Genomic DNA, 72,089 nt, shown 5'->3' with positions numbered 1-72,089 from the left:
AAGCTTTGTGTATTTATACGGCTGAAGAATTATTAACTAATGATTGTAGACAGTTGATAAGTAATGGTAGAAGGGTTGATTATGATTTTGATAAGAATGAGTTGTGGAGTATAATGACTAGCCATAATCATTTTTGTGGAGGTCATTATTCTTATACTGATATACATAGAGCTGAGCTTAGGGTAATCCATAGATTCATTTCCGACTCTATTACACACAGGGGTAGAAATAAAGATAAAGTGACTGAAGATGATTTATTTTATCTGATGTGTATTAGAGACCCACAGAGCTTTGTAAATATTCCTTATTGTGTGGGCTATTATTTGTCGAATATGATAAAGGGAATGCGAAACAATAGTATTATAGGAGGTGGTATTTTTGTGACTTCAATTGTCGAGTACCTCGGTGTGGATATTACTCGGGGAAGGGAGTTAGTACAAGTATCCATTCCTCATGATCGGATTGATATGCGGGTATATGCTGGTGCAAAGGTTTTGTTGAAAAGAAATAATGTTGCACTTCCATATCAAGGGAATCATCCACAGGTAGAAAGAGGTCAACAACAAGGTAATGTGGGAGGAGGAAACCAAATGACCGATATACAAAGAATAATGTCCCAAACTGAATACCAACGGGCTATGCAATAAGAGTATTAGGCTTGGCAATACCATCAAGAATATATCAAAGCCTATTTAGCCTCCTAAGGTAGGACTTACATTCCTACTGAGCCAGTCCATTTTCCTCCGTGGACCGAGAACACGAGACCACCTTTTCCTACCTATGACCCATTTCAAGCATATCAAGATAGATACAATGAACCATGGAACCCCTTCTGGTTTCAGAATCAACCCTAGTTTACTTAGTCTTATTTATCTTATTTATTTGTAATGTTGCTATATTTAATACTTATGTTGGTATTGTATTAGTTTTTATAATTTTCTAACTTTTATTATTATATTTTAATAATTTTTGAATGTGGGGTAATATACCAAACTTCAAAAATATGTATATATGTTTGCAGTTTATCTTATGTACACAACAGGGTAAAACAATGCATTTTGAAAGACTGGCATTAAGTTCAGTAAAAGCTACTAATTTTGACGACAAGATGCAAAATAAATGTGATGAAACAACAAACGGAATGAACAAATGATGTGCACCATTTATCATTCAGCAAACAAACGCCAATATGTTTGGAAACCTTGGTAAAATTTAATCATTTTTCTACGCTAATCACTCTCAATAATTTAAATTGTTACTGATTTCTTGCAAATGAGGGCATTGCAAGATCTTAAGTGTGGGAAGGGGTTAAATTCTTTCGGATTTTTAAAATTTTAAACTTATACACTTGGTTACCATTAAAAATACTAGTAAAGCAGTAGTTGTATTAGAATCTAGTGCTCTCTGATAATAAAGAACAGCCATAGTCTTATATACTGACTACCCAATTCTAGTAAAAATTTTCAAAATTTTTAATTAAATGAACTCAAAATAATGTTTATACATATTTATGAACGATAAAACTAGGTGTTAACACCGAAATTATTGTTACCTTGAAAAGGACATAAATTGAGAAACAAACTAAAATGTTAAGAATTCATTTAAAATGGAATCGAGGACAATAAAAAGGCAAATAAAAGAAAATAAAAGCCAAGTAGGGGAAAATTTACCAAGTTATTTAAAACATATATCACATATTTTTGTATAAATAACTGAAGATACTTTTGCTTTGGACTAATCTAAATAGTTTTACCCAATTTACTGTAATATATTTGAAAGAAAGATGGATCTACACGATGAATCAATTCTATCATTAAAAGGAAGTAAAGTCTTCCGAAAAAGACACGCGCTTCTTGATTTAGGTCATGAAGTTGTCATCCAGACCAGCTGTAGGTTGACGAAAAATCTAGAAAAGTCATCTCCAAAATCAGCAGGAAATCCACGGACCTCAGCATCAAACAGGGTCGCCAAGTGGTCATACTTATCCTAACCATGAGAGGATCTGTCTTGTAAAATGGGGAGGACGTCGTGCAAATTAGCTGGATAAGACTAATGAATCAGATCCCCAGAAAGGATAATCTCCTTAAAAGATCAAAAATCAGCTTTTAAGACTGATATTACTCAATCCTAGAGATTGACTTTTAAAGATTGAGAATTACAAATTCATGGAATTCGATGATATCTAAACTCGAGCTTGAACGAGAAAATATTTTGATCAAAATTACAAACCGATTTGTTTTCTGAAAACCCATTTTCAATGCGTTCATTACCATTGAACGTAAAATCCTAGGAATTCACCTAGAATTCATTAAGGTCACCTGAACCAAATCGGGTGTCAACCGTAAGAACGATGGTTGCATAGCATGGTCAAAGACAGGACCTTGTGCCAGACCGAAAAATTATAAGGGTGAGCTTTACTATTGCTCCTACAAAGGATAGTAATTGCATCCGACACGTTATAGACCATAATTAAAAGCACGTCAGGGGACATTGCCTTAACAGTTGCTTGTTCAACGCTTTCCTTTACAACCTGACGGTAGTTTACCGAAAGGTAATATACAGAGCAAGTATACTGGACGTGTTGCTTTCCCAATACAAGGTTAGCAAGTGGGTGACACAAAACCACAAGTTTTGAGCTAAAATTTTCAAATATGAAACCCACCAAACCCACAAAAATAATTTGCAAACACCGGTGAAGGGTTATTCCGGAAAACTTATCTAGGGTAAAAGCTAGATTTAATTTTCAAAAGATCAAATGTTTTCATAAAGATCCAATTTCCTTAATGGATCTAAATTTTTATAGTCATGTGGGACTGTAAACCACATCGTTACTACCATTGTCTATACCGCTGTATAGAAATCACTGATGTACAAAGTGTGAAGAATAAAGAAGTGATTCTAGTATTTTTATTTCAAGACTATATTGCTTGAGGACAAGCAACGCTCAAGTGTGGGAATATTTGATAATGCTAAAAACGAACACATAATTCATAGCATTATTCCTCAAGAAAGACAAGCTTTTAGTTGCAATTGTTCTATTTACAAGTGATATTCGTTTAAATATTAAAAGGTGAAGACAAAAGGCAGATTCGACGATTTAAAGACGCAAATGACCAAAAAGCTCAAAAGTACAAAGTACGATCCAAGAGGTTCAATTTATTGATGAGAAGCATCTAGAAATGACAAAAGTACAAGTTACAAAATGAAAAGTACAAGATATTAAATTGTACGCAAGAATGTTCGAAAATCCGGAACCGGGACCTAAGTCAACTTTCAATGCACGACGCAACGGAGCAAAAATTACAAGTCAACTATGCATATTAATATAATATAATATATAAATAATTCTTAAAATTATATATATATATTATATTTATTTATTAAAAAATCCGTCGGCAAGCTAGGAGCCAAACTTGGATGAGCTGTAATCCACTACTCTGCGATCGTGGAGATGTGAAGAAGAAACCCTTCGAGATCGCGGAGCACACCAAAACTGAAATGGGGCCTATAAAAGGCAACGCATTCGATCAATATTTTACACTTCTTTTTCTTTTCATCATACGTGTGTATATATATATATATATATATATATATATATATATATATATATATATATATATATATATATATATATTATAATTTTAATTTTAATTTTAATTTTAATTCTAATAATAAGGGTATGTTAGCGAATGTTGTAAGGGTGTAAGTCGAAATTCTGTCCGTGTAACACTACGCTATTAATAAATCACTGTAAGTTATGTTTAAATTATTTTCATTAATGTCTCATAGCTAAGTTATTATTATGCTTATTTAAGCCGAAGTAATCGTGATGTTAGACTAAATATTAAAATTGGGTAATTGGGCTTTGTACCATAATTGGGGTTTGGACAAAAGAACGACACTTGTGGAAATTATACTATGGGCTATTAATGGGCTTTATATTAACTAAATGATACCTCGTTAATTTAATATATAGACTTATAATTTGACGTATTTATATATAACCACATACGCTTGACTGGGCACAGTGGGCGGGATATCTATAAATACCAATAATTGTTCATTTTACCGGACCCGGAACTGGATTAATAGTTAGTAGACTTGTTGAAACAGGGGTGGATTACATTTAAGGGTAATTGGTGTAATTGTTAACAAAGTAGTAAAACCTTGGTTTACACGCAGTCGATAACCTGGTATATTCATTAAACAAAGTATTAAAACCTTGTTACAATTCGAATCCCCAATTAGTTAGAATATTTGACTTCGGGAATAAGAATAATTTGGCGAAGACTTCCGCATTTTATGATTATGACTGATGGACTATTATGGACAAATCCGTATGGACATATTGAATAATATAGGACAAAGAACAATTAACCCATGGGAATAAACTAAAAATCAACACGTCAAACATCATGATTATGGAAGTTTAAATAAGCATAATTCTTTTATTTCATATTTAATTGCACTTTTAATTATCGCACTTTTATTTATTGTCATTGTATTTAATTGCACTTTTAATTATCGTACTCTTTAATTATCGCAATTTTATTTTATCGCACTTTTATTTATCGCAATTTCATTATCGTTATTTACTTTACGCTTTAAATTAAGTTATATTTATTTTTAATATTTTACATTAGGTTTTAACTGCGACTAAAGTTTTAAAAATTGACAAACCGGTCATTAAACAGTAAAAACCCCCTTTTATAATAATAATATCACTTATATATATATATATATATATATATATATATATATATATATATATATATATATATATATATATATATATATATATATATATATATTTGTATTTTTATAATTTAAAACTAATATAGCGTTAAGCTTGTTTAAGAGATCCCTGTGGAACGAACCGGACTTACTAAAAACTACACTACTGTACGATTAGGTACACTGCCTATAAGTGTTGTAGCAAGGATTAAGTATATCCACTCTATAAATAAATAAATCACTTGTTTAAAATTGTATCGTATTTAATAGTATTTCCTAGTAAAAATAATACTATTTTATATACACCTCGCATAACATCAGCTACCATTACTTCGGATGAAATATATTTTCGAGAAACAGTGTATGTCCTAACACTATTGTGATGGGATTCTATGAAAGGAATGTTAAGCCTTGATAATTGGGTGCTCGTGATAACCATTTTTGGAATGGATAACTATTATTTCAATGATATAAATCTTGTGGTTCATTTGTACTTACTTACTTAAACCTATGATTTCACCAACGTTTTCGTTGACAGATTTCTATGTTTTTCTCAGGTCCTTGAACGTTTTGTGATACATGCTTCCGCTCATTACTTTTGATACTTTCTTGGATGTCGAGTATACATGCATACGTGGAGCGTCTTTTGATTTTATCTAAAATTGTGTCGCATGGGTTTCAGTTGTACTTATAACTTAGTAATGTAACTTTTGGTTGAACAATTCTTGTAAACATAGAAACACTCTTACTTTTGAAATGAATGCGACATATCTTTGGTCAAACGTTATTTTAAAGACTTATGACCACGTTACGGGACCTAAGTAGACGGCGCCGTCAATGACGATTTTGTCGGGTCGCTACAGATGGTATCAGAGCGTTGGTTGTAGGGATTTAGAGTTCATTGGTGTCAACCCCGAGTCATAGGGTACATTAGTGAGTCTAGACTACAACCGGCATATAGACTTGAAGTAGGAATTACTTGACTACTTGTGCATTTATACTCGAACGTTTCTACCCATATCTAACTCTTATTTTCATCTTAATCTCACGTTGTTTAATTTGATTGACACGCCACCTTGACTATATGAAATGATGTCGAATGCACATATGAATCAGGGTAATATAATTTCCGGGATTATATTACGGTGACTCATATGAACGTTCCGACATTATGACATAAAGAATTTAAGGCGAGTCAAGGAAAATTTTCTCTCTATCCTTATTCCATTTCATGATTAGTATTATTGAAAATACTAATCAACGGTATTCTTGTGTTTTGAAGGAACAATGCCTCCTCACCGTGTGCCATGCCATGAGACTCCCGAACAAGCCCTTCAACGGATGATAGCCACCGCCGTGGATGCGGCCATGGCCGGCCACTCTTCCAACAACAACAACAATAACAACAACCACAACAACAACAATGGAGCTGGTAATTCAAACGAGGGATGCTCCTATAAAGCTTTCATGGGATGCAAACCTCATACTTTTGATGAGACCGGGGGACCGGTTACTCTCACTCAATGGTTCGAACAAACGGATACCGTTTTTAGCATAAGCGGTTGTCGGGACCAAGATAAGGTCAAATACTCCACTCACACTTTCGCCGGTGTCGCCCTCACATGGTGGAACACCTATGTACAATCGGTGGGTACCGATGAAGCCCACGCCCTATCTTGGGCCGACTTATGGGAAAAGATGATCATCGAATATTTCCCTCGTGAAGAAACCCGAAGGCTCGAACAAGAGCTAAGAACTTTGAAAGCGGTCGGAAACGATCTCAAGGCCTATAATCAACGATTTTTCGAACTAGCATTGATGTGCCCAAACCTTGTGAACCCCGAATCTTTAAGGGTTGAACTTTACATGGATGGTCTTCCAAAGAGCATCAAACACGGAGTAATGTCATCCAAACCCACTAATCATCAAAAAGCTTTGAACATGGCCCGCAAATTGATAGAAACGGTGGACAAAATTGTAGTGCCGGTACCTAAAGCCGAGGATAATTTGGGTAACAACAAAAGAAAATGGGAAGCCCCCAATAAAGCAACAACAACTTTGCCAAGAAGCCTTTCACCTCCGACGGCAAGAAGGGTTATGCCAGAAACCTACCACTTTGCAACAAATGCAACAAGCATCACTTTGGTGAATGTGGCAAGCTAATTTGCCATCGGTGCCAAGGAGTTGGTCATAAGGCCAACGAATGTAAAAGTGTCACCCACATCGCTCGAAAGGGGCCCAATGCACCAAAGACGGTCACTTGTTACGAATGTGGCCAAACGGGCCATTATAGAAATGCATGCCCGAAGAAGAAAGATAACCCCAATACGCGCGGCCGAGCTTTCAACATTAACACCGAGGAAGCCCGAGATGACAATGAACTAGTCACGGGTACGTTTCTTCTCAACAATTCTTATGTATCTTGCTTATTCGATTCGGGTGCCGATAAGAGTTTTGTATCCAAGACTTTGACTCATTCTTTTAGCACTCCACCACTTCCACTAGATACCATTTATACCATTGAAGTGGCAACGAGAAATTATTGAGTGCCGACACATATTACCGGGGGTGTACGTTAAACATTTTGGGTAATGAGTTTGAAATTGACTTGATACCCATGGAACTAGGAAGCTTCGATGTAATAATCGATATGAATTGGTTAGTAAAAACGAAATCCCACATCCTTTGTGATCTTAACGCAATCCGAATTCCTATCGAGAATGGTGAACCCTTGATTGTTTATGGTGATAAGAGTTGCACCGGACTCAACCTCGTCTCGTGCCTTAAAGTTAGAAAACTACTCCATAAGGGTTGTTTTGCGATCCTTGCCCACGTTAAGAAAGTCGAGCCCGATGAGAAGCATATCGATGATGTGCCAATTGTTAGTGACTTTTCCGATGTGTTTCCTGATGAATTGCCGGGTCTTCCACCTCATCGACCGGTAGAATTCCAAATCGATCTTATTCCGGGATCCGCACCCGTAGTACGTGCACCGTATAGACTTGCTCCATCCAAAATGCAAGAATTGCAAAGTCAAATCCAAGAACTACTTGACCGTGGTTTTATCCAACCTAGTCATTCACCATGGGAAGCTCCGATTTTGTTCGTTAAGAAGAAAGAAGGATCCCTACGAATGTGCATTGATTATCGTGAACTAAATAAATTGACGGTTAAGAACCGATATCCTCTTCCTTGCATCGATGACCTCTTTGATCAACTACAAGGATCTCGTGTATATTCAAAAATCAATCTCCGTCGGGTTATCATCAATTAAGGGTTAAGGGGGAAGATGTCTTCAAAACCGCTTTTCGGACTCGTTATGGTAGTTATGAATTTCTTGTTATGCCATTTGGTCTCACTAACGCAACGGCGGTGTTCATGGACCTTATGAACCACGTGTGCAAACCGTATCTTGATAAATTCGTTATTGTGTTCATCAATGACATCTTGGTCAATTCTAAAAGCGAAGAAGAGCACGAACAACATCTCTGACTTGTGCTTGAACTCTTGAGACAAGAACGACTCTATGCCAAATTCTCCAAGTGTGAATTTTGGTTGAAGGAAGTTCAATTTCTTGGTCATGTTGTAAGTGATCAAGGTATTAAAGTCGATCCCACGAAAATCGAAGCCATTAGTGAATGGGAGACTCCTACTACTCCTACTCACATTCGTCAATTTTTGGGTCTCGCCGGGTACTATCGTAGATTCATCGAAAACTTCTCCTTGGTTGCTCGTCCTCTAACCGCGTTAACTCACAAGGGAAAGAAATTCATTTGGGCAACCGAACAAGAATCCGCATTTCAAATCTTGAAGACAAAGCTAACCACCGCTCCTATCTTGTCACTTCCCGAAGGCAATGATGATTTTGTTGTATATTACGATGCCTCAAAACATGGTTTTGGGTGTGTATTGATGCAACGAAAGAAAGTCATTGCTTATGCCTCTCGACAATTGAAAATTAATGAACGGAACTACACGACACATGACCTCGAACTCGGAGCCGTTGTCTTTGCACTTAAAATGTGGAGACACTATCTTTATGGAATCAAGAGTACTATCTTCACCGATCACAAAAGCCTTCAACACATCTTCGATCAAAAGCAACTAAATATGAGACAACGACGGTGGATTGAAACTTTGAACGATTACGATTGTGAGCTTCGTTACCATCCGGGAAAGGTAAATGTAGTAGCCGATGCCTTAAGTCGAAAAGAAAGGGCGGTGCCTCTTCGTGTCCGAGCTTTAAACATCACCATTCACACCAACCTCAATAGTCAAATTCGTGTAGCCCAAGACGAGGCTCTCAAGGATGAAAACATCTCTCTCGAACACTTGAACGTCCTCACCTCTCGATTCGAAGTTAAGGAGACCGGACTCTGATATTTCGCCGGAAGGATTTGGGTGCCTAGTTATGGGGATTTACGAAACCTCATTCTAGATGAAGCCCACAAGTCACGATACTCGATTTACCCCGGCGCCAATAAGATGTACCACGACCTCAAAGAACAATATTGGTGGCCGAACATTAAAAGGGACGTCGCTACTTATGTTGGAAAATGCCTAACTTGCTCCAAAGTCAAAGCCGAACATCAAAGACCGTCCGGACTACTTCAACAACCCGAAATCCCGCAATGGAAGTGGGAAAGGATAACGATGGATTTTATCACCAAACTACCAAAGACGGTGGGCGGTTATGATACTATTTGGGTTATTGTTGACCGCCTCACCAAATCCGCGCATTTCCTAGCCATGAAGTAAACCGACAGCATGGAGAAACTCGCACAACTTTACATTAAAAAAATAGTAGCCCGTCACGGTATACCCTTATCGATTATCTTCGACCGAGATGGCCATTTTGTTTCTAGATTTTGGCGTACTTTACTAGAAGCGTTGGGAACGCGTTTAGACATCAGCACCGCATATCATCCACAAACCGACGGACAAAGCGAACGTACAATTCAAACTTTGGAAGACATGCTACGAGCTTGTGTTATCGACTATGGTAAAGCTTGGGATAAAAACTTGCCTCTCGCCGAATTCTCCTACAACAATAGTTATCACGCGAGTATTAACGCCGCACCATTCGAAGCTTTAAATGGCCGAAAATGCCGTTCACTAATTTGTTGGGCCGAAGTAGGTGACACACAAATCACAGGACCCGAACTCATTCATGAAACAACCGAGAAGATCGTTCAAATCCGAGATAGGCTTAGGACGGCTCGTAGTCGTCAAAAGAGCTATACCGATAAACGACACAAAGACCTTGAATTTCAAGTCGGTGATCGCGTAATGTTAAAAGTCGCACCTTGGAAAGGTGTAATCCGTTTCGGGAAACGCGGAAAGCTAAATCCGCGGTATATTGGTCCTTTCGAAATCTTGGAGCGTGTTGGAACCGTTGCTTATCGTTTAGATCTTCCGCCTCAATTGAGCTCCGTTCATCCTACCTTCCATGTATCCAACTTGAAAAAGTGCATTGCCGAACCCGATATCGTCATCCCTCTCGAGGAGCTTACCATTGATGACAAACTTCATTTCGTGGAGGAACCGGTTGAAATTGTGGACACCTCCGTCAAAACGTTAAAACAAAGCCGAATTCCAATTGTCAAGGTCCGTTGGAACGCCAAAAGGGGACCCGAGTTTACTTGAGAAAGACAAGATCAAATGCAAAGGAAGTATCCTCATCTATTAGTGAATTCGGAAACGCAAGATCCCAAGGAAGAAACAACGACAACTACGCCTACTTAAATTTCGGGACGAAATTTCTTTAAAGGAGTAGGTAATGTAACATCCCGCCTTTTTCCGTTTACTTTTCGTTTATTCATTTTAAAGTCTGTTATATATTTATAACATCTCCCGTTGATACGCGTTTTAAAGTATCTCGTTTAAGTAATTCATGCACCCGAATGAAACTTGAGGTACTAGACTTGCCAAATGACCAAAGATGTTACTAGGTCAAAGTGGTCAACATTCACTCTCATCCATTCATCCATCTCTTTCTCTTTTACTACTTCAATATTTCTCTCTCAAACTCAAATCCAAAGAATCATCATCTAAATCCAATCTAGCAAGTGTTTTACAAAACAACTTACATATTTGGAATCCTTGCATCTTCCTCTTCGATTCCATACCAATTTTATTACATTTGGGTAACTTTCTAAAATCACTAGATTTTGTGTTTTTGATGTTTTTAACTTATAAAAGTGTTAATTAGTGTCTATGGCTCAAGTTTAACATGAATATGTGATTTGTATGCTCGATCTTGTTGTTTTGAAGTAACTAGCATGAACTTAAATTTTGGTGTATTGTGATGTCAAAGCGAGGGGTATATAAAATAGTTAATATTTTACTAGAAAAATACTATTAAATACGATACAATTTTACACAAGATATTTATTTATTTATAGAATGGATATACTTAAACCTTGCTACAACACTTATAGGCAGTGTACCTAATCGTACAGTAGTGTAGTTTTTAGTAAGTCCGGTTCGTTCCACAGGGAAATCTTTAAACAAAGCTCAACGCTATATTAGTTTACTTTTATAAAAATACAAACATATATATAAGTAATATTATTATTATAAAGGGGGGTTTTTACCGTTTAATGACCGGTTTGTCGATTTTAAGACTTTAGTCGCAGTTAAAACCTAATGTAAAATATAAAATAAATACAAGACTTAAATTAAAGCGTAAAGTAAATAACGATAATGAAATTGCGAATAATAAAAATGCGATATAATAAAATTTCGATAATTAAAAAGTACGATAATTAAAAGTGCGATTAAATAACAATAAATAAAAGTGCGATAATTAGAAGTGCAATTAAATATAAAATAAAAGAAATTAAATATGAAATAAAAGAATTATGCTTATTTAAACTTCCGTAATCATGATGTTTGACGTGTTGATTTTAGTTTTATGCCCATGGGTTAATTGTCCTTTGTCCTGGATTATTTAATATGTCCGTCTGGTTTTTGTCCATAACAGTCCATCAGTCATAAATATAAATTGCAAGTGTCCTTGTCAAATTATTATTATACCCGAAGTTAAATATTCCAACTAATTGGGGATTCGAATTGTAACAAGGTTTTAATACTTTGTTTAATGAATACACCAGGTTATCGACTGCGTGTAAACCAAGGTTTTACTACTTTGTTAACAATTACACCAATTACCCTTGAATGTAATTTCACCCCTGTTTTAATTATTCTAGTGGCTATTAATCCATTCCCGTGTCCGGTTAAATGAACGATTATTCGTACATATAAATACCCCGCCCATCGTGTCCGATCGAGTGTATATGGTAATTTATAGGGACGCCCAATTGTAAATCTTTATATTAACATTAACAAACTTTCATTTAGTTAAACAAATATAAAGCCCATTAATAGCCCATAGTCTAATTTCCACAAGTGTCGTTCTTTTGTCCAAACCCCAATTATGGTACAAAGCCCAACATCCCAATTTTAGTAATTAGCCCAACATCATGATTACTTCGTTTTAAATAAGCATAATAATAACTTAGCTACGAGACATTAATGTAAAAAGGTTGAACATAACTTACAATGATTAAAAATAGCGTAGCGTTACACGGACAGAATTTCGACTTACACCCTTACAACATTCGCTAACATACCCTTATTATTAGAATTAAAATTAAAATTAAAATTAAAATATAAATTATATATATATATTACTCGTATGAATGAGAAGAAAAAAGATGATGAAATTTGATCAGAATTCGGTTGGCTTTATAGCCAGAGTTGAAAATTGGGGCTCCGCGACTCGCGGCAAAATGCCCTTAAAACTCCGCGAGTCGCGGAGATGTATTTACAGCTCACACCCTTGGAGTTTCTTGCTGCCGACGGTTTTTAATATATATATATAATATATATATAATTAATATAATTAATTATATATTATATTATATTTATATACATAGTTAACTTGTAATTTTTAGTCCGTTGCGTCGAGCGTTAAGAGTTGACTCTAGTCCCGGTTCCGGATTTTCGAACGTCCTCGCGTACAATTTAATATCTTGTACTTTGCGTTTTGAATCTTGTACTTCTGTAATTTCGAGACGTTTCTTATCAATAATTGGAACCTTTTTGATTGTCTTTTGTTCTTTTGAGCTTTTTGGTCGTTTGCGTCTTCAATTCGTCGAATCTGTCTTTTGTCTTCACCTTTTATTATTTAAACGAATATCACTTGTAAATAGAACAATTGCAACTAAAAGCTTGTCTTTCTTGAGGAATAATGCTATGAAATATATGTTCGTTTTTAGCATTATCAAATATTCCCACACTTGAGCGTTGCTTGTCCTCAAGCAATATCGTCTTGAAATACTAGAATCACTTCTTTATTCTTCACACTTTGTACATCAGTGATTTCTATACGGCGGTATAAACAATGGTAGTAACGATATGGTTTACAGTCCCACATGACTATAAAAATTTAGATTCATTAAGGAAATTGGATCTTTATGAAAACATTTGATCTTTTGAAATCTAGTTTTTACCCTAGATAAGTTTTCCGGAATAACCCTTTACCGGTGTTTGCAAAATATTTTTGTGGGTTTGGTGGGTTTCAGAATTGAAAATTTTAGCTCAAAACTTGCGGTTTTGTGTCACCCACTTGCTAACCTTGTATTTGGAAAGCAACACGTCCAGTTTACTTGTTCCGTATATTACCTTTCGGCAAACTACCGTCCGGTTGTAAAGGAAAGCGTTGAACAAGCAACTGTTTAAGGCAATGTCCCGTGACATGCTTTTGATTATGGTCTATAACGTGTCGGACGCAATTACTATCCTTGGTAGGAGCAATAGTAAAGCTCACCCTTATAATTTTTCGGTCTGGCACAAGGTCCTGTCTTTGACCATGCTATGCAACCACCGTTCTTACGGTTGACACCCGATTTAGTTCAGGTGACCTAATGAATTCCAGGTGAATTCCTAGGATTTTACGTTCAATGGTAATGAACGCATTGAAAATGGGTTTTCAGAAAACAAATCGGTTTGTATTTTTGATCAAAATATTTTCTCGTTCAAGCTCGAGTTTAGATATCATTGAATTCCATGAGTTTGAATTCTCAATCTTTAAGGTCAATCTCAAGGATTGAGTAATATCAGGCTTAAAAGCTGATTTTTAATCTTTAAGGAGATTATCCTTTCTGGGGATCTGATTCATTAGTCTTATCCAGCTAATTTGCACGGTGCCCCCCCATTGTACGAGATAAATCCTTCTCATGGTTAGGATAAATCTGACCACTTGGCGACCCTGTTTAATGCTGAGGTCCGTGGATTTCCTGCTGATTTTAGTGATGACTTTTCTAGATTTTTCGTCAACCTACAGCTGGTCTGAACGACAACTTCATGACCTAAATCAAGAAGCGCGTTTCTTTTTCGGAAGACTTTACTTCCTTTTAATGATGGAATTGATTCATCGTGTAGATCCATCTCTTCTTTTCTTTCATCGGGTAAAACAGTTTAGTTTAGTCCAAAGCAAAAGTATTTTCAGTTATTTGTTACAGATATATGTGACATATGTTTAAGATAACTTGGTAAATTTTCCCACACTTGGCTTTTATTTTCCTTTTTATCGTCCTCTATTCCATTTTAAATGAATTTTAACATTTTAGTTTGTTTCTCAATTTATGTCCTTTCCGAGGTAACAATAATTCCGGTGTTAAAACCTAGTTTTATCGTTCATAAATATGTATAAACATGATTTGAATTCATTTAATTGAAAATTTTTACTAGAATTGGGTAGTCAGTATATAAGACTAGGGCTGTTCTTTTTTATCAGAGAGCACTAGATTCTAATACAACTACTGCTTTACTAGTGTTTTTAATGGTAACCAAATGTATAAAGTAAAAAAAAATTTAAAATCCGAAAGAATTTAACCCCTTCCCACACTTAAGATCTTGCAATGCCCTCATTTGCAAGAAATCAGTAACAATTTAAATTATTGAGGGTGATTTGTGTGAAAATGATTAAATTTTTACCAAAGTTTCCAAATATATTGGCGTTTGTTTGCTGAATGATAAATGGTGCACATCATTTGTTCATTCCGTCTTGTTGTTATTTCACATCTATTTTGCATCTTGTCGTCAAAATTAGTTGCTTTTGCTGAACTTAATGCCAGTCTTTGAAAATGCGTTGTTTTACCCTGTTGTGTACATAAGATAAACTGCAAACATATATACATATTTTTGAAGTTTGGTTTATTACCCCACATTCAAAAATTATTAAAATCTAAGAATAAAAGTTAGAAATTATAAAAATGATTACAATATTAACAAAAAATATTAAATGTATCAATAATTACAAATTACAAAATAAAAAAAAAAATAAGTAAACTAAGGATGATATTGGTACCAATAGGGGTTCCACGCATAACCATAAGTGCTATAGAATGCTTCGGCAGGGTCATACGTAGGATATGGTGGCTGCATCTCTATCGACCAAGGAGGGAAGACGGGTTTCGGTGTAGGAATATAGTTTCTACCTATATGTTGGCAATGCGCTATGATCTGGTTCTGATGAACTTGCCAATCTTCAAATGCTCTCTGTCTAGCATTTTCGTATTCCTGAGAAGCTATAAACCTATGCATTTCTTGCATCTCATTCCCCCCTCCTACATTACCTTGTTCCTGGTTTCTCTCCACCTGTGGATGTCTACAATGGTATCGTACTGCGGCGTTATTTTTCCGCTTCAAAACTTTCGCACCATGGTATACATTTAAACCTATAGTATCGCGGGGTTCCGGCTCTTCTAGTAATAATCCCCCCCGACTTATATCCACACCGAGATATTCACCAATCAAAGTAATAAAAATACCACCTCCTATTATGCTATGTGGACGCATCCCCCGAACCATAGCTGATAAATAATAACCCACACAATATGGTATACTTACAGCGCTCTGTGGGTCTCGAATACACATATGGTAAAACAAATCTTGTTCATTTACCTTTTCTTTGTTTTTACCCCTTTGTGTAATCGAATTAGCTAAAAACCTATGTATTACTCTTAATTCGGCTCTATCTATATCCAAATAAGAGTAGTTTCCCCCTTTGAAACGGTGATGGCTTGTCATTTGACTCCACACACCGTGTGTATCAAAATTCTCATCTATCTTTCTACCGTTTAGTATCAATCCTCTACAATCGGCAGACGCTAACTCCTCAGGCGTATATATACGTAAAGCCTGAGCCATGTCCAGTAAAGACATGTGGCGCATCGAACCGCCTAACAAAAATCTAATAAAAGAACGATCGGTTAAACTAGCTACCCGATCATTCAACTCTATACTACATAACAACTCTTCACACCATACTTTATATACAGGTCTGCGTATGGTAAATAAACATATCCAGTCATTAAAAGAAGAATTACCATACCTCTGTACAAGTAATTCCCTAATTGGCCCGGCCAATTCTACAGCTTCCAAGGGTCCCCATTCTATGACCCTTGGTACCTCAACAACCTTGGAATGAAGAGTATGCAAACCCCGTTGATATTTTGGATAATCTATCCAAAGTCTGTCAAATCTCAGGTTCGGGTGCAACTCTTCCAAATGCATATCGGAAAAGGTCATGACTGGATGAGGTACATCCTGCTTGTAGTAGTTATCTACCTCCTGTTGTTCCAAGTTCTCAGCAGGAGCATGGCGGGCTTGGGATGAAGATTCACCCCTTTCATTCTGCAAAACACATCAAACACAAATTTTGTGCATCCAAATATGCATTAGTGTCAGCAAAATCATCAATCAAAATAATTACAATGACATTATCAATTTATATCAAACTTAAGCTTATTTCCACATTTTTATCAAATCTACACTTTTTCAAATAAGCATATACGAAAATTTTCGCCAAGTTCATAAGCATTCAACTCAAATAACATGTCAAAATAATCATTACTAGCAAATAAACAAGTCTCAAATGGCATTATCTTTCAAAAATCAAGTTCATGAATTTTGGACTTGAAAAAGTCCACTTTAATTCTCAAAATCATGTTTAGGCTCAAAGTTTGGATCATTTAACTACCTAGACATGTTACACTACTCAATTTAGCAACAATTCATGACAAAAATCGGCCATAACCTGTTTATATCAAAAAGCCCCAAATTTGCTCAAGAACACAAACCCTAGATTATTCAAAATTTGAAGTTTAAGGCTTCTAATCATGTTAAACAGCATCAATCTAGGTTATACAAGCATAATACATAAACAATTTAAGTCTAATTACACTAAAAAGCATCAAAATCAAATTGGGGAAAAATAGCTCAAGAACACCTAATTTCGAATTAATGGTGTTTAGGTGTAGAAATTTACCGTTTTTCTTGAGAAATTCTTAGATAGCATCCTTCTCAACATGATTTTAGCAAAAAATTTGGTGATTAACGGTTAAAAATTGAGATTTTTGGGGGTGATTTTCGGGTTTTTTCGCAGTTATTTTCGAGCTGTATGATTCTGTTTTGTGTGTGGGGGAGTTACTGATCGTTTGCAGCTCTTATTTTTTTTTCTGTAATCCGGTATCTCCGCGAGTCGCGGAGGTTTGCACTTCAAACTCCGCGAGTCGCGGAGTTTGCTTTTTTTTTTTTTTTTTTTTTTTATAATCATTAACTTATTAAAACAATTAAGTAATTAATTTTAAAATTTTGTTTCCCTTGTTATTTAGGACGAGGTCGTTTCGGATCGATGTCCTAGTCCGTCCTTCGACAAAATTTTAAAATTTGTCTTTTTGTAGCGATTGTTTTAAAAGCTAAGATTTTTGGGTTTTTTCAATGTTTTTGGCATACTTTAATTCAATAAGATTAAAAATAATGATAATAAAAGTTCTCGTCCCTCCCTCGGGTAAAGCAATTTCGGTTCAAAGACCTAGTCTTCAACTTACGACGAATTTTAAAAATCATATTCTTAACTTAATGAGATAAAGTAAATTTTTGTTTTTAAATTCACACAACTTAAATATAAAATTCAAAATTATTATTAAAAATTCACACCAAACTTAAAATTTGAAATGCATAAAATTAAAAATTCATATTTTAAAAATTAAAAATTCACACTAAACTTAATTTAAAAATTTATAAATTCATATCAAACTTATATTAATTTTTCAAATATTTTAAATATATTGTTTTTACAAAGTTTACAATATTAATTTAAGATTTAAATATTAAGATTAAAAACATGGTAAAAAAAATAAATTAAAAATCTTTTTGTCTTTTTATCCCACTTTAATCAATCAAATATTATCAAAAATATGCGCCCCTCTTTTCGGTAAAGTAATTTCGGTTCAAAGACCTAATTTAACTCATGACGAATTTTTGAAATATTTTGGGTTGATTGATTAAAGATATTTATACCTTAAGAATAAACGTTAAATTTCGCAGTGATGTAATAAATTTTTTAAATGCTATCAATAATTTCGGTCGCCAAACCTAATTTTATTCAATACCAATTTAATACTTTTTAGCGAACAAATTTGCGTTTATTATCAAAAGGTTAAAAATAAATATAAATAAAAACTGTACAGACATACCTGTGAAATAGATTTCTTAGTTATATGATCTATTATATTCATAAGATAGTCGGTTTAATTGGTTTTCCATGGCTGCATAGGCGTAACCTCGAGCATTCATTGTCTTTTCTTCTAAACATATGAACGGTCCGTCTCTGCATAAAGTAACAAATTCGGTATTTGAATAGGTTTGATTATTTGAACATTTACCTCCATGTGACCATTTTCCGCATTTGTGACATCGTTCTAGGTGTCGTGCTCTTCTTTTCGCTGCGGATTTTGATTTTCCTTTACCAAATTGTAACTTATTATCTTCGCATCTGGATCCTTTTCTAACTCCGTCCATTCTTTCTCTGATTACTGATACTAATTCACTCGGTAGTATGTCATTATTACGTTTAGTGATCAAAGCGTGTAGCATTAGACCATGGTTTAGTTCACAGGCAGTCTTCATTTTGTAAAAACCTAAAAAAAAATAAAAATTCAGAATGGGGGGAGAAGACTAGTTCTTTAGGGTCTGCTAGGGAAAGACCATTCGGGTTCCATTTTCGAGAACTACACGAAAACAGACAATCTAACTCTAACAGAAATACATATTATCCTTTAAAGACTTGATTCTCCCCACACTTAGTTAGCTGTGGTGTCGAAATTGTGATTAACTTCGTTGTCGACTTCCATCGGACCCTGTATGTAATGTTTAACTCTGTGACCATTAACTTTAAATTCAATCCCATTTGAATTTATCAATTCTATTGTTCCGTATGGGAAAACTCTTTTAACTATGAATGGTCCAGACCATCTTGATTTCAATTTTCCAGGAAATAGCTTGAATCGTGAATTGAAAAGAAGAACTCTGTCTCCTTCTTTAAATTCTTTTGAACTTCTGATTCTTTTATCATGCCATTTCTTCGTTCTTTCTTTATAGATTAACGAATTTTCGTATGCTTCATGTCTTAATTCTTCTAATTCGTTTAGTTGACTTAATCGTAGACGTCCGGCTTCATGTAAATCAAGATTACATGTCTTCAAAGCCCAAAATGCTTTGTGTTCAATTTCTACTGGAAGATGACATGCTTTTCCATAAACAAGTCTAAAAGGTGTGGTTCCAATTGGAGTTTTGTAGGCTGTTCTAAAAGCCCAGAGTGCATCCTCCAATTTAATGGACCATTCCTTCGGATTTGATCCTACGGTTTTCTCTAGAATACGTTTTAAAGCTCGGTTGGTATTTTCAACTTGTCCACTTGTTTGTGGATGATATGCGGTGGAGATTTTATGAGTTACTCCATATCTTTTAAGAATTTTCTCAAGTTGATTATTACAGAAATGAGTACCCCGATCACTTATTAAAGCTTTCGGTGTTCCAAACCTTGCAAAAAGACGTTTTAAAAAGTTGACTACAACTCGTGCATCATTAGTTGGGAGAGCTTGTGCTTCCGCCCATTTAGATACATAATCAATGGCTACGAGTATATATAAATTATTATGAGATTTTGGAAATGGACCCATAAAGTCAATACCCCAAATGTCAAATACTTCACATACTTGGATGACATTTTGTGGCATTTCATCACGTTGACTTATTTTTCCGGTCCTTTGACATGCATCACAGGATTTGCAAAGAAGGTGTGCGTCTTTGTAAATTGTAGGCCAATAGAATCCAGCGTCATAAACTTTTATTGCTGTTAGTTGAGGCCCATAATGCCCTCCTGTTGGTCCTGTGTGACAATGGTTTAAAATTTTACTAGCTTCATCTCCAAATACACATCGGCGTATTATTCCATCGGGACAACTTTTAAACAGATGTGGATCTTCCCAGAAATAGTGTTTTATATCACTGAAGAATTTCTTTCGTCTTTGGTATGATAATCCTTTTTCAAGGAATCCACATACTAAATAATTTGCATAGTCTGCAAACCATGGGATTTCTTTATAATCTATCTTCAATAGATATTCATCAGGAAAGTTGTCTTGTATGGCTGATTCATTTAGAACTTCTAATTCGGGATTTTCAAGACGAGAAAGATGATCAGCGGCGAGATTTTCTGCTCCTCTTTTATCTCGGATTTCAATATCAAACTCTTGTAAGAGTAAGATCCAACGGATTAATCTTGGTTTAGCATCTTGTTTTGAAAATAGGTATCTAAGAGCAGAATGGTCGGTATAGACCACCGTTTTTGCTAGAACGAGATATGATCGAAATTTGTCAAAAGCAAAGACAATAGCAAGGAGTTCTTTTTCAGTAGTTGTATAGTTTGTTTGTGCTCCTTGTAATGTCTTACTAGCATAATATATAGGTTGAAATCGTTTTTCAATCCTTTGTCCTAAAACGGCTCCCATTGCAAAATCACTTGCATCGCACATTAGTTCAAATGGTAGATTCCAATTTGGTGTTATCATGATCGGTGCATGAGTGAGTTTCTCTTTAAGAATATTAAAAGATTTGATACACTCATCTGAAAAGATGAATGGCGCATCCTTTTCTAGGAGTTTATTCATAGGAGTGGCAATTTTAGAAAAATCTTTTATGAAACGTCGGTAAAAACCGGCATGCCCTAGAAAACTCCTAACTCCTCTAACATTGGTGGGATGTGGAAGTTTAGCAATTACATCTACTTTAGCTCTATCCACTTCAATTCCTTCTTTTGAAATTTTATGTCCAAGAACGATGCCTTCTTTAACCATGAAATGGCATTTCTCCCAATTAAGTACTAGATTTGATTTTTCGCATCTAATTAGCATTCGTTCCAGATTAACTAGACATGATTTAAATGTATCACCGAAGACTGAAAAGTCATCCATGAATACTTCCATGCATTCTTCTATCATGTCGTGAAAAATCGCCATCATACACCTTTGAAAGGTTGCATGGGCGTTACAAAGTCCAAATGGCATGCGTTTGTAAGCAAAAGTACCATAAGGGCACGTGAATGTGGTTTTCTCTTGATCTTCGGGTGCTATTGGAATTTGAAAATATCCGGAAAATCCATCTAGAAAACAATAGTAACTATTTCCGGCTAATCTTTCCAACATTTGATCTATGAAAGGTAAGGGAAAGTGATCTTTTCTGGTGGCGTCATTTAATTTTCTATAATCAATACATACACGCCATCCTGTTACAGTCCTAGTAGGAATAAGCTCATTTTTCTCATTTGTAATGACAGTCATGCCACCCTTCTTAGGCACGCATTGAACTGGGCTTACCCATGGACTATCAGAAATTGGATATATCAAACCTGCATCTAGCAGTTTAATAATCTCTTTCTTAACTACATCTTGCATATTAGGATTTAGTCTTCGTTGGCGTTGCACATACGTTTTATGACCTTCTTCCATAAGGATTTTATGTGTGCAATACGAAGGACTTATTCCTTTAATATCATGAATCTTCCATGCAATGGCTGGTTTATGAGCTTTCAACACAGAAATGAGTTGTGATTTTTCATTTTCAGTAAGAGAAGACGATATTATTACAGGTAATTCAGATTCACCATGTAAATAAGCGTATTCCAAATGGTTTGGAAGTGGCTTTAACTCTAATTTCGGAGGTTCTTCTATCGATGATTTATATCGATATCTGTCTTCTTCTTTTAGCATTTGAATTTCTTCTGTTGTTGGTTCATATCCATTAGCTATAAGTGTAGCTAACATTTCAGCTTCATCAATTGGTTCATTACCTTCTCCTAAAGAACATTCTCCTGTTCCTTGTAATTCTGGAAATTCTTCTAATAATTCTGCATGTGCATCTATAGTTTGAATATAATAACATGTATCATCTGCAGATTGTGGTTGTTGCATGGCTCTATCCACTGAAAAGGTAACACTCTCATCCTCTATACTTAGGGTCAGTTTCTTACCGAACACGTCTATCATTGCTTTAGCCGTGTTTAAGAATGGTCTTCCTAATATGAGAGGAACTTGAGAATCTTCTTCCATGTCCAAAACAACAAAATCTACTGGAAATACTAAAGTACCAACTTTAACTAGCATGTTCTCCATTATCCCTCTAGGATATTTTATTGATCTATCGGCTAGTTGTATGCTTATTCTGGTTGGTTTCAATTCTCCAAGGTCTAGTTTAGCGTATAGTGAATACGGCATTAGATTTATACTAGCACCTAAGTCTGCCAATGCTTCTATTGAACTAAGACTACCCAGAAAACATGGAATTGTGAAACTTCCTGGATCAGATAGTTTTTCTGGTATCTTATTCAACAGCACTGCTGAACAATTAGCATTCATAGTAACAGCCGAGAGTTCTTCCATTTTCTTTCTATTCGTGATTAGATCTTTCAAGAATTTAGCATACCTTGGCATTCCTGAAATCACATCAATGAAAGGAAGATTTACATTTATCTGTTTAAACATATCCAAGAATTTGGATTGCTCGGCTTCAAGTTTTTCTTTTTTCATTTTACTCGGGTAAGGAAGTGGTGGTTGGTATGGTTTAACATAAGGTTTATCCTTAACTGTGTTATCTTTATTAACCTTTTCAACTACCGGTTCTTTTTCCTTATCTTGATCAGGTTGTGGTTCTTGTGGAGTAGGAATAGTTTCATCAGAAGTTACAGGTATTTCAGGTGGTTTAAGTGTTGTACCACTTCTTGTGGTAATAGCTTTAGCTGTTTCATTCCGGGGGTTAGCGTTTGTATCACTAGGTAGACTTCCCGGTTTTCTTTCACCTATTAACCTTGCTAGGTTACTTACTTCTTGTTCCAGATTTTGAATAGAAGCTTGTTGATTTCTAAATGCTTGAGCATTTTGTTCATTTGTTTGTTTCTGAGATGTGAAAAACTGCGTTTGAGTTTCAACTAGCTTTGTCATCATATCTTCTAAATTCGGCTTTTTATCATCGGTTTGTTGTGGTGGTTTGTTTTGAAAATTTGGTCTTTGCTGATTGTAAGTATTATTGGATACTTGTTGATTGCTAGGACCTTGTTGGTTGTTGTATGGAATATTTCGGTTATAATTCTGGTTTTGATTGTAAATCGGTCTTGGCGGTTGATAATTATTCTGATAATTATTTCCAGGCCTTTGGTTTATGTATGAAATATTCTCTCTTTGTTCCATTGTTAATTCAATACTGAGACAATCTTTTGTCAAATGTGGTCCTCCACACTGCTCACAACTAATTCGTATTGAATGAATATCCTTAGTCATCTTTTCCATTCGTCTCTCGAAAGCATCTATCTTTGCGGAAATGGAATCTAAGTCATGGCTAGAATCGGCTCTAGCTGCTTTAGATGATCTAATGATATCTTTTTCTTGGTGCCACTCATGTGAGTGGGAAGCAGTGTTATCAATAATTTTGTAAGCATCAGTTTCGGTTTTCTTCATAATAGAACCACCAGCTGCTATATCTATGTCTTTTCTTGTAGTGATGTCGCATCCTCGGTAAAATATTTGTACTATTTGACAGGTGTCTAAACCATGTTGCGGACATCCTCTTAATAACTTTCCATATCTTGTCCACGCCTCATATAGAGTTTCATTTGGTTTTTGTGTGAATGTAACAATTTCTGCTTGAAGTCTTACGGCTTTAGATGCAGGAAAGAATTGTTTAAGAAATTTGTCAATTAAAACGTCCCATGTATCAATCGCCCCTTCAGGTAACGATTCCAACCAATCTTTGGCTTCTCCCTTTAAAGTCCAGGGAAATAACATGAGATATATCTGTTCATCCTCCACTTCTCGTATTTTAAATAGTGTGCAGATCCTATTAAAGGTACGTAGATGTTCATTTGGATCTTCCTTCGGTGCACCACTAAATTGGCATTGATTAGTCACCATGTGTAGAATTTGTCCTTTGATTTCATAATCTGGCGCATTAATGTCTGGATGAGTAATTGCGTGACCTTGGCCAGTGCGTTTAGCTCTCATTCGGTCTTCCATACTTAAAGGTTCCAGATTCTCCATAATTGAATTTGTTGAATCGGTATCACTAAATGATTCTGTTTTAATAGTTCGTTCTTCAACAATCTCTGTTTGAATGATTGGTGGCTCCGGAGGAAAGTTTAGTGGTTCAGGATCTACGAACCGTTCCTGAATATTCTCTGGATTCTCAATTGTGAGGTTGGGTTCAAAAAATGGATTATCGGAAATTTGAACTGAAGTACTTGGTTGACTAGATGACGATTCTAAAGAAAAATCAACGGCGGTTATATTTGTTAAACGATGTCTTGATCTAGTTACAGGTGGTGAACGTACAAAAGGTGATGAACGTCTTGCTCGGTGCATTCACTGAATATCCTATTAGTTTTAAAAAGGAAAGAAAAATTATAATAAGTTATCCAATCAATAGACTTTTCTGATTTTGCCCACGTTTCGAATAGCCAAAAGATGCAGCAGAGGGGCAGGATTCGTTTGGTCTCAATATAATTGAGGACTGTTTGGCTCCAATAACCCGGTCCACGTACAAATCCAACTATTACTACGAACCAGAAAATTTTGATGTCTATCAATTTAACCACTTAAAATAAATTTTCGTAATTTTAAGAAATTTAGATAAGAAGTAGAAAAAATTCTAAGTCCTAAAAACTAGAATAGCGAGAAATAAGAGAGAAAAAGAGTTCGTCGCAAAAGGTTGAAAAGGAAAAAATGGTTGAAAAATAAAAGGTGACGGAAAAATAAAAGGTGACTTATAAAAACTTAAAAATACTTTACTAACCTAACCTTATTACTACAACTAACTTAAAATTATAATCGCAAATTGAGATTACTAATTGGAATGATAATTGATACATAGTAAAAGGTGTCTAAAAATATTAAGGCTTACAGGAGAAACTAAATCCCAAATGGAAATAACTTAAAAAGAAACTAAAACTTAAAAAGGCGTCGCAAAATTATAAAGCACCTAAATCTTAGTCTAAAGAAAAAGCACTTAAGGAATTCTACGGCAAAGCCTAAAAATCTAGGAGTAAAAATTACTATAGCAAAAACTAAGATTAAAATTAATTATGAGCTAAAAATACAAAAGTTATGCTACAACGATTAAAAAGGTACAAAATATAAAAATATACAAAAAGTTGTAAAAAGTACAATTTTTATAAAAATATTATTTTTATATTATTTATTTTATAAAACTACTAATTTTACAATTTTAATAAAACTAATTTAACTAAAATATATAAATAAAAAGTAAAAAGTAAAAATAAAACTAATAATAATAATAATAATAATTAGGTTTAAATAATAATAATAATTAATTAAAACCGTAATTAAAGCAGATTTAGGGCTTCCTTGTCGCCTGTCAGATGATCTCCGCGAGTCGCGGCAATTAAAGAAGAAAACCCCGCGAGTCGCGGGGTTCAGAAATTCTGTTGACAGGGTTGAGTTTTTACGCGTTTTCTTTATTTTTTTTTTTATTATTTTATGTTTTATATTTAAAAGATAAATATATATATAATTAAAATAAAACTTAATTTTAAAAACTAAAAATAAACTTAAAATACTTTATAATTTTGTAAAAATAAAAGAAAAACTTAAAAATATATTTAAAATACTTTTTTTTTTCGGTTTTAAAAGATTTTTTAATTTTTTATATCTTTTTAATTTTTTTTTAAAACAAAAATATAAATTTTACAAAAACAAATTATAATTTAAAATTTAAAAATATGGCGTTTCGCTTCGGCGTTTCCCCGGCAGCGGCGCCAAAAATACTTGATGTCAAAGCGAGGGGTATATAAAATAGTTAATATTTTACTAGAAAAATACTATTAAATACGATACAATTTTACACAAGATATTTATTTATTTATAGAATGGATATACTTAAACCTTGCTACAACACTTATAGGCAGTGTACCTAATCGTACAGTAGTGTAGTTTTTAGTAAGTCCGGTTCGTTCCACAGGGAAATCTTTAAACAAAGCTCAACGCTATATTAGTTTACTTTTATAAAAATACAAACATATATATAAGTAATATTATTATTATAAAGGGGGGTTTTTACCGTTTAATGACCGGTTTGTCGATTTTAAGACTTTAGTCGCAGTTAAAACCTAATGTAAAATATAAAATAAATACAAGACTTAAATTAAAGCGTAAAGTAAATAACGATAATGAAATTGCGAATAATAAAAATGCGATATAATAAAATTTCGATAATTAAAAAGTACGATAATTAAAAGTGCGATTAAATAACAATAAATAAAAGTGCGATAATTAGAAGTGCAATTAAATATAAAATAAAAGAAATTAAATATGAAATAAAAGAATTATGCTTATTTAAACTTCCGTAATCATGATGTTTGACGTGTTGATTTTAGTTTTATGCCCATGGGTTAATTGTCCTTTGTCCTGGATTATTTAATATGTCCGTCTGGTTTTTGTCCATAACAGTCCATCAGTCATAAATATAAATTGCAAGTGTCCTTGTCAAATTATTATTATACCCGAAGTTAAATATTCCAACTAATTGGGGATTCGAATTGTAACAAGGTTTTAATACTTTGTTTAATGAATACACCAGGTTATCGACTGCGTGTAAATCAAGGTTTTACTACTTTGTTAACAATTACACCAATTACCCTTGAATGTAATTTCACCCCTGTTTTAATTATTCTAGTGGCTATTAATCCATTCCCGTGTCCGGTTAAATGAACGATTATTCGTACATATAAATACCCCGCCCATCGTGTCCGATCGAGTGTATATGGTAATTTATAGGGACGCCCAATTGTAAATCTTTATATTAACATTAACAAACTTTCATTTAGTTAAACAAATATAAAGCCCATTAATAGCCCATAGTCTAATTTCCACAAGTGTCGTTCTTTTGTCCAAACCCCAATTATGGTACAAAGCCCAACATCCCAATTTTAGTAATTAGCCCAACATCATGATTACTTCGTTTTAAATAAGCATAATAATAACTTAGCTACGAGACATTAATGTAAAAAGGTTGAACATAACTTACAATGATTAAAAATAGCGTAGCGTTACACGGACAGAATTTCGACTTACACCCTTACAACATTCGCTAACATACCCTTATTATTAGAATTAAAATTAAAATTAAAATTAAAATATAAATTATATATATATATTACTCGTATGAATGAGAAGAAAAAAGATGATGAAATTTGATCAGAATTCGGTTGGCTTTATAGCCAGAGTTGAAAATTGGGGCTCCGCGACTCGCGGCAAAATGCCCTTAAAACTCCGCGAGTCGCGGAGATGTATTTACAGCTCACACCCTTGGAGTTTCTTGCTGCCGACGGTTTTTAATATATATATATAATATATATATAATTAATATAATTAATTATATATTATATTATATTTATATACATAGTTAACTTGTAATTTTTAGTCCGTTGCGTCGAGCGTTAAGAGTTGACTCTAGTCCCGGTTCCGGATTTTCGAACGTCCTCGCGTACAATTTAATATCTTGTACTTTGCGTTTTGAATCTTGTACTTCTGTAATTTCGAGACGTTTCTTATCAATAATTGGAACCTTTTTGATTGTCTTTTGTTCTTTTGAGCTTTTTGGTCGTTTGCGTCTTCAATTCGTCGAATCTGTCTTTTGTCTTCACCTTTTATTATTTAAACGAATATCACTTGTAAATAGAACAATTGCAACTAAAAGCTTGTCTTTCTTGAGGAATAATGCTATGAAATATATGTTCGTTTTTAGCATTATCAAATATTCCCACACTTGAGCGTTGCTTGTCCTCAAGCAATATCGTCTTGAAATACTAGAATCACTTCTTTATTCTTCACACTTTGTACATCAGTGATTTCTATACGGCGGTATAAACAATGGTAGTAACGATATGGTTTACAGTCCCACATGACTATAAAAATTTAGATTCATTAAGGAAATTGGATCTTTATGAAAACATTTGATCTTTTGAAATCTAGTTTTTACCCTAGATAAGTTTTCCGGAATAACCCTTTACCGGCGTATTATATGTAGGTAGTAAATTTCCGAATCACCAAACCGCATTTATGAACTTGAATGTAATAAATGTTGAGCATTCAATGTGATTTTAGTTGTTGTAAGTGGTAGATTGATTGATGAAATATGCTTAGTTGTTTTCCTCGTCAAAATACCTTTCCGATGATATAAGACACATGTTTTGGTTTGTTTAAGTTTTGGTTCGTGCATTTGTATGTTGCAGCAAAACTGGAACTGGATACTGATTTGGACGCCGTCCAGTCCTTCAATGCTGGACGCCGTCCAGCAAATCTGGACGCCGTCCAGATGCACTGCCAGGGACTGTTTTGGTTTGCCATTTTACGAAAAATGTTTGCTATACTACGCACCTCCGATTCACATGTAACTTGTTCTAACATGCTCATATATGATTAAAAACCTCAGAAAAATAGTACGAGACCCGACCCGAACGTGTTGACTTTTTCGTTGACTTTGACCCGACCCAAGTTGACTTTTAATCAAACTTAACCAAATGTTTGTGCAATCGTTCTAACATGCTTTTATACTTGTATCTTGCATGAAACGTGACAACTTGACTCACATGCTATAGTAATCGAGTCGTAACGAGCCATAGGACTAATTGAACACTTTGACCGACCATGTTTACCGATATTGATACAAACCTATTTGTTTAGGTCAAGACTAGCGTTCGTTCTTGCACACGTTTACTTGTTGAAGTACTTTTACATACGTGCACTCAAGGTGAGATCATAGTCCCACTTTTACTCTTTTGAACTTACATTTGGGATGAGAAAACATAAACGTTTCTTTTTACTAAGTGAACACAAGTACAGGAAAACAAACATTCTACATACGAGTTTAGAACAAAATCCTCAATTCGATTATCATTAGTTACATTTGCCGGGTGTAAGCGAGAACTTATGTTTTATGGATCCATATGGGTTTGACAAACCCTCATTTGTACGGTTCGCTACCGTTACTTCGGATGAAATATATTTTCGAGAAACAGTGTATGTTCTAACACTATTGTGATGGGGTTCTATGGAAGGAATGTTAAGCCTTGATAATTGGGTGCTCGTGATAACAATTTTTGAAATGGATAACTATTATTTCAATGATATAAATCTTGTGGTTCATTTGTACTTACTTACTTAAACCTATGATTTCACCAACATTTTCGTTGACAGATTTCTATGTTTTTCTCAGGTCCTTGAACGTTTTGTGATACATGCTTCCGCTCATTACTTTTGATACTTGCTTGGATGTCGAGTATACATGCATACGTAGAGCGTCTTTTGATTTTATCTAAAATTGTGTCGCATGGGTTTCAATTGTACTTATAACTTAGTAACGTAACTTTTGGTTGAACAATTCTTGTAAACTTTGAAACACTCTTACTTTTGAAATGAATGTGACATATCTTTGGTCAAACGTTATTTTAAAGACTTATGACCTCGTTACGGGACCTAAGTAGACGGCGCCGTCAATGACGATTTTGTCGGGTCGCTACACTCACGTGCTCTTCTTAGGGCTTAAGTATACAATGTTGCCTTCAGGGTTTACGCAAAACGTTGGGTGACTTGAATTATGATTTAGAATACTTTTCTGGATGGAAAACGTTGAACGTGTATACTTTGAAACTTGTCTTTGATGTTATGTTATGCCTTTCAAACATCTTTTCTGGCTTATAGTAGGTTTTTAATGCGTGCAAACCATAGGGCACTCCATTAAGTCCTCCTAGTGTGATATTTTTATTTTTTACTTAACTTTTTTAACAAAAAAAGAAATAAAAATGTCTTTGCCTCGGGAAGAGACTCATGTTGACGTTGCCTTTTGCTGAATTTATTTGACCAACAATCATGACTTCTAGCGATTTGATTAGACAATTTGAAATGTTTCCTTTTTAAATAAACGATTTGAATTCCAAATTTATTTCAGGTAACTTCCTTTGTTGATCTTGACCGCACATATGTCCTTATCAGAATCATTTATATATTTTCACCGACCCTATAAATACCTAATATATTTGTCTTATCTTATTTTTTTTATTGAACTTTACCTTTTATTCTGTATAAGATTTCATCGTCATCTCCTTGCAATATACTTTCGAAGCTTTTTCGTTTCATCTTTGCCGCTTCAAGGTTAGGGTTCTACGTTCTTCCGCTTTTTTGTAATTGTCCTATAATTCTACCATGGCCGAAAGTTAGAGTACTGTAGATAAGAAGGATACCAAAGACGTAGGTACAATTTCTACTTCGATGACTCAACAGAGGTTGGATTATTTACGAACAATATTTAAAAATCTCGATAAATTTAACCCAGTTGTTCCTTCTCAGTCTGACACGGCTGATAACCATCCTGAAAAGAAAATTCCCCTTTATGCCCATCAAATAACTATCGGTAATCTTTGAATTCCTCCTTTTCTTTTAAACGTTCTTGAACATTACAGTGTTAGTTTAAGTCAAATACACCCACAGAAAGTAATTCTTTCTAAAATGTATTTTGATTATCATCGAAAAAATCTAAAGGTAAATATTTATATGAATAAGTCGACGCATATAAGTGGGGTATGAGGTAGGTAAAATGTAGACAATCATTCTATTATTTTTAAAATAAAGCGAAGTCATTTCTCCACCAAGAGTAAAACACCCCAGAAGTAGAGAAAGTTCTTCTTCTTAATCAGTGGCGGATCTAGGAATCATTGTCACTGGTGTCACTAGTTAAAAGCTCAAAAAATTTACACTATCTAGTGGTGTCACACAAAAAAATTACACTATCCAGTGGTATTACTGGTTAAAAGCTAAAAAAAAAAATTCACTGTATCGTGAATTTTAGTGGTAGCCCGTGCTACCACTGGGCTTCAACTAGATCTGTCTTTGCTCTCAATGTTCTATGGATAGAGAGATTGCTTCCGAATGAACCTCCAGTCAATAAGTAGGTTAAAAAAATGTGAGACGTCATGAAAGTTGTAGCATCAAATTTTCATGTGACAGTTAAGTTGCCAATAAGTCGACGCTTTCTGTTAACTCGATTAATAAAGTCATTATTCATAAATTTAGATCATTCATATACATTTACATTTTAATATATAGAATCTGTTGAATATGATGATATCCATTCCCGTCCTTAATTAATTACAAGTTGTTATGAGGAGACCTTGCCTTCCAGGTTGGTCAAACCACTACGAGCAATAGTTCACCATGAAAGTCAAATATTAGTTCACCGTATACTTAACTTGTTTTACAAGAAGTTCAAATATAACTCGATTGCTTCTAGATGGTTGTAACATATATAAATTTATTATTAATTCATGAATCATGACTTTTTTTTTTTTTTTTTATTAACCTGGATATACAACCTTTTTTTTGACTGACTAATTTCAGAACGACTATCCACTATGCGAACAGCCATTGCAGGCGAACCTCCGTGACTATAAAGGAGAATAACTTTGTGAATGACATGAATCGAACCCTTGACCTCCACATTGAAGTCGATCTGCATCTGATGCATTGACGTCGAATTAAAAGTTAGTTTCTAATCAGTCCAGCTGGTTCGTATAGTTGATGACCTATTTGGCTATTTAGTAATTAACTAGTGTTCGAACCCTCGCTTCGCGCCGGGGTTCGGTTTTCAATGTATTATATTGCGTTTAGTTTGTAAAATTATTTCGTGGCTAAAGATGATATCCTTGAAGCGCAATTCGATTCGAACTAAAAGGTGTAATCCGTGAAAGATTTAAATGTTGTTTTAAATTAACAATATATGTACATCTCCGCGTTTCACTATGGAATTGTCGACTTTTAAAAATTTAACGCAAAATCGACGTGTATGAAAAGTAGATCAAATATTTAGCGTTTTTTAAAAAGCGTATGTTTTGCGTATAGTTAGTGACAGTGTGCTCCTGAAATTATTTCGAGTTTAACGATGGTGTCAGAAAAATTTAACTCGTTGCGAGTGAGAAGATACGGCCCGTTGAATATTTGGGTGGAGTTTATTTAAATTTTTTTTTATGAAAATGAGTATTTGACACTTTGGGGGGTCGATTTTAATATTTGAACAAACTATGGGGGCTTTTTTGAAAAAAAAAAAGGTGGGAAAAGGGAAAAACGTGAAAGGACGAAAACGCCCCTGATGACTATTAATCGGTTTTGTCTATTAGGTAGTATATAAAGTATGTGGTCGATTTATAATGAATGAGAAGTTTAATGGTTAAAGTATAAAATGTTTAAAGTTTGTGGTAAATTTATAAAAGCTATAAAGTTAACTATTATATATTTTGAGTCTAAAATGTAAATAAGTAAAAGATTGGGGGTGTTTTGTGAAACTTGTGAAGTTACTATTCACTTTGGATATACATTTTAGATATATAAATATAATATAATATAACTAGTTGTGGAGCCCTCGCTTCGCGCCGGGGCTCCGTTTTGAATGCGAGTTAAAAAAAGTCTTGATCTATTTTGTAAAAAAGAATTTTTTTCGACATCTAACATTGAAGGGTTGTTCCTTTTGTGAAAGTTGCTTCTTTTAGCGTTCGGGTTTTATTTTAAAAAAAAAAAAGGTTAGTAAAGTGGGGGTTCGATTTGTATTTTAATAAAAGTTAGGGGGTTAAGTTTGTGAAATTTGAAAAAAATATACGTATAAAGTGGGAGTTCGATTTCTATTTTAATAAAAGTTAGGGGGTTAAGTTTGTGAAAATTGAATCTTAGTAAAAAAAAATTAGTAAAGTGGGGGTTCGATTTGTATTTTAATAAAAGTTAGGGGGTTTAGTTTGTGAAATTTGGGAAAAATATACGTATAAAGTGGAGGTGCGACTTGTATTTTAATAAGAGTATAAAGTGAGGGTGCGATTGGTATTTTAATAAAAGTTGGGGGTTAAGTTTGCGAAAAGTGAAAAAATGAATAGGACTATTCATTTGGCCTCTGCCTTTGAGATATAGGTATATAATACTCCGTATGTTACAATAAACTCCGTAATACATGACAAATTAAATAGATATTTTAGTAAGTTGTTTTACTAATGAAACTTAATTTACTAGCTAGCGCCATATAAAAGAAGTAATAGTTATAAATGTTATAATATATAAATATATATATATATATATATATATATATATATATATATATATATATATATAAATGGATAGTCAATTATTGATACACAAAAGTAATATTATTGTATTACCTAAACTTGTGATATTTTTGCTATAAATAGCCATGAATGCAAGCATTAAACTTGCACTATTTCTCACACTTACAAAGTGTTTCTTTCTTTCTCTCCATTATCATCTTTGTTCTTACACTTCATTATTAGTATTCTTAATCAAGAATCAAATCACTAAAGGTAGTTATAAGCCTACTGAATTATAACATCAAGAATCAAACCACTAAAGGTAGTTATAAGCCTACTGAATTATAACACGTTATCAGCACGATAATCTTAATACTAATTATGGTTGGCTCTGCCACCTAAATGATATATGGTCAGTTATACCACCTGAATAATATATGGTCGACACTGTCGTCTAATTATCATTTATGTTACTAACATTTATATTTCAATTATCTAACATTTATATGGCCGACACTGTCGCCTAATTATCATTTATGCTACTAACATTTATATTTCTATTATCTAACATTTATATGGCCGACACTGTCGCCTAATTATCATTTATGTTTACTAATATTTATATTTATGTTATATAACATTTATTAATGATTGCTTACATATGGTCGACACTGTCACCTACTTATCATTTATGTTATATCAAATTTATGTTTAATGTTTATATACTTATGCATATAAAGTGACTATAATTTATCATGTTGTTTGTTTTAATAGAAAATGTCGAATCTGGAAAAGCTTAAATTTACTCCTTTAGAATCAACGGAAAATAACTACATGCCATGGGTTATAAAAGTAAAAATGCATCTTAAATCAATGGACATTCTTGAAACCATAAATGAAAACAACACTTGTTCTGAAAAAGAACAAGCAACGGCATGTTGCTTTATTCATCAACATATTTATGAATGCTTACAAAATAATTATGTGACTGTAGAAGATCCCCATGTTTTATGGGAAGGTCTCAAAAGCAGATTCAATAATCAAAGAGAAATTTTACTTCCAGCTGCTATGGATCAATGGAGAACATTAAGGTTCCAAGACTTTAAGAAAGTAAATGAATACAGCTCAGCTCTGTATAATACAGTCTCACAACTTAAATTCTGTGGACATGAAATAAGTGATGCAGACATGATGGAGAAAACTTTCTCCACAATGAATGCTGCAAACATCACAGTGCAAAGAAATTTGAGAATGCTAAAGTTCAAAACATATCCTGAACTTAATTCATATCTCTTAGTTGCAGAGCAAAATGATGAGCTATTAATGAAAAATCAGCAATCCCGTCCTACTGGTACACTTGCAATCCCTGAAGCAAATACTGCAAATAATTATAAACAGGGACAAGGACGCGGGCAAGGTCGTGGTTATAATAACCATCACCATCATCATGCCAAAAGCCATAACTATGGTAGAAACCATCCTTATGGTAATGGTAATGGGCGAGGACGTGGTCGTGGTCGTGGCCGTGGTGGTCAAAGAAATAATAATCCACGAAAATATAAATATCAACCACAAAACAAGCCCACTAAACAAGATGTTGAAGAAAATTCTTCTAAAAATTCTGAAGAATCTTGCTACAGATGTGGTAGAATGGGCCACTGGGCTAATACTTTCCGAACATCTAAACATCTTGTTAAGATGTATCAGGATTCGCTGAAAGATAAAGAAAAGGAAGTAAACTTTGTGGATAACGTCGATCCAACAGTCATTGAGAAACCATCTGATTTATATGAAGATTTCTTGAATGTTTAAGTTGTGTGTCTTTCGAAAAATAAACGATTTAATATCGTCTGTCTTTGTCATTATGTTTGCTAAATGTTTCAGTACTATCTATTTGCGTGTAAAATATTGTGTAATATTAATGTACTGTGACGACCCGGAAATTTCCGACTAAATTTAAACTTTATCTTTATATTATTCTGACACGATAAGCAATGCTTGTTAAGTTAAATCTCAAGGATTTTAAACTATGTTTATACATTCATTTAAACCTCGACCAAATTCCAATGATTCACGAACCATTAAATGAACATATATGAATATGTATGTATATGTGTATATGTTATAAATTGAAAATGTCAACAAAGTATTTAAAAGTATAATGCTTTATATGAACGTAATTGTTTCAATATGATTATCGACGAAATTAAAAAAAATATATTAAATGATTGAATTATCAGAAACATTGAATTATGATTACAAGTCTCTGTTGAGAGGTCCACTATGATTTGAGAAATACATCCCTCTTAACGATATTCGGAATAATTTGTAAAGCTATTTATAAATAAAAATAAAAAGTGTCATTTACTAAAGTTAGACAAAAGCTAGTGGAGAATTGGTTTCCATAATATTCTATTAATCTATTTTCAAACGTACAAAAACGTTTTCAGTTTAAAAAGAACTTTATTATTAAAACGTATATAACTTTTATAAATATCTAGAATCACTTTTGACAACTCATTACTTAACCAGTATAATAAATATAACGATATTTATATTTTATTTCATTAAATATATATAACGATTTAAATTAATATTATATATATTTATACGCGTATTATACATACATAGTTTTTATACTTTTACTATACTTTAACTTTACCTTTACTTTACTTTTACTTTACTTTAACTTTAATAATTCACTTTAATAATTCATACTTTAATAATTCACTTTAATAATTCATACTTTAATAATTCACTTTAATAATTCATACTTTAATAATTCAAAAATCTATTATAAATAGAATTCAATAGGTTTCATTATTTCATAGAAACTTGAAAATATATTTCTCTAAACTCTCTCAATCGATTTATATATATATATATATATATATATATATATATATATATATATATATATATATATATATATATATATATATATATATATATATATATATATATATATATATATATATATTGCTCTGTATTATTTCAAGATATTATATATAAAATATTACGACGGAGTGCTGTCCGAGTGATTTCAAAATAGTTTTTTTGAATGATTCGAAGCTAAGGAAATTATGGGTTATAGCTATGGAGGTGATGGGTATGGTTCATGGGTATGCTCGTGAGGTCAATCTAGTATTTATCATCTCCGTTGCGTCGACGTACTTTCCTGCAATATTGAATCTCAATATTTATAAGTTCGTGAATCCGAGGCCAACCTTGCACTTGTTAAATGACGTTATATGTATTTTTACTACGAAATACAGTATAGTGAGTTTCATTTGCTCCCTTTTTAATTGCTTTTGCAATATATATTTTTGGGCTGAGAATACATGCGCTGTTTTATAAATGTTTTTACGAAATAGACACAAGTACTAAAACTAATTCTACGTGGGTTTAAACCAGAAATATACCCTTAGCTTGGTAACATTAAACTACTTGTCTATGTACGGTAGGCGCGAATCCTAAAGATAGATCTATTGGGCCTGACAAACCCCATCCTGACTATGGGATGCTTTAGTACTTCGAGGTTATATTAAACACACCTGATCTGGTGTACTTCAGAGGGTAAAACATGAACGTTAAGGCTTGTTACCGGGTGCCTACAACTTATAGAATACTTTTATACACTTGCGAGTGTACATATATTTATAAACGGAAATCTTGGGGTCTATTAATATGTTGAAATGATTGTTATGATAAACCTATGAACTCACCAACCTTTTGGTTGACACTTTAAAGCATGTTTATTCTCCGGTATTAAAGAAATCTTCCGCTGTGCATTAGCTCATTTTAAGGATATTACTTGGAGTCATTCATGGCATATTTTGAAAGACGTTGCATTCGAGTCATTGAGTTCATCAAGATTATTATTAAGCCAATTATAGTTGGATGTATTATGAAATGGTGTGCATGCCGTCAACTTTCGTTGTAAAGAAAGTTTGTCTTTTAAAAATGAATGCAATGTTTGTAAAATGTATCATATAGAGGTCAAATACCTCGCGATGTAATCAACTATTGTGAATCGTTTATAATGTATATGAACGGGTCCTTTCAGTTGGTATCAGAGCGGTGGTCTTAGCGAACCAGGTCTTGCATTAGTGTGTCTAACTGATAGTTGTTAAGATGCATTAGTGAGTCTGGACTTCGACCGTGTCTGCATGTCAAAATTTTTGCTTATCATTTTTAGTCGGAAATCATCTACTTACCATCCTTAGGAAATTACCTGCTTATCATTCTTAAGTCTAGACGCGTTTTCCTACATTTATTGCATAATTGTGTATAGACGAATTCTTATCTTAGCATATCTGTTACTGTGAACTTTGACTGACATCTTTCAAAGATTCCTCCGTAATTTATGGGATTTTGGTATTATATATACATATGTAAATTATGTATTGAAGAATACCAAATCTAAATTCTACAATCTATTTCATACCAAAAAAATTCTTTCCCTGATCATACAAGATGGATCCCTCAACCAGTTCGAGTTTCTCAGATTCCGACAGCTATGCCAATATGGATTTCCACATGAGCTCCGAAAGCAGCGTGACCGGAATGAATCAACCAATTAGCCATCATCTATTCTGGATGAATTGGGGATGGGTTCGTAATCTACTTAACCATTGGAGACAAGAAGAAGGCGATCCCTTTCATCCACCACATTGCCCTCTTGGCAATGAACCTGAAGCACTTACCGGCGAACCTGTCCGAAACACCATTTTCTCTCTCATTTCCAGAGTATCTCGTCATGATTGTATACTACACCAAATTCTAGATCTTATTTATCCGCTCGTCTGAACCGACAATTACCCCGGTGTAATAGAAGAAGTCAACGAGCTTCGCGTTCTGGTAGTGGCTTTGGAGAATATGGTGCAAAGGTTACAAACACCAGCAGCAGTACCAACAGCATAACCAGTACCACCATCAACAGTACCATTACCACCACCAACAACAACCGCATCGCAAACCTCAACTTCACAATCTGTCCCACGAGCATCGACGTCATACGCCATGTAGATACCAAGGAATACCACAACGATGAAGTATTGATTCATAACTTCATTGGGGAAACATTCTACGGCGATTATGTAATTTCTAAAGTTTAGAAATTATCTATCCTCGCCTTAACCATAAATCAAATGAGTTTAATTTAATATTAACTCATTAAATCAATATTACATCTGAAGAAATATACACATATATATTTCCATAAAGACTGTAATAAAATTCTTTTGTACAAAATATTAATTGTGAATTTTTTTTTAACGGGTAGGTAATACCCGAGAGATATATAAATTCACAATTAATATATTACATTTTTCGAATCTGATTAAGCAAATCATCAACTATACTCCCAAAATCTCACAACAATATACATTCTTGTATAGAAATCAAAGCAACCATTCTCACCCAAATTTGATTACGCATTCTGATTTTGACAAATCAAAATCCAAGTCATGATTTAACAGAAGACATCACTCTTAGATTCCTACATCTTTCAAAGCTATACTTTGACTTTAAAACCGTGTTAGAACATCATATGTATATTGACGATTACAAACTGTGTTCAAACTCTCCGAAGTTTTCGAAGACACTTCAAACAATGAACAATCGAGATGATGATCCAACCACATATTACCCACATTTATGTACCTAAAAAGCTCTCGAAGCCAAAGTCATAGTTCAACGCTTATCCATGTCAGACCCTTTGGCATTTATTAGCTAAAATGACTTTTCAATTCCTTTTCAAAGTAGACAGTTTTGTCACAGATCCAGCAAGTCAACTTCGACTTTTTAGTCGGACTAGTCTTATTATAACCTCGATAGATACGTTTCCCTTTCGCCAATGTTACCGGGGAATCGTTTATAATCACCACATTAGCAATAAACTTACCAACAACTTCATTGATCTTTAACTTTCCAAAAAAAAAAATCATTATAATTATCGAAACCCTATCATATACTCATTCGTACCTTATAACAAGAATTGCCATACCAATTATTGAGAATCAGCAATCAGTATTTTGAAACCTCGTAGCATGTCTACATCAACAATTACATATACACACAACGTCTACCTCCAAGACTTAAATTCTTTGAATGAGAAATTTCTGAAAAACACCCTAAACTGCGAACCAGTTCTCGAAATTTTGAAAAATGCTGATGAAGCAGCAAAAACTGTAAACGACCTTAACAGTAAAAAGTTGGATGATAAAGGATAGTATATTGGCAAAGCTCAGTAAAAGAGAAGCTTTGGAACTGGAAAACGGATTGAGCAAAGTATGAAGGAGGCTGTGGACAAATCACAAAGGCTGAACCTGCCTTCAAAGAATCCAAATGATTCAGTACTTGCTGAAGTCATTAACGAATACCTTGCTCCTGACTCTAAACCCCTGCGGACAATATCCTTCATCATCCTCCGATATTAGATATTCTAAGATATCATCGTATCTTTCATTATAAATATCATCCATACTTCTGAAGATATTTTTATAATTATTCTTATCTGAAATCATTTACCTCTTCGCGCTATCTATATTATATCATAAAAGAAACTATTTTAGTTTCTAAATTCTGAAACATTCGAGTTTAAAATAGGAATATTCTTGAAGAAGTGTTGGGAGCTGAAGCATGAGTTAGTATAATATAATGACACTTGATCAACGTGATTATATTACAGTAATTCATGCTGAGTTTCTAAATGGAACATGATGATTCACAGATCATAACGTCATCATGTGCTATGTTACATGACTCTTGTATTCTCTTCGATCTCTAAATATCAAGAAAATATTTCTTGATAATTCGGCCTTTTCCGAGGTATTCTGGTAATTTGACAAGTCAAGATCGTGTCATTACAATTTCCTTCCTAGAACATTAACAATGTTCATTCCGAAATTATATCTGCGAATTCTGGACCATTACAAGCGGTGCTTAATCGCAAGAAGAAGAAACGAAAGGACAAAGCTCCGAACTAGAAATGGGAGTATAAATCATAGCAAATAGAAGAGAGCATTAACTGTGGATGACAATGATTATAGAAGAAGCAAGGACTTTGAAATATAAGGGAAGATATAAAACCCAACAACAACCCAGAAATCACAAACCGTATATATCAATGCATATAGCAATATAAAGACACGGGAGAACTAAAAACACTATAAAACCAAGAGTATAGTAGAAGTAAATAGATTCTTCCAGAGGCAGATGAAAAAGAAGAGCGACAGATATGAAAGTGAGGAGTATATCAAGAATCAGCACTGGATGAAGCATATTGACAAATACTTTAAAATATAAGTTGAGAAGGTGTGAGTTGTAAGAAAACAAATGAGGTGAATTTATAGTGAAATACCCGACAGAGAAATCAAGATGGATTATCGTGTTAATTCAAAGAGAATCATAATCTCCTTAATCACCGAAGCATCAAATCCAACATAGATTACAAAGATTTTCTTTAAATTCGGAGATCAATTGTGATGACGTCAAAAGATATGACGAATCACTATAATCTTATTTCCTTCATTTACGATAACTTCCCTCATACGCTTTGAGTAATCGAATTATTTTATCCATACTTCTTAGACATGATAAAACTTCATAATCGTCATAATAACATTCTCATTGTTAGCCATAACGACCTCTATCAAATTTTGGGGACGAAATTTCTTTAACGGGTAGGTACTGTGACGACCCGGAAATTTCCGACTAAATTTAAACTTTATCTTTATATTATTCTGACACGGTAAGCAATGCTTGTTAAGTTAAATCTCAAGGATTTTAAACTATGTTTATACATTCATTTAAACCTCGACCAAATTCCAATGATTCACGAACCATTAAATGAACATATATGAATATGTATGTATATGTGTATATGTTATAAATTGAAAATGTCAACAAAGTATTTAAAAGTATAATGCTTTATATGAACGTAATTGTTTCAATATGATTATCGACGAAATTAAAAAAAAATATATTAAATGATTGAATTATCAGAAACATTGAATTATGATTACAAGTCTCTGTTGAGAGGTCCACTATGATTTGAGAAATATATTCCTCTTAACGATATTCGGAATAATTTGTAAAGCTATTTATAAATAAAAATAAAAAGTGTCATTTACGAAAGTTAGACAAAAGCTAGTGGAGAATTGGTTTCCATAATATTCTATTAATCTATTTTCAAACGTACAAAAACGTTTTCAGTTTAAAAAGAACTTTATTATTAAAACGTATATAACTTTTATAAATATCTAGAATCACTTTTGACAACTCATTACTTAACCAGTATAATAAATATAACGATATTTATATTTTATTTCATTAAATATATATAACGATTTAAATTAATATTATATATATTTATACGCGTATTATACATACATAGTTTTTATACTTTTACTATACTTTAACTTTGCCTTTACTTTACTTTTACTTTACTTTAACTTTAATAATTCACTTTAATAATTCATACTTTAATAAATCACTTTAATAATTCATACTTTAATAATTCACTTTAATAATTCATACTTTAATAATTCACTTTAATAATTCATACTTTAATAATTCACTTTAATAATTTATACTTTAATAATTCAAAAATCTATTATAAATAGAATTCAATAGGTTTCATTATTTCATAGAAACTTGAAAATATATTTCTCTAAACTCTCTCAATCGATTTATATATATATATATATATATATATATATATATATATATATATATATATATATATATATATATATATATATATATATATATATATTTGCTCTGTATTATTTCAAGATATTATACATAAAATATTACGACGGAGTGCTGTCCGAGTGATTTCAAAATAGTTTTTTTGAATGATTCGAAGCTAAGGAAATTATGGATTATAGCTATGGAGGTGATGGGTATGGTTCATGGGTATGCTCGTGAGGTCAATCTAGTATTTATCATCTCCGTTGCGTCGACGTACTTTCCTGCAATATTGAATCTCAATATTGATACGTTCGTGAATCCGAGGCCAACCTTGCAATTGTTAAATGACGTTATATGTATTTTTACTACGAAATACAGTATAGTGAGTTTCATTTGCTCCCTTTTTAATTGCTTTTGCAATATATATTTTTGGGCTGAGAATACATGCGCTGTTTTATAAATGTTTTTACGAAATAGACACAAGTACTAAAACTAATTCTACGTGGGTTTAAACCAGAAATATACCCTTAGCTTGGTAACATTAAACTACTTGTCTATGTACGGTAGGCGCGAATCCTAAAGATAGATATATTGGGCCTGACAAACCCCATCCTGACTATGGGATGCTTTAGTACTTCGAGGTTATATTAAACACACCTGATCTGGTGTACTTCAGAGGGTAAAACATGAACGTTAAGGCTTGTTACCGGGTGCCTACAACTTATAGAATACTTTTATACACTTGCGAGTGTACATATATTTATAAACGGAAATCTTGGGGTCTATTAATATGTTGAAATGATTGTTATGATAAACCTATGAACTCACCAACCTTTTGGTTGACACTTTAAAGCATGTTTATTCTCAGGTATTAAAGAAATCTTCCGCTGTGCATTAGCTCATTTTAAGGATATTACTTGGAGTCATTCATGGCATATTTTGAAAGACGTTGCATTCGAGTCATTGAGTTCATCAAGATTATTATTAAGCCAATTATAGTTGGATGTATTATGAAATGGTGTGCATGCCGTCAACTTTCGTTGTAAAGAAAGTTTGTCTTTTAAAAACGAATGCAATGTTTGTAAAATGTATCATATAGAGGTCAAATACCTCGCGATGTAATCAACTATTGTGAATCGTTTATAATGTATATGAACGGGTCCTTTCATGTACTCACTATTTATTTCTTATATATGAAGTTCAATATGAATTTTGCAGGAATACAACATCAATCAAGTGGTGGAGATCTCTGTATAGCAGACAGTGGAACTACACACACTATACTTAAATCCGAGAAATATTTTATTGATCTAAAACCAACGGAAGGAACTATACATACAATATCAGGACCTGCTAACTTGATAAAAGGGATAGGAAAGACAAATTTCATACTACCAAATGGTACAAAATTTTTAATAAATGATGCCTTATTTTCTCCCAAGTCAAGCAGAAATTTATTGAGTTTCTCCGACATATACCTTAACAGGTATGATTATCAGTCAGTGACAACAGAAAATGAGAAATATTTAAGTATCACTGACTAGAGTCATGTGGTTGAAAAACTGCCAAGACTTAGTTCTGGATTACATTATACACATATAAATGTACCAGAAATACATATGGTAGTTAATGAAAAATATATTGATCCTGGTGTATTCAGTTTATGGCATAACAGATTAGGCCATCCAGGATCAACAATGATGAAAAGGATTATTGAATGTACTCATGGACATCCACTAAAGGATAGAAAAATCCATCATGATACAATGGTTCCATGTACATCTTGCTCTCTTGGAAAATTGATAACTAGACCCTCACCACTTAAGGTTGAGAAAGAATCACCAATGTTTCTTGAAAGAATTCAAGGTGATATATGTGGACCAATTCATCCACCATGTGGACCATTTAGATATTTCATGGTTCTAATAGACGCATCTAGTAGATGGTCTCATGTTTGTCTGTTATCAAGCCGTAATGTGGCATTTGCAAAATTTCTTGCCCAAATTATTAAATTGAGAGCTCATTTTCCTGATTACACTATTAAAAGGGTGAGACTTGATAATGCTGGTGAATTTACATCTCAAGCATTTAATGACTATTGCATGTCTATAGGAATTGTTGTTGAACATTCTGTTGCTCATGTGCATACACAAAATGGTTTAGCTGAGTCATTGATTAAACGTTTACAGTTAATCGCTAGACCATTGATAATGAGAACAAAACTCCCTGTATCTATATGGGGTCATGCAATTTTACATGCTGCTGCATTGATTAGCATCAGACCAAGTGCAAGTCATAAATATTCCCCCCTACAACTTACTTTTGGTCAAGAGCCAAATATTTCCCATCTTAGAACATTTGGTTGTGCAGTGTATGTTCCAATTGCGACACCACAACGTACAAAAATGGGTCCTCAAAGGAGGTTGGGAATATATGTTGGATATGAAACATCTTCAATATTAAGGTATATTGAACCTATGACAGGTGACGTTTTTAAAGCACGTTTTGCTGATTGTCATTTTAATGAAACATTGTTCTCTAGATTAGGGGGAGAAATGAAAAATAAAGAAAATGATGTTTCATGGTGTGAACCTCAATTAAAGTATCTTGATCCTCGCACAAAAGAATGTGAGACAGAAGTTCAAAAGATAATGCATATACAAGAACTTGCAAATCAATTGCCTGATGCATTTACAGATACAAAAACGGTGACAAAATCATATATACCAGCAGTAAATACTCCAGCTCGAATTGAAATTCCAAAAGCTGGCAATAACGTCACTCATGAATCTTTGCCACGTCAGAAACGTGGAAGACCAATTGGTTCAAAGGATAAAAATCCTCGAAAAGAAAATCAGCTGATAATGAAGTAAAAGAAAGTGTTCAAGAAGAACCACAAATCAGTACTCCTACTGCAGAGGAGATTGATGATGTCAATACAGAAATTGCAATCAATTATGCATATTCAAAAATATTATGGAACCGAAATGAAATGAAAAATCTTGATGAGAAATTTTCATTTAATGTTGCATATGACATCATGAATAATGATGATGATCCAGAACCAACATCTATGGTTGAATGTCAAAATAGACATGATTGGGCTCAATGGAAAGAAGCAATACGAGCTGAATTAGAATCACTCAATAAAAGAAAAGTTTTCGGATTCATCATTCTCACTCCTAAAGATGTGAAACCTGTAGGATACAGATGGATTTTTGTCCGAAAAAGAAATGAGAAAAATGAAGTTACAAGGTATAAAGCTAGACTTGTAGCTCAAGGTTTTTCTCAAAGACCGAGAATTGATTATGAAGAAACTTATTCCCCTGTTATGGATGCAATTACTTTTAGGTACTTAATCAGCCTGGCAGTTTCTAAAAATTTAGAAATGCATCTCATGGATGTTGTGACTGCTTACCTATATGGATCACTTGATAGTGATATATATATGAAGATACCTGAAGGATTTAAGGTACCAGAAGCATCAAATACAAAACCCAAAGAAATGTATTCGATTAAATTACAAAGATCTTTATATGGGTTAAAACAATCGGGACGTATGTGGTATAACCGATTAAGTGATTACTTGATAAGCAAAGGGTATACAAATAACCTTACTTTCCCTTGTGTTTTCATTAAGAAAACAACATCCGGATATGTGATCATAGCTGTTTATGTTGATGATCTTAACATCATAGGTACAAATAAAGAGATCTATGAAGCCATTCAACTTCTAAAGAAAGAATTTGAAATGAAAGATCTCGGAAAAACCAAGTATTGCCTTGGTTTACAAATTGAGCATATGCCTAATGGTTTACTTGTACATCAAACAACATATACTGAAAAGATTTTGAAACGTTTCAATATGGACAAGGCAAAACCATTAAGTACTCCTATGGTTGTTAGATCACTCAATGTTGAAACTGATCCATTTCGTCCATGTGAAGATCATGAAGATATTCTTGGACCAGAAGTACCATATCTTAGTGCAATTGGAGCTCTTATGTATCTTACAAATTGTACAAGACCTGACATTTCTTTTGCAGTTAATTTGTTGGCAAGGTTCAGCTCTGCTCCTACCAAAAGACACTGGAATGGGATCAAACACATATTTCGATACCTTCGAGGAACTACTGATTTAGGATTATTTTATTCTAACAAATCAAAACAAGATTTGGTTGGTTATGCTGATGCAGGTTATTTATCTGATCCACATAAAGCTAAATCTCAAACTGGATATGTATTCCTAAATGGAGGTACTGCAATATCATGGCGTTCTCAAAAACAAACACTTGTTGCTACATCATCAAATCATGCCGAAGTGATTGCATTACATGAAGCTACTCGGGAATGTTTTTGGTTGAGATCAATGACATAAATCATTACTGATTCTTGTGGACTAGAACGCGATAAAAGTCCAACAATTTTCTATGAAGATAATGCAGCTTGCATAGCACAGATGAAAGAAGGGTATATCAAAAGTGACCGAACCAAACACATACCTCCTAGATTCTTCTCATACACTCAAAATCTCATTAAGGACAACGAGATTGAAATGAGATATGTTCAATCCAGCAAAAACTCTGCTGATCTTTTCACGAAAGCACTTCCAACTGCTATTTTCAGAACACACGTTCATAACATTGGCATGAGACATGTTCAAAAGATGTAACAACCGAAGCGATGTCTACTTGAGGGGGAGTCAACTCCATGCTGCACTCTTTTTCTCTTAGCTAAAGTTTTTCCCACTGGGTTTTCTTTAGCAAGGTTTTTAACGAGGCAGTAACTTACAGTTGATCTTCAACAAACAAAATTGTTATCCAAGGGGGAGTGTTATAATATATAAATATATATATATATAAATGGATAGTCAATTATTGATACACAAAAGTAATATTATTGTATTACCTAAACTTGTGATATTTTTGCTATAAATAGCCATGAATGCAAGCATTAAACTTGCACCATTTCTCACACTTACAAAGTGTTTCTTTCTTTCTCTCCATTATCATCTTTGTTCTTACACTTCATTATTAGTATTCTTAATCAAGAATCAAATCACTAAAGGTAGTTATAAGCCTACTGAATTATAACATCAAGAATCAAACCACTAAAGGTAGTTATAAGCCTACTGAATTATAACAATAAAATAAATATAAATTGTGCTAAGGTATGATATGATTGATGTTGCGATAAAATTAATCTTGTATTCATATTTCATTCACATTCACGTTCACGTTCACGCTCACGCTCACGCTCTATATGAAAACAAAACATAAAAAAAAAAAAAAGAAATTTAACCTGAATAAAAATAAAATAAATAAATACCGAGGTCCACATGAAATTTGTATTATTCCTGATCTAATATAAAAGGTTTAATAATACCTACCATCTTTATCACGGCCCGGCCCATTTTCTTACACCGATCCATAACCGTAACATACTTAACTGTTCCATCATTCCCTGCAAGAATTCTATACTTATCTTTCCTCGTAAAATTTGTACATTCGAACCCTAATGTCGCAGCCAATATTCTTTGTACATAATTCGCGACATCGTGCGGGCTTTTTCCCGACGAACATGTTGCCTCCACGGGCAATTGATTCAAAAAGGTGACCTCATAAATCGGTCTCGGGTTCATAAAGAAAAAAATCGGGTCTAGCCCTTTCCAACCTCTAGCAGTTGTTGCATGAAAAAACCCGACCCGATAATTCATTGCAACGGGCACAATTCGGTCAGTTAATTCAGCAAACAGCGCGCTGAATCGTAACAAAAAAGGTTCTCTACATGTTGTACCTTCCGGACAAACTACTAAATCGCCTTCCGATAATTCTTTTTTAATTCGTTCAGCGTCCACATCTCGGACACGTGCCAATCTAATGGTTGGGATTGGAGAGAGGATTTCGGAGAGTCTTGAGATTGAGTAAGTGACGGCCGGGATTCGTCGTTGGAGAACAGTTGATAATACAACGGGGTCCATTAGTGTGCGGTGCGTGCATACAAATAGGACCCCGTTGTTGAATCCTGCTGAAGGCGGTGGTGGTGGGATACCTTGAACTATGATTCGACCACCGAATATACTGGACATGTAAGGAAGTGACCACATTGGTAGAATAAGGCCTAATATTATACGAAAGATAGCGAGCATGACTCCGAATGGGATCCACAAGAGGATCATTAGAGCGGTAGTGGGGGTCGGTCGCTTTACGAGGCGCCCGTCGTGGAAGATCACCGGTTCGGGCCGAGCTTCTTGATGGGGTTGCTTGTGGTGTTTGGGTAGCTTATAAGGTGCATTCATTTGTTCCTGCATTACAAATAAAACTAAGAAAATTTCTAAATATTGTAATATAATCTACTGGAGTATATTAATTTCTACATCCAAATAACTAATTGATAAATTCATTGAAGAATATTCTTCTTATATATGAAGCTTAGTATATAAAGGTAATTGTAGTTAAAGATAGTATTAAATTATGGTAATAAACGATGATAAATTAAAGAGTTTAATGATATTTATTACGGAGTAATTAATTTTTATAAACAAACAATTATATAGGTGATAAATATAAATATTTAATTGGTCATATTTTTTTGGAGGGAGCGAGTAATTGAAATATCAGCCAATTTTAACTAGATAATTCTTTAAATTTCTTTTTTACCCATATCTAAAAATAACTACAGTATTTAATTACTTCGTATTAATTTTCCTCTAAACGCCCTAGTTGAAACAGCACGTTTGTATATAACTTAACTGATCAATTAAATGTAAAACGACTAGTTAATTAGTTATTAATTACCTTGCATAAAGTTAGAAATGAAGAATTTGAATGGCAACTTTCTAGCCCTAAGCTAGGTTGTCCATCTTCAAACATGGCTGCAACCCGGTCACATATCGACTCACCAAAATCCCCAACCTGGACTAACCCTGTGGCTAGCCCAAACCAACTAACCACAATTTCAGTCCCAATAACCTCATCAGCTCGTAGATGCTCCTTAACGAACCGCTCGACCATAACTCTCGGCATCCTAGTCACCACCACCTTTTTTTCACCACAATTAAACACCCTCCATGCATCTAAATCAATATCATCAAAATAAAACTTTGGAAGAACAGCTCGTGCAACCGATTCAATCTCCGAAATTGGGACGCCCGTTGTTGCTACAAATATTGCCAATTTTACGCTCATGTCGCCCTTTCCAAACACGTCTAGTATCTTGATAATGGGCCAACATAGCAACAAAAGTGCGAAGCGAATTAAACCAGAGGCTTCAAAAGCTAGTAGCATGAAATAAGAGAAAGGGTCATTGTTGTTTAATAAGGTTCCTTCAAGATTGGATACTACTGACTCCATTTATTATTAAGGTTTTTGAAAGGAGGTTTTTTGAAAGAAATGAAGGGAAACTTTTTTTTGAATGTTTTTAGATGGAGAAAGTTATGTTATTGCATTTTATTAGTTGGAGGTTAAGGGTAGATTTACTACCTATATATTTACACCTAATACAGTTTATCAGTTTATACCTAACGGCCGTGTTTATTTTTTGAATTTTGTGCTTCATTAATTTAGAGACAAAAAAAAAAAGTCACTTTTCTTTGCTATACATAATACATATACATGCATGTGGGTTACTAACCTCAACCACTTTTATGTTAGATTATCAGAAACGTTATAGATATAAGGTTAGCGTACCAGCTTCTTGCCTTGTTTATCAAGCTATATATTAAGTTTCTAGCTACTTGAAGATGCCCTTTATATTTCTGCAAACCTATAAAATATTTTCTTATAAGTTTAGACAAAACTGTAACTTCTTTCTCACGACAATCTATTTAACTTTGGGTAAGGGTATAACTATAATGTAACGTGTTTATTTCTGATATCTAAATGTCATATGATGTCGAACTAAAATACACTTTTAACAATTAATCACATAAATTTTATGTAATATTATTTTTAATTACATCAAGAATGTACATTTACCGAAAACAACTATAAAATTTTTTATTAATACAAAAAGGTAAATAAGTTAATTGTACATTATTTACAATGTTCATTCAATGATAAGCAAATATGCTGCTATTTTCATTCAAAACTAACTACAGTTATAATATTTAAGTCATTTAGATTATGAACATCAAATATTTAATTATTAAGATTTATTAAGTGAACCATTAGTTTTCTATATCTATTGAATTACCCCATATATTTATCACTTCCGTTTTTCCCTCATTTGATTTGATCGATAACATCACTCTCTTCCGTTCTCAAATAATAGTCATGTTTTGACCTTTTAAATTTTTTTTTCATTAACTTTTATTTTAAATATATTTGTTTATATTATATCAACTTTGATAAAAATTATATGAATAGGTTGAATTTTAAATATACTTATTGGTATAATTTTTATTAATTATATTATATAATGCAAATAAAAATATTAATTAAAGTTAAAAAATATATTTTGAAAAGGTAAAAGAGGAATATCAATTTGAGACCTAATGATTATTTTATAAAATAAAATTATGTAATAGTTCATTTTATGAAGATTTGACTTTTGACCACCTACTTGGACCGCGATACGGGGCAAAGTTAAAAACCCGGGCTAAATATAACAACCCTTAACTGGTCTATCCGATCCGATCCGATCCAATCCAATCCATCGACTTATTTTCCCACTATATTAACCCTAACCCCATAACTCGGTCTCGTCTGATTTCGAATTGAAAAATTCAATTAAGTTTCTATTCAATCAACCCTTTGATCCATTAAATCCATATTTTTTATTATCTTCAATTATAGTCTGTTTTAATTTTTTCATATACATCTGCATACATATATATATGTATATATATATATGTATGTGTATAATTGTTTTTGAAGATATAATTTGTTTTGGTAGCGTTTGAAATATGTAGCTACTGATAATGCTACAATACTTATTAGTGCTCATATATATTCATATGTATTCATATATTATAATAAAAAAGGCTCCAGATTTAGCATTCGTACTATTAAATTCACTAAAACATGTTCAAATGTATAAAAGTGGTGATAAGTGTATCTATTGTGGTAATAAAATTTGTTTAAAGGTAGTGGGATTCATAGGATTAAAGAGCATTTAGCAGGTCAAAAAGTATGCTTCTAATTGTTTAAGAGTACCGCCCGATGTTCGAAGTTCGGTTGTCTATGCAAGAGAACTTAAATGGTGTTATAGATTGGGAATCAATGTAGTTTAATTACTGAAGTTGTTAATGTTCCTTTTGTTGATGTTACTTAAACTGAGTTCAAGTCTTTTATTGAATCAAGAAAACGATAATTATTACTTATGATAGTAATAAGAAAGGTGTAGGTCGCATAAAGAAAGGGTATAAGGTTCGAATGCAGTAGTAGTTAATGATAATGTGTGTAATGAGTGAAAAACGGTTAACCGATGCTGTGAGTTTCACGAAAGCTTTATCTGCGTTGTTTAAGGAAGTTGTTGAAGTAGTTGGAGTAAGAAACGTTTTGCAGATTGTTGCTGTTAATGAAGCGCTTTATGTTGAAATAGCGAAACAAATTGCTGATGGTTTCCCTAACGGTTTTCTGGACTCCATATGTGTTAGGAAGAGAGGATCGCCTGGACGTTGAGAGATATAAATTTGAGAGAAAAACAACTCTATTACTCACAAGAATAGATTTACAGAGTATTACAAAAACTCTTACAAAAAAACTCTCAAACTCACACACACTATCTAGGTTGTAATTACACTTCTCTGAGTGATTTTGGGATGATTTACAACTGAGGTTTGCACCTCTATTTATAGTAAAAATTCTATGGCGGTGAATGGTGTGAACGAGGAAGGTTGGCGGAAGTTGGCGGCCGTCATCGTGTTCAAGTTTGCTACTTCCGTATGAGTTGTCAAGGTTTTCTTCTTTGAATATCTAGAAACAAATCTTGATTACGGCATCTAGAAGGTGAAGCTGGATTATGGCTGGAAACTATCAATTCTCCCCCTCCAGCCGAATCCACGAACATTCCAGTTATGTCTCTGCATAACTCCAACTTCTCTCGAGTCATCACCTTCGTTAACATATCCGCAGGATTCTCCTTTGTATGGATCTTGACTAGTCTCAACAGTTGTCGATCAAATACCTCGCGTATCCAATGATAGCGAATATCAATATGTTTTGTACGGGAATGGTACATGGAATTCTTGCTCAAATCTAGAGCACTCTGACTGTCACAATGTACCATGTACTCCTTTTGCTTGATTCCAAATTCTTGAAGATAACGCTTTAACCACAACATTTCTTTTCCAGCTTCTGCGGCAGCAATATACTCTGCTTCAGTTGTGGATAATGCAACACACATCTGTAGTCTTGACTGCCATGAAACAGCTCCCCCTGCAAAAGTGTAAATGAATCCTGAAGTAGATTTCCTACTATCAGGATCTCCGGCCATATCAGCATCTGTATAGCCTTCCAAGATTGGATCAGCTCCCCCGTAACAAAGACATAGATTCTTTGTACCTTTAAGATATCTGAGAATCCATTTTACCACATTCCAATGCTCTTTCCCGGAGTTCGAGAAAAAACAACTCACTGTTCCCACTGCGTGAGCAATATCGGGCCTTGTATACACCATTGCATACATCAAACTTCCAACTGCTGAAGAATATGGTACTGAAGACATCTCCTCGATCTCTTCCTTGGATGAGGTACAAGAACTCTTGCTTAACTTGAAATGGTTGGTTAATAGAATGCTAACAGGTTTGGCATTGTTCATATTGAAACGTGAAAGCACTCGTTCAATATACTTCTCCTGAGATAGCCATAACCTTTTATTCTTCCTGTCTCGGGTTATCTGCATTCCCAAAATCTGTTGAGCCTGTCCTAAGTCTTTCATGTCAAAAGACTTAGAGAGTTCCTTCTTCAGCTGGTTGATCTTCGTTGCGTCTTTCCCTACGATCAAAATATCGTCTACATATAGTAGAAGAGCAACGAAATCTCCTTCATAAAACTTCTGAATGTAGACACACTCATCTACTGCAGTTTTCTTGTACCCTTGACTCACCATGCACGAGTCAAACTTCTTGTACCACTGCCTAGGTGCCTGCTTCAAACCATATAAACTTTTCTTCAGCTTACATACGAGGTTATCTCCTGAAACCTCAAAACCTTCCGGCTGCTCCATGTAAATTTCTTCTTGTAAATCTCCATGAAGAAAAGCTGTCTTTACATCCATCTGTTCAAGCTCCAAGTTCATACTTGCGACTAATCCAAGTATGACTCTAATTGAAGTCATCTTGACTACCGGTGAAAATATCTCTTCAAAATCAATCCATTTCTTCTGTTGGAATCCTTTGACTACAAGTCGTGCTTTGAATTTCACCACTTTTCCGCTGCCATCCTTTTTCAGCTTGTACACCCATTTATTTTTCAGTGCCTTCTTTCCACGTGGAAGTTCTACAATCTCATAAGTTTGATTTTTCTGCAGAGAATCCATCTCATCCTGCATTGTGAGCAACCATTTTTCTTTATCCTTATGAGTTACTGCTTCATGAAAACTCTCCGGTTCTCCATCTTCAATAAGTAGAAGGTACTCGGATTCTGGATATCTACTCGATGGAATACGACCTCGTTCAGATCTACGAACTTCTGGAATATTCTGAGGAGATCCATGAAATGTCCCGTTCTTATTGATTAAAAACGTTCCATATTAATTGATTTCGTTGCGAGGTTTTGACCTCTATATGAGATGTTAAATTATTACATTATCATGATATCATGATGTATTAATATATCTTAATATGATATATATACATTAAATATCGTTACAACGATAATCGTTACATATATGTCTCGTTTCAAAATCATTAAGTTAGTAGTCTTGTTTTTACATATATAGTTCATTATTAATATACTTAATGATATGTTTACTTATCATAATATCATGTTAACTATATATATAACCATATATATGTCATCATATAGTTTTACAAGTTTTAACGTTCGTGAATCACCGGTCAACTTGGGTGGTCAATTGTCTATATGAAACCTATTTCAATTAATCAAGTCTTAACAAGTTTGATTGCTTAATATGTTGGAAACACTTAATCATGTAAATAACAATTTCATTTAATATATATATAAACATGGAAAAGTTCGGGTCACTACAGTACCTACCGGTTAAATAAATTTCGTCCCGAAATTTTAAGCAGTTGGAGGTGTTGACGTATCTTCTGGAAATAAATGCGGGTATTTCTTCTTCATCTGATCTTCTCGTTCCCAGGTGAACTCGGGTCCTCTACGAGCATTCCATCGAACCTTAACAATTGGTATCTTGTTTTGCTTAAGTCTTTTAACCTCACGATCCATTATTTCGACGGGTTCTTCGATGAATTGAAGTTTTTCGTTGATTTGGATTTCATCTAACGGAATAGTGAGATCTTCTTTAGCAAAACATTTCTTCAAATTCGAGACGTGGAAAGTGTTTTGTACAGCCGCGAGTTGTTGAGGTAACTCAAGTCGGTAAGCTACTGGTCCGACACGATCAATAATCTTGAATGGTCCGATATACCTTGGATTTAATTTCCCTCATTTACCAAATCGAACAACGCCTTTCCAAGGTGCAACTTTAAGCATGACCATCTCTCCAATTTCAAATTCTATATCTTTTCTTTTAATGTCAGCGTAGCTCTTTTGTCGACTTTGGGAGGTTTTCAACCGTTGTTGAATTTGGATGATCTTCTCGGTAGTTTCTTGTATTATCTCCGGACCCGTAATCTGTCTATCCCCCACTTCACTCCAACAAATCGGAGACCTGCACTTTCTACCATAAAGTGCTTCAAACGGCGCCATCTCAATGCTTGAATGGTAGCTGTTGTTGTAGGAAAATTCTGCTAACGGTAGATGTCGATCCCAACTATTTTCGAAATCAATAACACATGCTCGTAGCATGTCTTCAAGCGTTTGTATCGTCCTTTCGCTCTGCCCATCAGTTTGTGGATGATAGGCGGTGCTCATGTCTAGACGAGTTCCTAATGCTTGCTGTAATGTCTGCCAGAATCTTGAAATAAATCTGCCATCCCTATCAGAGATAATAGAGATTGGTATTCCATGTCTGGAGACGACTTCCTTCAAATATAGTCGTGCTAACTGAAATGTCCCGTTCTTATTGATTAAAAACGTTCCATATTAATTGATTTCGTTGCAAGGTTTTGACCTCTATATGAGACATTTTTCAAAGACTGCATTCATTTTTAAAACAAACCATAACCTTTATTTCATAAATAAAGGTTTAAAAAGCTTTACGTAGATTATCAAATAATGATAATCTAAAATATCCTGTTTACACACGACCATTACATAATGGTTTATAATACAAATATGTTACATCGAAATCAGTTTCTTGAATGCAGTTTTTACACAATATCATATAAACATGGACTCCAAATCTTGTCCTTATTTTAGTATGCAACAGCGGAAGCTCTTAGTATTCACCTGAGAATAAACATTCTTTAAACGTCAACAAAAATGTTGGTGAGTTATAGGTTTAACCTATATATATCAAATCGTAACAATAGACCACAAGATTTCATATTTCAATACACATCCCATACATAGAGATAAAAATCATTCATATAGTGAACACCTGGTAACCGACATTAACAAGATGCATATTTAAGAATATCCCCATCATTCCGGGACACCCTTCGGATATGATATAAATTTCGAAGTACTAAAGCATCCGGTACTTTGGATGGGGTTTGTTAGGCCCAATAGATCTATCTTTAGGATTCGCGTCAATTAGGGTGTCTGTTCCCTAATTCTTAGATTACCAGACTTAATAAAAAGGGGCATATTCGATTTCAATAATTCAACCATAGAATGTAGTTTCACGTACTTGTGTCTATTTTGTAAATCATTTATAAAACCTGCATGTATTCTCATCCCAAAAATATTAGATTTTAAAAGTGGGACTATAACTCACTTTCACAGATTTTTACTTCGTCGGGAAGTAAGACGTGGCCACTGGTTGATTCACGAACCTATAACAATATATACATATATATCAAAGTATGTTCAAAATATATTTACAACACTTTTAATATATTTTGATGTTTTAAGTTTATTAAGTCAGCTGTCCTCGTTAGTAACCTACAACTAGTTGTCCACAGTTAGATGTACAGAAATAAATCGATAAATATTATCTTGAATCAATCCACGAACCAGTGTATACGTATCTCAGTATTGATCACAACTCAAACTATATATATTTTGGAATCAACCTCAACCCTGTATAGCTAACTCCAACATTCACATATAGAGTGTCTATGGTTGTTCCGAAATATATATAGATGTGTCGATATGATAGGTCAAAACATTGTATACGTTTCTATGGTATCTCAAGATTACATAATATACAATACAAGTTGATTAAGTTATGGTTGGAATAGATTTGTTACCAATTTTCATGTAGCTAAAATGAGAAAAATTATCCAATCTTGTTTTACCCATAACTTCTTCATTTTAAATCCGTTTTGAGTGAATCAAATTGCTATGGTTTTATATTGAACTCTATTTTATGAATCTAAACAGAAAAGTATAGGTTTATAGTTGTAAAAATAAGTTACAAGTCATTTTTGTAAAGGTAGTCATTTCAGTCGAAAGAACGACGTCTAGATGACCATTTTAGAAAACATACTTCCACTTTGAGTTTAACCATAGTTTTTGGATATAGTTTCATGTTCATAATAAAAATCATTTTCCTAGAATAACAACTTTTAAATCAAAGTTTATCATAGTTTTTAATTAACTAACCCAAAACAGCCCGCGGTGTTACTACGACGGCTTAAATCCGGTTTTACGGTGTTTTTCGTGTTTCCAGGTTTTAAATCATTAAGTTAGCATATCATATAGATATAGAAAATGTGTTTAGTTGATTTTAAAAGTCAAGTTAGAAGGATTAACTTTTATTTGCGAACAAGTTTAGAATTAACTAAACTATGTTCTAGTGATTACAAGTTTAAACCTTCGAATAAGATAGCTTTATATGTATGAATCGAATGATGTTATGAACATAATTACTACCTTAAGTTCCTTGGATAAACCTACTGGAAATGATAAAAATAGATCTAGCTTCAAAGGATCCTTGGATGGCTTGAAAGTTCTTGAAGCAGAATCATGACACGAAAACAATTTCAAGTAAGATTTCCACTCAAAATAAGATTGTTATAGTTATAGAAATTGAATTAAAGTTTGAATATGATTATTACCTTGTATTAGAAAGATAACCTACTGTAAGTAACAAAAGTTTCTTGATCTTGGATGATTACTTGGAATGGATTTAGAAAACTTGGAAGTAAACTTGCAATCTTGGAAGTATTCTTGATTTTATGAAACTAGAACTTTTGGAATTTATGAAGAACACTTAGAACTTGAAGATAGAACTTAAGAGAGATCAATTAGATGAAGAAAATTGAAGAATGAAAGTGTTTGTAGGTGTTTTTGGTCGTTGGTGTATGGATTAGATATAAAGGATATGTAATTTTATTTTCATGTAAATAAGTCATGAATGATTACTCATATTTTTGTAATTTTATGAGATATTTCATGCTAGTTGCCAAATGAGGGTTCCCACATATGTTAGGTGACTCACATGGGCTGCTAAGAGCTGATCATTGGAGTGTATATACCAATAGTACATACATCTAAAAGCTGTGTATTGTACGAGTACGAATACGGGTGCATACGAGTAGAATTGTTGATGAAACTGAACGAGGATGTAATTTTAAGCATTTTTGTTAAGTAGAAGTATTTTGATAAGTGTCTTGAAGTCTTTCAAAAGTTTATGAATACATATTAAAACACTACATGTATATACATTTTAACTGAGTCGTTAAGTCATCGTTAGTCGTTACATGTAAATGTTGTTTTGAAACCTTTAGGTTAACGATCTTGTTGAATGTTGTTAACCCATTATTTATTATAACAAATGAGATGTTAAATTTTTATATTATCATGATATTATGATATATAATATATCTTAGTATGATATATATACAGTTAAATGTCGTTACAACGATAATCGTTACATATATGTCTCGTTTCGAAATCATTAAGTTAGTAGTCTTATTTTTACATATGTATTTCATTGTTAATACACTTAATAATATATTTACTTATCATTTAACATAATTAACCAAGTGTATCAATATCTTAATATGATTCATATGTACCTAGTAAGACGTTGTTATAACGATAACCGTTATATATATCGTTTTCGAGTTTCTTAAATTAATAGTCTCATTTTTATATATATAACTCATTGTTAAAATACCTAATGAGATACATACTTATAATAAAATCATGTGAACTATATATATAACCATATATATGTCATCGTATAGTTTTTACAAGTTTTAACGTTCGTGAATCACCGGTCAACTTGGGTGGTCAATTGTCTATATGAAACCTATTTCAATTAATCAAGTCTTAACAAGTTTGATTGCTTAACATGTTGGAAACACTTAATCATGTAAATTACAATTTTATTTAATATATATATAAACATGGAAAAGTTCGGGTCACTACAGTACCTACCCGTTAAATAAATTTCGTCCCGAAATTTTAAGCAGTTGGAGGTGTTGACGTATCTTCTGGAAATAAATGCGGGTATTTCTTCTTCATCTGATCTTCATGCTCGTAGGTGAAATCGGGTCCTCTACGAGCATTCCATCGAACCTTAACAATCGGTATCTTATTTTGTTTAAGTCTCTTAACCTCACGATCCATTATTTCGACGGGTTCTTCAATGAATTGAAGTTTTTCATTGATATGGATTTCGTCCAACGGAATATTGAGATCTTCTTTAGTAAAACATTTCTTCAAATTTAAGACGTGGAAAGTGTTATGTACAGCCGCGAGTTGTTGAGGTAGCTCCAGTTGGTAAGCTACTGGTCCGACACGATCTATAATCTTGAATGGTCCAATGTACCTTGGATTTAGTTTCCCCCGTTTACCAAATCGAACAACGCCTTTCCAAGGTGAAACCTTAAGCATGACCATTTCTCCAATTTCAAACTCTATATCTTTTCTTTTACTGTCCGCGTAGCTCTTTTGTCGACTCTGGGCGGTTTTCAATCTTTGTTGAATTTAGATGATTTTCTCGGTAGTTTCTTGTATTATCTCCGGACCCGTAATCTGTCTATCCCCCACTTCACTCCAACAAATCGGAGACCTGCACTTTCTACCATAAAGTGCTTCAAATGGCGCCATCTCAATGCTTGAATGGTAGCTGTTGTTGTAGGAAAATTCTACTAACGGTAGATGTCGATCCCAACTGTTTCCGAAATCAATAACACAAGCTCGTAGCATGTCTTCAAGCGTTTGTATCGTCCTTTCGCTCTGCTCATCAGTTTGTGGATGATAGGCAGTACTCATGTCTAGACGAGTTCTCAATGCTTGCTGTAATGTCTGCCAGAATCTTGAAATAAATCTGCCATCCCTATCAGAGATAATAGAGATTGGTATTCCATGTCTGGAGACGACTTCCTTCAAATACAGTCGTGCTAACTTCTCCATCTTGTCATCTTCTCTTATTGGCAGGAAGTGTGGTGACTTGGTGAGACGATCAACTATTACCCAAATAGTATCATAACCACTTGCAGTCCTTGGCAATTTAGTAATGAAATCCATGGTAATGTTTTCCCATTTCCATTCCGGGATTTCAGGTTGTTGTAGTAGACCTGATGGTTTCTGATGTTCAGCTTTGACCTTAGAACACGTCAAACATTCTCCTACATATTTAGCAATATCGGCTTTCATACCTGGCCACCAAAAATGTTTCTTAAGATCCTTGTACATCTTCCCCGTTCTAGGATGTATTGAGTATCTGGTTTTATGAGCTTCTCTAAGTACCATTTCTCTCATATCTCCAAATTTTGGTACCCAAATTCTTTCAGCCCTATACCGGGTTCCGTCTTTCCGAATATTAAGATGCTTCTCCGATCCTTTGGGTATTTCATCCTTTAAATTTCCCTCTTTTAAAACTCCTTGTTGCGCCTCCTTTATTTGAGTAGTAAGGTTAGTGTGAATCATTATATTCATAGATTTTACTCGAATGGGTTCTCTGTCCTTTCTGCTCAAGGCGTTGGCTACCACATTTGCCTTCCCCAGGTGGTAACGAATCTCAAAGTCGTAATCATTCAACAATTCAATCCACCTACGCTGCCTCATATTCAGTTGTTTCTGATTAAATATGTGTTGAAGACTTTTGTGGTCGGTATATATAATACTTTTGACCCCATATAAGTAGTGCCTCCAAGTATTTAATGCAAAAACAACCGCGCCTAATTCCAAATCATGCGTCGTATAATTTTGCTCGTGAATCTTCAATTGTCTAGACGTATAAGCAATCACCTTCGTCCGTTGCATTAATACACAACCGAGACCTTGCTTTGATGCGTCACAATAAATCACAAAATCATCATTCCCTTCAGGCAATGACAATATAGGTACCGTAGTTAGCTTTTTCTTCAATAATTGAAACGCCTTCTCTTGTTCATCCTTCCATTCAAATTTCTTCCCTTTATGCGTTAATGCAGTCAAGGGTTTTGCTATTTTGGAGAAATATTGGATGAATCTTCTGTAGTAACCAGCCAATCCTAAAAATTGACGTATATGCTTCGGAGTTTTTGGGGTTTACCACTTTTCAACGGTTTCGATCTTTGCCGGGTCCACCTGGATACCTTCTTTGTTCACTATGTGACCGAGGAATTGAACTTCTTCCAACCAAAATGCACACTTTGAAAACTTAGCGTACAGTTTTTCTTTCCTCAATACTTCTAGCACTTTTCTCAAATGTTCTTCGTGCTCTTGATCATTCTTTGAGTAAATAAGTATGTCATCGATGAAAACAATGACAAACTTGTCAAGATATGGCCCACACACTCGGTTCATAAGGTCCATGAACACAGCTGGTGCGTTAGTCAATCCAAACGGCATAACCATAAACTCGTATTGACCATAACGCGTCCTAAAAGCAGTTTTTGGAATATCATCCTCCTTTACTCGCAGTTGATGATATCCAGAACGTAAATCGATCTTCGAATAAACCGACGAGCCTTGTAGTTGATCAAATAAGTCGTCAATTCTCGGCAGTGGATAACGGTTTTTGATGGTAAGTTTGTTCAACTCTCTGTAGTCAATACACAACCTAAATGTACCATCCTTCTTCATGACAAACAAAACAGGAGCTCCCCATGGTGATGTGCTTGGTCGAATAAAACCACGTTCTAATAGTTCTTGCAGTTGGCTTTGCAGTTCTTTCATCTCGCTGGGTGCGAGTCTATAAGGAGCAAGAGCTATTGGTGCAGCTCCTGGTACAAGATCTATTTGAAATTCAACAGATCGATGTGGAGGTAGTCCAGGTAATTCTTTCGGAAATACATCGGGAAATTCTTTTGCGACGGGAACATCATTGATGCTCTTTTCTTCAGTTTGTACTTTCTTGACGTGTGCTAGAACTGCATAGCAACCTTTTCTTATTAGTTTTTGTGCCTTCAAATTACTAATAAGATGTAGCTTCATGTTGCCCTTTTCTCTGTACACCATTAAGGGTTCTCCTTCTTCTCGTACAATGCGAATTGCATTTTTATAACATACGATCTCTGCTTTCACCTTCTTCAGCCAGTCCATGCCAACTATTACATCAAAACTCCCTAACTCTACTGGTATCAAATCAATCTTAAATATTTCGCTACCCAGTTTAATTTCTCGATTCCGGCATATATTATCTGCTGAAATTAATTTACCGTTTGCTAATTCGAGTAAAAATTTACTATCCAACGGCGTCAATGGACAACTTAATTTAGCACAAAAATCTCTACTCATATAGCTTCTATTCGCACCCGAATCAAATAAAACGTAAGCAGATTTATTGTCAATAAGAAACATACCCGTAACAAGCTCCGGGTCTTCCTGTGCCTCTGCCGCATTAATATTGAAAACTCTTCCGCGGCCTTGTCCATTCGTGTTCTCCTGGTTCGGGCAATTTCTAATAATGTGGCCTGGTTTTCCACATTTATAACAAACTACATTGGCATAACTTGCTCCGACACTACTTGCTCTGCCATTACTCGTTCCGACACCATTTGTTCCTTTCGTTCTGTTAACCCCTGGTCCGTAGACCTCACACTTCGCCGCGCTATGACCATTTCTTTTACACTTGTTGCAAAATTTGGTGCAGAACCCCGAGTGATACTTTTCACACCTTTGGCATAGCTGCTTCTGATTGTTGTTGTTGTTGTTGTGGTTGTTATTGTTGTTGGGATGATTGTTGTAGTTGCTGTTGTTGTTGTTGTTGTTGTTGTTGTTGTTGTTGTTGTTGTTGTTATTGTTGGGCCATTTGTTGTAGTTGCAATTGATGTTGCGATTGATGGGATAATTGTTGCGATTATTATTGTAATTGCTGTTGTTGTTGTATTGGTGATTCTTATCACCATTTTCCTCCCACTTTCTTTTGACTTGCTTCACATTGGCCTCTTCAGCCGTCTGTTCTTTAATTCTTTCCTCAATTTGGTTCACTAGTTTGTGAGCCATTCTACATGCCTGTTGTATGGAGGCGGGCTCGTGTGAACTTATATCTTCTTGGATTCTTTCCGGTAATCCTTTCACAAACGCGTCGATCTTCTCTTCCTCATCTTCGAACGCTCCCGGACACAATAGGCACAATTCTGTGAATCGTCTTTCGTACGTGGTAATATCAAATCCTTGGGTTCGTAACCCTCTAAGTTCTGTCTTGAGCTTATTGACCTCGGTTCTGGGACGGTACTTCTCGTTCATCAAGTGCTTGAATGCTGACCACGGTAGTGCGTACGCATCATCTTGTCCCACTTGCTCTAGAAAGGTATTCCACCATGTTAACGCAGAACCTGTGAAGGTATGCGTAGCGTACTTCACTTTATCCTCTTCAGTACACTTACTTATGGCAAACACCGATTTGACCTTCTCGGTCCACCGTTTCAATCCGATCGGTCCTTCGGTTCCATCAAATTCCAAAGGTTTGCAGGCAGTGAATTCTTTGTAGGTGCATCCTACCCGATTTCCTGTACTTCTAGATCCAAGGTTATTGTTGGTATGTAGCGCAGCCTGTACTGCGGCTATGTTTGAAGCTAGAAAAGTACGTAATTCCTCTTCATTCATATTCACGGTGTGTCGAGTAGTCGGTGCCATTTTCTTCAAAATAGTCAAATGGAACAAGTTAATCATACAGAATATTAAGAGTAGTTAATAGTATTTCGTAGCATAATATGAACTCATTTATAAAAGCTTTTTCTTCATATTAGCGTTTTATAAGTTTAAATTCGGGTAGTACCTACCCGTTAAGTTCATACTTAGTAGCTAATATACAATTCAACTACTACAATTCTATATGAAAAACTGATTATAATAATATTTCGCGTTCAAACTTTTATACAATATTTTACAAACTTACAATACCGCTTATTTTACATAAAGCATGAAATATAGCACACAATAACTTTGATACAAGATAGTTGTGAAGATAATTCTAGCTAGTACACAAGTCGTTCAGCAAAGGCAATAAAGACACGTAATTCATACGTCCAGAAACAAGTCATGCATTCTGGTTTTACTAGGACTACTTCCCATCCTTGGTCTTGTGGAACATAACTGTTATGGTCGTTGATAAGACAGCGTGTTGTAACGTCGTCAAAGGGACGAGGGTTACGTAATGACCAACAGTCTCGTAATAGCCTAAAAACCTCATTTCTCACCCCAATTACCGACTCCGTCACTTGTGGGAACGTTTTGTTTAATAGTTGTAGCCCGATGTTCTTTTTCTCACTTTGGTGAGAAGCGAACATTACTAACCCGTAAGCATAGCATGCTTCTTTATGTTGCATGTTAGCCGCTTTTTCTAAATCATGATGTCCTATATTCGGATACATTGAGTCAAAATAATTTCTTAACCCGTTGCGTAAAATAGCATTTGGGTTCCCCGCAATATATGCGTCAAAGTAAACACATTGTAACTTATGGGTTTCCCAATGTGATATCCCCCATCTTTCAAACGAAAGTCTCTTATAAACCAAGACATTCTTGGAACGTTCTTCGAATGTCTTACAAACTGATTTCGCCGTAAATAGTTGTGCCGAAGAATTCTGACCGACTCTAGACAAGATTTCATCAATCATGTCTCCGGGTAGGTCTCTTAAAATATTGGGTTGTCTATCCATTTTGTGTTTTTATACTGTAAAATAGACAAGAGTTAGATTCATAAAAAAATACTTATTAATACAAGCAATTTTTACATATATCATAAAATATAAGCACACTATATTACATATATTACACCACACGATTACAACTATCTTATTCCGACTCGCTCGTTTCTTCTTCTTCGGTTTTGGTCCGTTTTGCCAAGTTTCTAGGGATATATGATGTTCCCCTAATACGAGCTGTCGTTTTCCACAACGGTTTAGAAAAACCTGGTGGTTTAGAGGTTCCCCGGTCATTGTTACAACTTAAGGGCTTCGGGGGTTGACGATACATATAAAGTTCATCGGGGTTGGAATTAGATTTCTCTATTTTTATGCCCTTTCCCTTATTATTTTCTTTTGCCTTTTTAAATTCAGTTGGGGTAATTTCTATAACATCATCGGAATTCTCGTCGGAATCCGATTCATCGGAGAATTGGTAATCCTCCCAATATTTTGCTTCCTTGGCGGAAACACCATTGACCATAATTAACCTTGGTCGGTTGGTTGAGGATTTTCTTTTACTTAACCGTTTTATTATTTTCCCCACCGGTTCTATTTCCTCCTCCGGTTCCTCCTCTTCCGGTTCTGATTCTTCTTCCGGTTCTTCTTCGGGCACTTGTGAATCAGTCCAATATATATTCGACTCTTCGTTATTATTAGGTGAGTCAATGGGATTTGTGCTAGAGGTAGATATCTATCACACAATATCAAATATGTTAAGAGATTAATATATCACATAATATATACATGTTAATAATATATAGTTTCCAACAAAAATGTTAAGCAATCATTTTTAAAGAAAACACGGTCGAAGTCCAGACTCACTAATGCATCCAAACAAACTCGATAAGACACACTAATGCAAATTTCTGATTCTCTAAGACCAACGCTCTGATACCAACTGAAATGTCCCGTTCTTATTGATTAAAAACGTTCCATATTAATTGATTTCGTTGTGAGGTTTTGACCTCTATATGAGACGTTTTTCAAAGGCTGCATTCATTTTTAAAACAAACCATAACCTTTATTTCATAAATAAAGGTTTAAAAAGCTTTACGTAGATTATCAAATAATGATAATTTAAAATATCCTTTTTACACACGACCATTACATAATGGTTTACAATACAAATATGTTACATCAAAATCGGTTTCTTGAATGCAGTTTTTACACAATATCATACAAACATGGACTCCAAATCTTGTCCTTATTTTAGTATGCAACAGCGGAAGCTCTTAGTATTCACCTGAGAATAAACATGCTTTAAACGTCAACAAAAATGTTGGTGAGTTATAGGTTTAACCTATATATATCAAATCGTAACAATAGACCACAAGATTTCATATTTCAATACACATCCCATACATAGAGATAAAAATCATTCATATAGTGAACACCTGGTAACCGACATTAACAAGATGCATATTTAAGAATATCCCCATCATTCCGGGACACCCTTCGGATATGATATAAATTTCGAAGTACTAAAGCATCCGGTACTTTGGATGGGGTTTGTTAGGCCCAATAGATCTATCTTTAGGATTCGCGTCAATTAGGGTGTCTGTTTCCTAATTCTTAGAATACCAGACTTAATAAAAAGGGGCATATTCGATTTCAATAATTCAACCATAGAATGTAGTTTCACGTACTTGTGTCTATTTTGTAAATCATTTATAAAACCTGCATGTATTCTCATCCCAAAAATATTAGATTTTAAAAGTGGGACTATAACTCACTTTCACAGATTTTTACTTCGTCGGGAAGTAAGACGTGGCCACTGGTTGATTCACGAACCTATAACAATATATACATATATATCAAAGTATGTTCAAAATATATTTACAACACTTTTAATATATTTTGATGTTTTAAGTTTATTAAGTCAGCTGTCCTCGTTAGTAACCTACAACTAGTTGTCCACAGTTAGATGTACAGAAATAAATCGATAAATATTATCTTGAATCAATCCACGAACCAGTGTATACGTATCTCAGTATTGATCACAACTCAAACTATATATATTTTGGAATCAACCTCAACCCTGTATAGCTAACTCCAACATTCACATATAGAGTGTCTATGATTGTTCCGAAATATATATAGATGTGTCGACATGATAGGTCGAAACATTGTATACGTGTCTATGGTATCTCAAGATTACATAATATACAATACAAGTTGATTAAGTTATGGTTGGAATAGATTTGTTACCAATTTTCACGTAGCTAAAATGAGAAAAATTATCCAATCTTGTTTTACCCATAACTTCTTCATTTTAAATCCGTTTTGAGTGAATCAAATTGCTATGGTTTCATATTGAACTCTATTTTATGAATCTAAACATAAAAAGTATAGGTTTATAGTCGGAAAAAATAAGTTACAAGTCATTTTTGTAAAGGTAGTCATTTCAGTCGAAAGAACGACGTCTAGATGACCATTTTAGAAAACATACTTCCACTTTGAGTTTAACCATAATTTTTGGATATAGTTTCATGTTCATAATAAAAATCATTTTCCCAGAATAACAACTTTTAAATCAAAGTTTATCATAGTTTTTAATTAACTAACCCAAAACAGCCCGCGGTGTTACTACGACGGCGTAAATCCAGTTTTACGGTGTTTTTCGTGTTTCCAGGTTTTAAATCATTAAGTTAGCATATAATATAGATATAGAACATGTGTTTAGTTGATTTTAAAATTCAAGTTAGAAGGATTAACTTTTATTTGCGAACAAGTTTAGAATTAACTAAACTATGTTCTAGTGATTACAAGTTTAAACCTTCGAATAAGATAGCTTTATATGTATGAATCGAATGATGTTATGAACATCATTACTATCTCAAGTTCCTTGGATAAACCTACTGGAAATGAGAAAAATAGATCTAGCTTCAAAGGATCCTTGGATGGCTTGAAAGTTCTTGAAGCAGAATCATGACACGAAAACAATTTCAAGTAGGATTTCCACTCGAAATAAGATTGTTATAGTTATAGAAATTGAATTAAAGTTTGAATATGATTATTACCTTGTATTAGAAAGATAACCTACTGTAAGTAACAAAGATTTCTTGATCTTGGATGATTACTTGGAATGGATTTAGAAAACTTGGAAGTAAACTTGCAATCTTGAAAGTATTCTTGATTTTATGAAACTAGAACTTTTGGAATTTATGAAGAAACACTTAGAACTTGAAGATAAAACTTGAGAGAGATCAATTAGATGAATAAAATTGAAGAATGAAAGTGTTTGTAGGTGTTTTTGGTCGTTGGTGTATGGATTAGATATAAAGGATATGTAATTTTGTTTTCATGTAAATAAGTCATGAATGATTACTCATATTTTTGTAATTTTATGAGATATTTCATGCTAGTTGCCAAATGATGGTTCCCACATGTGTTAGGTGACTCACATGGGCTGCTAAGAGCTGATCATTGGAGTGTATATACCAATAGTACATACATCTAAAAGCTGTGTATTATACGAGTACGAATACAGGTGCATACGAGTAGAATTGTTGATGAAACTGAACGAGGATGTAATTGTAAGCATTTTTGTTAAGTAGAAGTATTTTGATAAGTGTCTTGAAGTCTTTCAAAAGTGTATGAATACATATTAAAACACTACATGTATATACATTTTAACTGAGTCGTTAAGTCATCGTTAGTCGTTACATGTAAATGTTGTTTTGAAACCTTTATGTTAACGATCTTGTTGAATGTTGTTAACCCATTGTTTATTATAACAAATGAGATTTTAAATTGTTATATTATCATGATATTATGATATATAATATATCTTAGTATGATATATATGTACAGTTAAATGTCGTTACAACGATAATCGTTACATATATGTCTCGTTTCGAAATCATTAAGTTAGTAGTCTTATTTTTACATATGTATTTCATTGTTAATACACTTAATAATATATTTACTTATCATTTAACATAATTAACCAAGTGTATCAATATCTTAATATGATTCATATGTACCTAGTAAGACGTTGTTATAACGATAACCGTTATATATATCATTTTCGAGTTTCTTAAATTAATAGTCTCATTTTTATGTATATAAGTCATTGTTAAAATACCTAATGAGATACATACTTATAATAAAATCATGTTAACTATATATATAACCATATATATGTCATCGTATAGTTTTTACAAGTTTTAACGTTTGTGAATCACCGGTCAACTTGGGTGGTCAATTGTCTATATGAAACCTATTTCAATTAATCAAGTCTTAACAAGTTTGATTGCTTAACATGTTAGAAATACTTAATCATGTAAATAACAATTTTATTTAATATATATATATAAACATGGAAAAGTTCGGGTCACTACACTAACTTCTCCATCTTGTCATCTTCTCTTATTGGCAGGAAGTGTGCTGATTTGGTGAGACGATCAACTATTTCCCAAATAGTATCAAAACCACTTGAAGTCCTTGGCAATTTAGTGATGAAATCCATGGTAATGTTTTCCCATTTCCATTCCGGGATTTCAGGTTGTTGTAGTAGACCTGATGGTTTCTGATGTTCAGCTTTGACCTTAGAACACGTCAAACATTCTCCTACATATTTAGCAATATCGGCTTTCATACCTGGCCACCAAAAATGTTTCTTAAGATCCTTGTACATCTTCCCCGTTCCAGGATGTATTGAGTATCTGGTTTTATGAGCTTCTCTAAGAACCATTTCTCTCATATCTCCAAATTTTGGTACCCAAATTCTTTCAGCCCTATACCGGGTTCCGTCTTCCCGAATATTAAGATGCTTCTCCGATCCTTTGGGTATTTCATCCTTTAAATTTCCCTCTTTTAAAACTCCTTGTTGCGCCTCCTTTATTTGAGTAGTAAGGTTAGTGTGAATCATTATATTCATAGATTTTACTCGAATGGGTTCTCTGTCCTTCCTGCTCAAGGCGTCGGCTACCACATTTGCCTTCCCCGAGTGGTAACGAATCTCAAAGTCGTAATCATTCAACAATTCAATCAACCTACGCTGCCTCATATTCAGTTTTTTTTTTATTAAATATGTGTTGAAGACTTTTATGGTCGGTATATATAATACTTTTGATTCCATATAAGTAGTGCCTCCAAGTCTTTAATGCAAAAACAACCGCGCCTAATTCCAAATCATGCGTCGTATAATTTTGTTCGTGAATCTTCAATTGTCTAGACGCATAAGCAATCACCTTCGTTCGTTGCATTAATACACAACCGAGACCTTGCTTTGATGCGTCACAATAAATCACAAAATCATCATTCCTTTCAGGCAATGACAATATAGGTGCCGTAGTTAGCTTTTTCTTCAATAACTGAAACGCTTTCTCTTGTTCATCCTTCCATTCAAATTTCTTCCCTTTATGCGTTAATGCAGTCAAGGTTTTGCTATTCTGGAAAAGTCTTGGATGAACCTTCTGTAGTAACCAGCTAGTCCTAAAAACTGGCGTATGTGTTTCGGAGTTTTCGGGGTTTCCCACTTTTCAACAGTTTCTATCTTTGCCGGATCCACCTTAATACCTTCTTTGTTCACTATGTGACCGAGGAATTGAACTTCTTCCAACCAAAATGCACACTAAGAAAACTTAGCGTACAATTCTTCCTTCCTCAATACTTCTAACACCTTTCTCAAATGTTCACCGTGTTCTTGGTCATTCTTTGAGTAAATAAGTATGTCATCAATGAAAACAATGACAAACTTGTCAAGGTATGGTCCACACACTCGGTTCATAAGGTCCATGAACACAGGTGGTGCATTAGTTAAACCAAACGGCATGACCATAAATTCGTAATGACCATAACGTGTTCTGAAAGCAGTCTTTGGAATATCATCATCTTTCACCCGCATTTGATGATACCCGGAACGTAAGTCAATCTTTGAATAAACAGACGCCTTGTAGTTGATCAAATAAGTCGTCGATTCTCGGTAGTGGGTAGCGGTTCTTGATGGTAAGTTTGTTCAACTCTCGGTAGTCGATACACAACCTGAATGTACCATCTTTCTTCTTGACAAACAAAACAGGAGCTCCCCACGGTGATGTGCTTGGTCGAATGAAACCACGCTCTAAAAGTTCTTGTAATTGGCTTTGCAGTTCTTTCATCTCGCTGGGTGCGAGTCTGTAAGGATCACGAGCTATTGGTGCAGCTCCTGGTACAAGATCTATTTGAAATTCAACAGATCAATGTGGAGGTAGTCCGGGTAATTCTTTCGGAAATATATCGGGAAATTCTTTTGCGACGGGAACATCATTGATGCTCTTTTCTTCAGTTTGTACTTTCTCGACGTGTGCTAGAACAGCATAGCAACCTTTTCTTATCAGTTTTTGTGCCTTCAAATTACTAATAAGATGTAGCTTCGTGTTGCCCTTTTCTCCGTACACCATTAAGGGTTCTCCTTCTTCTCGTACAATGCGAATTGCATTTTTATAACATACGATCTCTGCTTTCACCTTCTTCAGCCAGTCCATGCCAACTATAACATCAAAACTCCCTAACTCTACTGGTATCAAATCAATCTTAAATATTTCGCTACCTAGTTTAATTTCTCGATTCCGACATATATAATCTGCTGAAATTAATTTACCGTTTGCTAATTCGAGTAAAAATTTACTATCCAAAGGCATCAATGGACAACTTAATTTAGCACAAAAATCTCTACTCATATAGCTTCTATCCGCACCCGAATCAAATAAAACGTAAGCAGATTTATTGTCAATAAGAAACGTACCTGTAACAAGCTCCGGGTCTTCCTGTGCCTCTGCCACATTAATATTGAAAACTCTTCTGCGGCCTTGTCCATTCGTGTTCTCCTGGTTCGGGCAATTTCTAATAATGTGGCCCGGTTTTCCACATTTATAACAAACTACATTGGCATAACTTGCTCCGACACTACTTGCTCCGCCATTACTCGTTCCGACACCATTTGTTCCTTTCGTTCTGTTAACCCCTGGTCCGTAGACCTCACACTTCGCCGCGCTATGACCATTTCTTTTACACTTGTTGCAAAATTTGGTGCAGAACCCCGAGTGATACTTTTCACACCTTTGGCATAGCTACTTCTGATTGTTGTTGTTGTTGCGGTTGTTATTGTTGTTGGGATGATTGTTGTAGTTGTTGTTGTTGTTGGGCCATTTGTTGTAGTTGCCATTGATGTTGCGATTGTTGGGATAGTTGTTGCGATTATTGTTGTAATTGCTGTTGTTGTTGTATTGGTGATTCTTATCACTTTTTTCCTCCCACTTTCTTTTGACTTGCTTCACATTGGCCTCTTCAGCAGTCTGTTCTTTAATTCTTTCTTCAATCTAGTTCACTAGTTTGTGAGCCATTCTACATGCCTGTTGTATGGAGGCGGGCTCGTGTGAACTTATATCTTCTTGGATTCTTTCCGGTAATCCTTTCACAAACGCGTCGATCTTCTCTTCCTCATCTTCGAAAGCTCCCGGACATAATAGGCACAATTCTGTGAATCGTCTTTCGTACGTGGTAATATCAAATCCTTGGGTTCGTAACCCTCTAAGTTCTGTCTTGAGCTTATTGACCTCGGTTCTGGGACGGTACTTCTCATTCATCAAGTGCTTGAATGCTGACCACGGTAGTGCATAAGCATCATCTTGTCCCACTTGCTCTAGATAGGTATTCCACCATGTTAACGCAGAACCTGTGAAGGTATGCGTAGCGTACTTCACTTTGTCCTCTTCAGTACACTTACTTATGGCAAACACCGATTCGACCTTCTCGGTCCACCATTTCAATCCGATCGGTCCTTCGATTCCATCAAATTCCAAAGGTTTGCAGGCAGTGAATTCTTTGTAGGTGCATCCTACATGATTTCCTGTACTGCTAGATCCAAGGTTATTGTTGGTATGTAGCGCAGCCTGTACTGCAGCTATGTTTGCAGCA

General features: G+C 34.2%; 1 protein-coding gene across 1 annotated transcript; it reads right to left on the bottom strand.

Moving 5' to 3' along the window:
* Window positions 1-47,273: 47,273 nt before the first annotated feature.
* On the bottom strand, window positions 47,274-49,275 carry LOC139863291 (glycerol-3-phosphate acyltransferase 5-like). The gene is made up of 2 exons (XM_071851925.1): window positions 48,721-49,275; window positions 47,274-48,227 (listed from the first exon to the last, which is right to left on the bottom strand). Exons 1-2 carry the CDS (start codon window positions 49,273-49,275, stop codon window positions 47,274-47,276), a joined length of 1,509 nt encoding a protein of 502 aa, XP_071708026.1.
* Window positions 49,276-72,089: the final 22,814 nt, after the last annotated feature.

This window comes from Rutidosis leptorrhynchoides, chromosome 8 (assembly GCF_046630445.1).
Source record: "Rutidosis leptorrhynchoides isolate AG116_Rl617_1_P2 chromosome 8, CSIRO_AGI_Rlap_v1, whole genome shotgun sequence".
Taxonomy (NCBI): Eukaryota; Viridiplantae; Streptophyta; class Magnoliopsida; order Asterales; family Asteraceae; genus Rutidosis; species Rutidosis leptorrhynchoides.
Note: the sequence above shows the minus strand (reverse complement) of the source record. Positions and strands in the feature narration are given on the sequence as shown.

What these genes read in the sequence shown, in the direction of transcription:
- LOC139863291 (XM_071851925.1), bottom strand. Translation starts at nt 49,275, where the DNA reads ATGGAGTCAGTAGTATCCAATCTTGAAGGAACCTTATTAAACAACAAT. An exon ending in CATTTCTAACTTTATGCAAG is followed by an intron (nt 48,228 to 48,720) that starts GTAATTAATAAC and finishes TTTGTAATGCAG; the next exon opens with GAACAAATGAATGCACCTTA.